General features: G+C 44.9%; 1 protein-coding gene across 1 annotated transcript; it reads left to right on the top strand.

Annotated features, from left to right (window-relative positions):
- The first annotated feature begins 16677 nt into the window (after positions 1-16677).
- On the top strand, positions 16678-54563 carry LOC104504548 (protein FAM13A-like). The gene is given in 17 exon segments (XM_010152271.1): positions 16678-16758; positions 18630-18697; positions 19736-19915; positions 22730-22916; positions 25752-25828; positions 26516-26558; positions 31669-31819; positions 39708-39921; positions 40304-40442; positions 41486-41567; positions 41706-41926; positions 43288-43371; positions 47364-47459; positions 48990-49073; positions 52424-52620; positions 53305-53406; positions 54437-54563. Coding segments are annotated over 17 exon segments (2133 nt in total).
- The last annotated feature ends 6263 nt before the right edge of the window (positions 54564-60826 follow it).

Raw genomic sequence — 60826 nt, forward strand, 5'->3', positions numbered from 1 at the left:
ACCATTCTATGATTCTATGATTCTCCAAACTCACATTGAATCTTGAGCATGGTGCAGAATTGTTTGAGCCTTGCATTAAAAAATGATTCACAAAATTCTGGCTTTTCCATCTTCTTGATCTATTTTTAGGATGTGTATACTATACCTTTAGCACCTAATTTCTTTGCACCTAGGGGCAGACAAGCACAGACTCTCAGATCCCCTTACAGCGGCATTCTCCAGGTTGCGCCTTTATTTTCCTATTCTTCCCCTTGGAATGTTGTCTCCTCCCTTCTTAGTGTAGAGTTTTGCTGTGAAAGAGGGTCTTGCTGGCTTCGGGCATTATTTTTCAGCTTCAGGAAAGGTGATGCCTGACAGTGGTTAGTACTAGTGCGGGTAGCGATCTGCTTGTGGCTCCGGTGGGGTGGACGGGCTGATGCTGCTGTTCCAGCGGAGGGCATGGGCAACTCGCAGTGCACAATTCCTGTTGCTGGGTCTGAAGCAGACTAGCAGGTGCTGCAGCTTGCGACACTTCCCAAACTGAAAGTCTCTGTCTTCCCGTCTCAAGAAGGGGAATGAGTTGCCAGCAGTAATCATGCTTGTTTCCCTTTCTGGGCAGGTGTACCTCCTTCCCATCTCCTATGGGCACCCTGCTCTGTGCTCTCTTTGGGGTGCAAGCTGCCTGTGCACTGTGTGGGAACCCTCCCATGCTGAAGAGATACGAGTGCATCTCCGTGTGTAGAACTTGTGAGGGGGAGAAAGGCTCTGTTTTAACAAGTTGGGACATTTAAATAGCATTTGTCACTAGAACAGGAAAGTATTATGTCTAGCAAGGTATTTGTAAACTGTGAGTCTGTCTTCCTAAAAATCATACAATGTGCTTGCACAGAGCCATATGTACTATACAGTGTCATTTTATTCTATATATAGTTGTCAGTGGAATGGCACTTGATGGGATATGGTGCCCTGCTTCAAGAGAGGGACAGTGGGGACGTCAGGGTTATGTTTCATTGCATGGGAAGAGGTGGAAGGCCGAAGGTGTTGAACGCTCCACTGCAATAGGTACTGTATTGCCCAAGCACTGTAAAAGACACCTGTGAATGTCACACGGGTTGCATTACTGATTTTCCCACGACCTATCCATCAGTAATTGTCTATTGTATTGCTAATAGGCTAACATGTTTTCTGAATAGCACTTTCATACCTAGATTTCTAGTTAGAGTGTTACTAATGCAGCTAATGTATGTTTTAATTCATTTCTTCTAGCTCAGTCCATTGCAAATTTAGCAAAGTGCTGTGCAAAGCTGAAACCTGGGGCAGCCGCCTTTGCCAATCACATCTGCTAGTTTCTGTGGGAGATAAGAAAGGCAGGTACACACTCGGGCCTTGTTTGTGATCAGTGGCCTCTTGCTCTGCAGTTTGCTGAAACAAATGAAGGCAGGGGAAGAGTGAAGCCACCACAAATATTTTTAGAGAGTGCATCTGATGGAAGTAGGGAGTGTGACTGAGCTGTTTCTTACCTGTACGACAGAAGTTGTCTGCATGGGCTGGCTCACTTGCCGTTATCGTTGGGGTTGTTTCACTTACCTTACCGGTTTGTTTTTTTGGGGTCTTTCTACACACCCAGTATTTTAGTGCAAGAACACCATCTGTGTTCCACCACTCTCTCTGCTTTTATTGGAATGGCCCCTGTGTTCTCTTTAACAGATTAGAGAGCGTTTGTGTGTGTAAAGTTGTATGACGAATATGTCTGATCCTCTGGACTTTGTTACAACTTTCTATATGAGGCACTGGGAGTGCTTGACAAGCTCTAGAGAAATATGTTCTGGAATATGTATGTTAAGTGAAGTACGTTCTCTGAGAGTAGAGAGAATTGTATCTGGTTTTTTTGTTTGTTCATTGGCTTGGTTTTGGTGGGGGTTTTTTTCTGGTGTAAGATTGAGGAGAAATTCAGACCTGTGGTTCTCATCTTCCTCAAGTCATAGTCGTAGCTTATTACAAAACACTGTGTGGATTTTTCACCTTCCAGGTTCATATCTGTCCCACAGCTGGATACCCTGTCTTTGTCACAGCTGTGACATGAGGGGTGCAGGAACCTGTGGAAGCTCATGTTGGGTACCACTTGGTGGGCTGAGGGAGGGCTCTGACTAAAAGAGGAAATCAGTGATGAAATTTTCCATGGTGTTTGCCTCTGGGGTGTCCACCTGGTTAAGCAAGAAAATATGAGTATTTACCTAAGAACTGGGCTCTTAGATACCTTTATTTGAAGCATGCAAGCTTTTAGCAAACAATTCTGAAATCGAAATCGCTGGTTACCTAGTAACAGTTCTTCATCATTATAATGCAACAGGTATGCATGTGTTACACAACTTCACACTGGTAAATTCTGAGAAGAGGTGAGACTTTGGCTGGTACATTCATTCCGCCTCTTTCTGACCCATTTCTAGTTTTATCCTTGTGAGGACTATTGCCAAACCACAGGCAGAAGAAAAGACGCTGCCCTGTCTTCATAATAAGCCCCAACTAGTTTAAGAAGTAAAACAACAAAAGCAAGCTGTTTAACCTTGACGTCATTTTATAAAAGATAAACATATTTGCAATCCAGGAGGATAGTGAGTAGAAAATAATTATAAAAAATTATGCTGTCAAGGGTTCCAGTAGATTCAGATATGTTAATATAAATGGAAAATCAGCCTCTTGCTCACAGTGGCATTTAGTCAGCAAGAAGTTCTCATTTCAGCTTGCCATGGGATAGCCTCTATTTCCCTGATGTTGCTTTGAAGTGGGAGGAGGTGTGCAAAAAGGCTTTAGTGTGGGGGTTTTTTTCCCATTCAGGCAGTGTGCCTCAATGTCAGTGCCCCCTTACGTACAATCTGTGCAGTGGACAATGCAGAGTATTCACAATGTGTATGGCTGTGTCGTATGTCAGTGTTTGCTAGGGTGAAAATGTGTGTGCTCTAGGCTTGAGTGCTTGTACCTTAATCTTGGCCGTGGGAAATAGAACGAGAAATAGTACATGCTTCTCAGGTGTGTGAGAGAGCGATCTGTCCTATACCCCTCATCTTGTCTCTGTGAAATAGTAATATTGGCATTTTGAATGCCAGATAAAACAGGACCCACAAGTTCATGCTTTTGGAAGGCTAATAGAGGACTCTTCCCCCAAAGAGGTCCCTTTCTACAACCCTGCAGTTCCATTGCTGCACACTGTGATCTCACAGGCTTAAGACATAACTTAATTGAGAGACCTTTAGGAAAAACGATGCTGAAGAAATAGTTTTGGGGAAGATGGCAGGATCCTTTGGAGTTTAATATTTAAACCAATAACAGTCCACCCCCACCCAAGTTCTTGGAGATATTTTGCAGAGTAGGTGAGTTCAGAATAAAAAAGCCAGATTGTCTGCCTTGTATTTTGACGTGTGGCTCATTTGGTGAGTAGCCTAAGCTCATGTTTAAGTACCCGTGTAACTTGGTTTCAGTGGTAAGCATGGTTAGGTGTAAATGTAACTACTGTGAAGACTGGAGATAAATATCTGAAATGGCACATTATCGTTTTGACTATAAAAGTTACTCTTCAGGGAAAATACAAATGTTTGCATGGAAATAACTCATAGAGAAATAGGTGTTAAGCATTTGTTTCTTATTCAGTTACTATATAGTGCATTTCTCCCTCGTCCTCTGATTAGGGATGTAGAGCAAGGGTGGCATTGCTCAAGAATTGCTGTTAAGTGCCGACTTTCAACGATGATGACCATTGTATCACCACGGTGTTATCATGTTAGATTAAATTTATGTTTGCTCTTGCATCAAGGATAGCATTATTCTTTCTTCTTTTGCATAACATACCTCAATATTCTTGCTTTATTCGAAGGAAGAAGCTTATATTGCCTGCTATTTCTCATTTGCACAAACATTACCCTTTACCCACTGTTGTGAAGCACGAACTATGAGTATATCACTCTACTGAGAAAATAAGTATGCAATAAATTTTCATGAGAAGTTTCAATCTTGCATTTGTCGCAAGGTTGAAATAACTTTTACGGGGAAATGGCTTGGGAGGAAAAAAGTAAGTGCAGAAAAACTTGTCGCCAAGACATTCAGCAAAAAACACTACTATGGCTTCAAAATTTGAGGCTTCCTTGAAGCTGTTTTTGGTGTTGTTAATGTTGAATGTCAGTAAATAACATGGTTAAAATCTTCTGCAGTTGCAAAAATGGCGTGCCTGTTAATCCAAGGTGGTATGGCAGTTTTAAATGGTGTGAAGAAAACCAGAGGGAGATAACTTTGAAGTCTTAACCAGTCACCCAAGTTTAGCCTTCCTTCTCCTCCCCCCAAAAACTGCATTAACTTTTGATATCATTAGTAATTGATGCCAGTGAATTTTCAATGCCTTTTAGTTTGAGTGCATTAAAATCAGAAGCAGCAATCTCATTGCCTGAAAAAAAATACTCTCACTAAAAAATAGTTAATTTCTTTTGAAGTCCAGAATATCTGTGGTGGAATAGAAAGTGAGCCGTTTCTTTATCTGACTTTGGAGGTCAGAACAAATAGAGCCTATGGCAAGGCATTAGGAAAACATGACCTTGGCTGAGCAGCATGACCCTGCCAGTGTCTAGGCCCTTCATCTCTGGTGCAAAATGTTGACACTTGAGTCAAACTACATTTTCATGACTGTGGAGAAAACAAAAAAACAAACAAACAAACACAAACCCCACAAAAAACACCCAACCCAAAAAAAAAACCCTAAAAAAATTTTTTTTTTTTTTTTTTATTTAATCAACTGATCTTCCTTTTAACTTTTGAAAAGTGGAGTAGGAAAGCAGTGGTAGCTTTACAACAGAGGTTCCAGTGCCAGCAAGCCAGGGTGGAAGAACTGCTGATAATTAAGTGCAAATAAAATAAGGGAAAGGGCCCCAAGGTATCCTCTGACCTGGGATGTCCGTATACCGTATGGGGTATAAAGGAAAAAAGGAAAACCATCATTGTGTGTTTGAGAGTGCGATGGACAAACAGGTGCCTGTAACATTCCTGTTACAAAAGGGGAGGCAAAAAAAGGTAACTGTGGTTCTGTAATGGAAACGTATCGTTGAACAATCAGACTTTGCCCAAGCCTTCAGATTTCCTTCTTTAGAGACAGAAAGGATGCATTGCATTGGTGCCAGAAAATCCTAAGGTGCGCTAAACTAACTGGTGGGTGATACTGGCGGCGTTCCTTCCAGACTGACAAACCTTTTTGTTAGCTCAGTGGCGGTCACAAATGTTACAATATTACTTCTATAGCCATAAAATAAAGAGACTTTTTTTTTTTGTTTGTTTGCTTGTTTGGCTGTTACTTGTTTTGGTTTTAGCAAGAAGGAAGTGATCAGTTACTTAGGTGTTCTTTAGGATTGTGTGAAGTTGCTCTCCCAAAGAGCAATTAATTTCTGTTTAATCCCTTCTCTTAGGGGAGCTATGTATATGTCTGAGATGAAAGACTGCTGTATTTTGCACTCACCTCCTTGGCCAGGTAATCAGTGGTGGTTTAAATAACTGATCATTTTTTTTATTTCATCCTTTCAGTGCTTTCTGGCCATAAAATGTGTAAAGCTGGACAAAACTTTGAGGGCATATTAAAAACAAACACAAAGCCAAACAAACAAACAAACCCAACAAAAAAACCCAAACCCCACAAAAACTAATTTACTGAAAAACGTGCCTAATGAGTAAATATTGCTGGGCAAAGTAGAAATTTAACCTGTGTATGAGATACACATTAGAATGACTTGTTCCCTCCATCCTGTGGACAGCTGACTCACTTTGCCAGGTCACTGTGCCAGGTATTAAGCTTTCCTTTCTTTCTGGAAGGGTCATATATCCCTTTAATCAAGGAGGAATTATCCAGCCCAAGTACAGGACAGTAAAATGTTAAGCATATCTTAATGACTTGCAGCATTTTGTTTTGAAAGGGCTTCCCAGCAATACTAATAAACCCTTTAGTACAGGGTGTTTTAAAACCAAGTAAGCAGTTGGTTGTTAATCAGCATAGTGTGAGTGATAGCGATAAAGAATCCTGTGTGGAAGGTTTTAAAGCAATTTCTAGTCTGTTTATTGTGCAATATCAACTGATGATCATTTATGACTCATATCTTGTACGTTTCTCTTGCTTGCCTCTTTTATCCAAAACCACGTGATTTAGATATACACAGGTTTAAACCTCTCATACACAGTTTTAGTTTCCTTTGTTACACTAATCTGTGCTTGTGTGTATAATATAAGCACATCAGTGTATTCCCTTACCATACAAATAATTCACTATTTCATAAGGCATTTTAAACAAAACAGGATCCTTGTGCACTAAGTGATGGCAATAGGGCCTGGTGGTCTCGTCTAATTTGAGGGACTGTGAATTATGTGGAATAGCTGGTTTAAATCTGTTCCTAATTTACACAGCTCATGTCTTCTAGCTTGCACAGATGAGTTGACTAAGATGCATGAAGTTAGGGAAAGATTTGAACTGATTAGGGGAGAAGTGGATAATGTGCTTTACTCAGGTGCAGGAGGTTTGGTGTTCTGGGTTTTTTGGGGTTTTTTTTGAAGGTAAAAGATTTTTATGGTTTTCTTAAAAGTCTGGATTTTATACTAGTTAGCTTGGAGCTTTTTATCCCTGATGAAGCTACACATCAGTGCTACATGTGTCAAACTGTAAAGCACTGTTGGATTACAGAGATTATGCACAGTTACAATTATTATTGACCATGTGAAATTTTGAAATATATCAGTGAAACTGATACTTGGTTTCTGACTTCTAGAGCTGCTTTCTCCCCCATTCCCAGCTAGCATTATTAAAATATTTGGATTTTTTTTTTGTTGTTTAACAGATACAGAACTTGCTTGAGCTTGTGGAGGAGCGATTGTGCTTGCTGGGGAAGAAAAGGAAGGAAGTGCAAGAGGTTTTAGAGCCCCTGCTGAATACCACTTTTCCATCTGATCTGTCAGAGCAGCTAGTAGGAGTATGAATATAAGAAAGCTATTGGTGCTCTTTCAGTATCATTGTGCTTCTGTGACTTGGAAGTTAATTACAAATCCTGAGATGAGGAAGGGGTTTTATGATGGAAAAGAAATCATATTTGGTGTGGCTTTGACAAATGCCACTTGTACACAAAGCAGGTTTGGTGTTGGCATTCGAATTTGCATTGATGCACAGAAATCTGTACCTGGCAGAGGTTCTTACCTGTGCCTTTGTTGCAGATTGTCTTCTGGGAAGGGCAGTGATGACTGATGTTTCCCTCCACTTTTTCTAGGCTGTCTCAGCGCTGTAGCAGTTCCTTGCAAAGCCTCTTAAGATGGTGTGCCTCAGCTTAAGGAGAGGCAGCTGTGTTACCTACCTGGCTGCAGGCAGGCCCTGTCAGCCCTATGTCTGACAGGGCTCGGAGGAGACCAACAGTGGTGTTCGGTGCTCCCACAACAGTGGACGGCTGCAGCTGGCTCCAGCAGCTGGCCCAGCAGCTGAAGGTGGGCTTGTGGAAGTGGCAGCAAAAGTTCCAGCAGCAGCTGTCTTCCCGGTCTTAGAGGGCTGCCGAGAACTGTCCAGTCACTGTTGTGATACAGAGTTGGTGCAGGTTTTGGCAGACTGTGCTGATTTTGGAAGCAGCTTCTTTCTGGGCTTTGGTATTCTTTCTCACCCTTGAATCGGTATTTCCAGAGCGATGTGCTGGAAGGCCTTTTCTGTAGGTGTCTGTAGTTGTCTCTTTATGAATCTCTGCGTACCACAGTGAGGGGATTGAAATGATGCAGAATTAAACCTCTTGATTTTTTTGTGGCACACTGGCTTGTTTATCTGTTGGTCTGTCTGCCCTCCTGAATCCATTGCATCCTGCCTCCTCCCTCATGCTCCTGCCCCCTGGATGAATTTGGGGTTCATATTTGTGAGTCTTTTATAATGTTGGCTGGGTTCAAAATGAGCCAAATCTGCCTCTGGCTGTACTCAGTGTGAGAGCAGGGTGCTCACCCGGCTGTGGGCCAGCTTCAGCTTGTCTTGCTGACGGAACTGAGGGAGCATCTTCTAGCTGCAAAACCCACGGAGATACTCCTCCCCCCTTTATTCTGTGCTTAGAGAAGCTTTTGTAAACCCATAAATAAAATCTTTCAAGATACAAGAGATTAATGGGCTCAGACTGGGTTTTGGAAGGTTGTTGAGGCTTGATGTCCCTGTTGGAGTTGGTTGGAGTGTCGGGGCAATCAAAGTCCCGAAGTGACTTGAGTTCGGAGCTGAGTTTACCTCTCCCAGAGCATTCTGCCATAATGTCTCATCCTCTGAACAAGCTCAAAAGCAACGGGTGCCTTCACAGCATGGCAGTGCCCCGGGACCTGTGGCTGAGTACCTGTGGGAAATTGCTGTCTCAGTCCCAGGCTGCTGGAGCAGCAAGAAAGCAGCAGGGAAGTGCTTGGTTTCCAGTGTCTGTGGGACATTATCATTTCTGCTTTTGTTTAATTTACACAGCTTCCCATCTTTTCGTCTTTCTGGAAAACTTGCTTGCTCTTCAGTGGACCCAATTTCGTCCTTTGGGGACGAACTCGACCTTGGTGGCATTTCCTGCGCGCTTGGAGGAAGGCGAGTGTACGGCTTTGGAGAGTTACAATGCTTAAATACTCTGCAGGGCAGACTGTTTATGTGGTTGGAATGACTAGGTGAAATTCGTTTGAAGCCCTTCTTGTAGCGGCACCGTATTAGATGGACTGAAACCATCAGTCCACCACACCTTTAAGCTTCAGTGCCCAAGCAGCTCTTTCTTACCCCTGTGCCAGCCCAGGCATGATAAGCTGGATCAGGGAACTGGTCGGCCACACACCAGGTACTTACATTAGGGCCAGGTCAGTTGACCACAGAAACACTGTTTTGTCAAGGGAGCTCCGTGCCAGCCCGTGATCTCAAGCCTGGGGAGATTTTGGCATAGTCAAATTGGCTTTCCACAGGAGTGATAAAACCAGGGAATTCGTAGCCTCATGCGTATACCTGTGGCTGTTTCTTTGGTCTCTCAAGATGTCGCTTGTTTTTTTTCCTCAACTTTTGCTTTAATAGGCAGGTGGTTTAATTCTGGAACGGCAGACGGCAAAAGGCTCTAGTGGTTTGGCTGGCAAAATACTTTATTGTTGCTATGGGAATACTCCTTGCACTGCTGCAGAGACGGAGTGACTCCTGGCTGTCTAGCAGGAGATCTGTTACACCGCGTTGGTGGACACTGAGAAATGAGTTGGGTTCTTAGAATTTAAGGAATGTAACTTAGAGCCCTTTTCTGGGAGTACAACCAGAGGATGAAACAGACCTAAGTGTTACCTCTGTAACAGGTGTACTGTTTCACTTCTGTTATCTCTGGGTTTTAATACTGAGTATCTTGCTGTAAATGAACTGCATATATAAGACAGAGCTGCATACTAACTTTAAAAAATGTTTTATTCCTAGCTCCCAAGATGATGACCGGCCTATGTCACCCTTCTATGTGAGGTATTTACTCAACTGTTTTTCTTTATTTTTCCATGTGGGATTGGCTTGTTATTGAAATGAAATGTGGGGAGCGATGCCAGAAATGTTGAACAGACTAATCAAACTGAAGATTAATCTTCATAATTATTGCTCAGTTAGTGGGATGAATGAGTTTTCAGGGCTACAAACTTGATTGAAATTTTTTTTTGTATTTAGATAGGAAGCTCAGGATTTAATGTAGTCTTGTAAATCCTTAATTAGAAGGCGGACATTCATTTCCTCTTTTCTTCAGTTCATTATGTAACTTAGATGCCTGTCATGAGTAACTTCTAATCTGTGGGCACAGGAGAGATTTTTGCCATAAACTTTGAGAAAGGGGCAGCGTGTGCTGCTCAGAAAGAAACCAGGAACCAGATGTAGAGTCAGCAGCCTGTACAGCAACTGCTCCTCTGCTGCAGCCCGGAGAAGCCCACGCGTGCTTGGGGCCACAGCGTGCCTGCCTGGAGGGAATGGCGCTGGCGCCACGTTTGGACAAATTGCGTTTCTTGTTTTGCCAACTGGAGGGCAAAGTCACTGCTTGTAAAAGTGGCCTCATTCTGTTGACATCAGAGAGAGTTTTGCTCTGCTTGCTTCAGTAGGAGGCTCGGTTCCAGTGCGTTCATTTATACTTAGTGGAAGAACAGGAGCCAGGGCAATTAACAGTGAAGGGATGAACAGGAGGAAGGGCCAGATATTATAACTGGGTTCTTTGATCTCTGTGGAGCTTAAACAAATAAAAAGAAATCCCTGTGGTGTTTTTGAGAGAGCAGTGATATTTGGAATTCTCACAGCGATCTCTTGAATTTATTAATTCTCTTGCGTATATGCCTATTTAGCTTTGTAGCTTGGCTTTTTTCTTAGAGAATTTCTTAAACACAAGCTACGGAAAGTGTGCATTTCATGCATACTCTTAGTATGGAGACTTGCATTAAAACTGTGCAGAAACGTGTGTCAGTGAACTGTTTGTGGACTGGTCTGGTTGAGTGGTCACGTCTGCCTTTCTGTTGATTCACCATCATTCCCTGCAGTGTTATTTGTGCAGATGTTGCCTTGTCTGTGCTTCAAAAGCTCCAAACTGTCCAAGGAGATTCTGCCTTTTCCCTTGGGAGATTATTTTGTAGCTGCATACGTTCCCATCACAAGTTTTCCGCAGTTTAAATCCTCATCCTGTCTTTCCCTTGAAAATAGTCCCCTTCTTTTCCTTTCTGGCTAGATGTGACCTTCAAATGATTGTAGGCTTTCATTACATTTCCATTCATCTTACTGCTTAAAACTGAAATTCCGAGCCCTTTCCTGGATTATGGAAAAATGATCTAGGAAGGAAATTCTGTTCAGCTTACCATGTCAGGATCCCAAGGAGATGGAAAGCAAGGATTGGACCTGAGGAAACTCATATCAAAGCAGGACATTTCTGAGAGGGAGGAAGCAAGTTTGGAAATTTTAAATAGCAATGTGGGCATATTAAAATGGGGAACAAAGAATGAGTGTGTCCATTGGAATGAAGGGATGGCTTTCTGTGGGAAAGTATCTTGCAAATAGGAAGGGAACAACAGTCAGGAATAAACACATAGTTGGAAAGTGAAGAAATGACTAATAGGAGGAGAGAGAGCAGCACACCTTGCACCACAAGGCTTCATGCCAAGCTTGCGTCTTTTGTAACTGCTGAGACACAATTACTTGTAAATAAAGCTAACAGCTTGTAAGTCGCGCTGCTATTTATCACACATCCAAAATGTGTACTCCTGAGGTCAGTTGCCAAGTGCAGTTAATTTGGCAGGAGAGTGGTGCTGGCTGGGCAATTCGTGGTGCTTCAACAACTGAGAACTTGAGTGGGTGGCCAGTTTTTTCTGTGCAACTTTGAATGTTCTAATTGTTGCCCCAGAGCTGTACATGATCACACTATGAAAGAGGAAGGGGAGGCTGTCTGCTTTAGCCATCTGATGGTCAAATGTGTCTGTGTTGCTACCAGCCACACTTACATAGTTTGAAATACTGTTCAAGTAAACCTTCAAGTGAATCATGAGTGTGTATGTACAGAGTAGTCGCTCCTGCATTTATACAGTAGTTCCATATAGATAATTATACAATGAGTTAATTAGATGGGAACTCTAATTGAGAGCTTGTTAGCTTCCAAACACTGCCTAATACTTGGCTTTTGCCAATCTGAAGGAGCATTGTGTCCCTCCATAAACCAGTTTTGGTAGGAACAAACCAGAAACTTGATTCTTCAGTGCTTTACCATGTCAGCTAGCAATGGAGCTGTTTCCCTGGATGTTATTTTTAACAGTAAGGCAAATGCTTGAGGTCTTAACTTAGAACTATCAATATGTCACCAAAACGCTGTTTCTTAAAAAGGCACTGATTTAGGGTTGTGGATTTGGTTTTTGGGTTTTTTTTCTTTAGACGTTGGGAAAATCATGACCAAGTATAAAATTAATCACCACTGCTGCTCTTTAAGGGAATAAGCGGTCATTAACAGTACGAGAGTAAGTGGTAAATGAGGCAAAATGTGACAGGTTTGTCAAGAGATGTGGTACTGATACAACCAAAATTTTTTTTATAACACTTTCCAGAGCGAGGAAGAAAAGGAGCATAGTTAACCTACCTTATCTCAGCAAAATGCTTTATATCATGCCATCTGTATGGAGAAAATGGGCATTAGTACTAGAGCTTAAGATGGGTAGGGAAGGGGTGAAACCTATAGGTATTGGTGGTAGGAGAGGAAGGAGATTGCTAGTGCAGTGAAGCTCCTTAAGTGTCATGGACTTTTTTCATTTAATATCCACTGGCATAATAAAATAGAATCATGCTCATGAATTGAGGTTATAGCAGAAACTTAGGATGCTTAGGGGTGAATGGGATGGGGATGTCCTCTGGGAGAAAATATATGACAGTTAGATATGATTGAGATAGATATATATCCATATATAATGATAAGCCTGAAATGTATAATATAGGATGAAATATAATAAGATAGGTAATGAAGTCATATGTCATGACTAATAATGAAAATCCATGACATGAAATGGGGGTTACTCACATTTGGAAATGCCTGGGAAGAAAAGGACATGGGCATGCTTGTTTGTGAAGGGATGGAAGGAAGGCATGGGATGAAAATATTCAAGTTGAAGTGATCACATAGAATCATAGAATCATAGAATGGTTTGGGTTGGAAGGGACCTTAAAGATCATCTAGTTCCACCCCCCCTGCCGTGGGCAGGGACACCTTGCACTAGACCAGGTCGCTCAAAGCCTCATCCAGCCTGGCCTAGAAGACATCCAGGGATGGGGCATCCACGACATCTCTGGGCAACCTGTTCCAGTGCCTCACCACCCTCTCTGTGAAGAACTTCTTCCTGATATCTAATCTAAACCTCCCTGATTTCAATTTATACCCATTACCCCTTGTCCTATCACTACAGGCTCTTGTAAAAAGTCCTCTCCCAGTACCCTTGTAGGCCCCCTTCAGATACTGGAAAGCTGCAATGAGGTCTCCTCGGAGCCTCCTCTTCTCCAGGCTGAACAAGCCCAATTCTCGCAGCCTTTCGTCATAGGAGAGGTGCTCCAGCCCTCTGATCATATTTTCAGTATATTTAGAGGAGGTATGGATGAGGCCTCATACAGTTTCAGTAACTCATGTTCTAATGGCATTAGATTTGCAAAGATGATTTAAAAAGTGGGCAAACACAGTAAGAAGATGATAAAGGAGCAGGGAAGGCTTATTTACCATAAGTAATGAACCAAAGTACTCATATTCCCTCTGGGTTTTAAACAGAGGGGAAGAACTGTTTATGTTAAGTAACAATACTGATGCAAGAGCAAATGTCTACAAACACACTATGAATAAATTCGGGCATAGAATTAGAAATTTTGTAGCTGCAGCCCTCTTTTGTTGGGCATTGCAAGGATGAGGTGGGCTTGACCCAAGTTTGAGATCTGGGGTTTGAATCCATTTACCTGCTGCTGACCAGGGTTTTCCTCTTCCACTGTTTACTCCTTGGTAAGATAATGTGTTGGCTTAGCTGTGTGCGATACCAGGCAAGGAGATTTCGGCACTGTTAAAAGAAGAGGAAAACCTTGATTGTTCCAGGGAGTCATGCCTGAAGGGCATTTATGTTCCGAAACCTTGTGGTAAAGGGAGTTGAGATTGTGTTAAAAAATGTGTAGCGCTGCTCCTTGTACAATTCTGTAATAAGACTGAATGCCAGCTGCTCTGAGTAATCAGTACTGAGAAACAGTGTGCGGTTTCAGGTAATGAAGCAGCATCTGGCAACAGCAATTCCCTGTAAGCACACTTTTACTCAACATGTGCAATGAGCTTTTAGAAGACGGAATCTACGGATGTCACTCATGCCAGCGTATATGCTTTAGATTTGACATTCGTCACGTAGATGGTTTCAGAGGATTTTCCTGATGAGTACACCCTGAGATAAACCTGAGTGATATTACAGGGGAAAAAAACCCAAAAGCTTTGTAGTGCGGAGCTTACTTGTTATCATGCAGAGCATTAAACTGCAATTGGGATGAGAGCTGACGTCACAAGCAGTGCCAAAAACTGTCCATGAGTGCAGGGCAAGGTATTGGACAGTTTCACCTGTTTTGATACTTCTTTTCTCTTGAAGTACTACTATCCTGTTGGCAGTATTCAGTACAGCTGACTGTTCCTGCTTTTAACAGTTGTTGTTTGAGACAACTCTTCTTACGTAATGCAATTCAAGTATTCTTAGCCTGTAGTATATCGGGTAAGATGTTTTATTCTGGTCTCAGATCAATTTTCTGCAGAAACTAAAAAGAAATGGTTCTAGATTTTGTGCCTGCTCAGAAATTTGCTTGGCCGCCTTCCCACTGGCCGCTTCCTCCTCGGTGGGGCGTGCCGTAAGAGGTCCTAAGGCCCACAGGAGTTTTGGGCCCTTCTACAGATCGTGGTTGCTTTGCGTGATGCTCATTAATGTCCTGCATCACATCAGCACTGGCTGAAAATAAACCCCAGGCTGCTGGGTGCCCCTACTCACAGTGTCCAGCTACCGTGCAGGTCTGAGCCGCCTCAACGGGTATTTCCCTTCTCTCTGGAGGAACCTGCACAGACACAGCCACCCAAACTCACCCAGTGGTGGTTATGGATCCCTTTCGGAGTTGTCTCTGCTCCAAGCAGTAGGTGTCACTGTGCACCGATCAAGAAGGGTGATCCCAGTGCAAGTGGAAAACAGCAGGAATACTGAAGAAAACAAGACAGTTGCTTTCAGTGGGATTAGTTTTTTGCACAGTAGGGTGGTAGGGTCAAGCACAATGTACCACGTTTAAAGGAAGGATAGTTGGATCTGGGCTTGTCAGAGCGTGAAGGTGCAGAGAAAACATTGAAAGTGTGTCCTCTGTCTGATGGGACATCCCAGTAACTAAGGGCACATCTCTTCATTTTTAAACTTCTTATTGTCACGTTTTATATGCAGACATAATCCTTCTCTTTGAGGAATGTGTGTCAAATGAAGTAGTTGTCTTAAAATAGATCCCATGTGAGGCTGCAGTGTTGCATGTCGCAGAGCACAAGAGTTGTGGAGAGTGAGCTGTGTTTAGACTATATAAATACCCATGAAAAAGGAATTTCCTAGGTCATGGGTTGGAATAATATATTCGGGAGGATTTCAGAAATTTCTCATCTGAAATGTCAAAGCCATTTAAACATCCTCTACTTTGCTGGAACGACAAAAAGGTTTTGCATCTATTGAGACTTTTTTACTGTTATGCTTGGCTCAAAAAAAAACCCAAGGGGAGAAAATAAATTTGCTTCCTGAATAAAGCAGATAGGTTGTAAATAAATCTCAGCAATGAGTGGCCTTTGTTCCAGATTGCAAGTATAGCTTATGATTTAGGCTGTTAAGCATGGTCAGGAATTAATTCACTGACTTCGTAAATGAAAACCCAATGTGGGAAAATATGATGCTAGTAAGCCAGTTTGCTCTGGTTGATGTTTTTACTTTGCTCTTTTAATACCTGGATGCTAATACATTTTGGTCAATAGTGCCCTGAATGAAAAAAAGAGGAGAGGGGGTTTGATATCCAGCTTGGTTATTTTTCTGCTGTTAGAAAATGCCCAGTGCAGGGCCAAACAGGGTGCAGATATTCCATGAAATAATTCTCACTCTGGGGCATATATTTTAAACCTAGAGAGTACTAATGAGGGGGGGCAGGGGAGAGTTAATGTGCTTAAAGGTGATGGAAAATGCCACCTTCCCATACTTGAGGTTGAAGTGGAATAGGAGAAGAGGCCATGGAGAAAGAGTTTACCTTATGTGCGAATCAAGACATCATCCAGAGCTGATAAGGCAGCTCTGAAAATGAGTGAAAGACTTTGGTAAACAAGTTAGACAACACAGGGAAGTGCTAGAGGTCGGACTTCCCAAAAGGAAAAGTGTGAGGGTCATAAGGAGCCAGTTCAAAAGTTTACAGCTCTTAAAACAGCTGTGTGCCTCCGTGCAGGCTTTGTGGCTGGCTCTCTGAAAGTAAAAGTCCCCAGCACTGGTAAACTCTCCTGCTGCTCTGTCACCTGAGGAGAACCTTTTAATTTCTGTCTAAAGTCGCTGTTTCTCAGCGTGCTCTGCAGCAGCTGCGTAATTTAATAAAGATAACCTAGCTGTGGAGATAATTGACCATACGTATCAGTGAAATGGAGCAGACACAAGGAGAAAATAATTAAGCAGAGCAGGAGTTCCCATTGTCTGGTGATTTACTGGACAAGGCAGCTTGCTGAGGCAGCTGCCTGCACAGGGGGCATGCCAAGAGGGCTCTTCCGGGCATGGCTTGGCTTGCCTGCTCCTTGAAGCATGAATCTAACTGCAGAGCGACTTCTGCCACCCAAGAAGTTTGGAAAACCCTGCAGGATACACCCATCCTGCTTGGTTGTTCTTCTGGGCTGTGAAATCCTTCCAGGGCTGTGCCTTGCCCCGAGTTTTGCTAACACACTCGAGCACCTCCTGCTCTGTCCCTTGGCAGGCTTGAATCCTAAAGCCACGTGTAGTTCTCTCCCCTCCGCTGTTTGTTTTGGATGTGAACTTCCTCAGTGTAAAAAAGGTTGGTGGAGCATAAATTGCATGTCCATAATATTAAGTGCAGTGATACTTGTTCATATGTCTCCTGTTCATGAAATCATCTGAATGACACGGCTGCTCAGGTGGTGTGCAAGTAATGTGGGATACACTGGCAAATCCATGACTGCTTTCATGGCATGCTACTGCTCCAGGGCTCTGTTCCCGAGATGAGCACCGAGTGAAGCTGGAACTGGAAGGGATGTGTGTGGTTAGGGCACGCAGCTTTACCCACTCTGAGGTGAACATGCTGGCTTAGGCAAAGGAAGCTGACACATATTGCAAGTCTGATTTGTAGCTGGGGATTTGTGGGGTTTGTGCTTCACTACACGAGGTAGTCTGTTCTGTTGGTTTTCTTAAACGTGCTGTAGTGGCCCTTGTTTACCCTTCTTGCCCTCTGTCACCTGCCTTCAGCGCCATAAAAGTGACACCGTCCCAGGAAAGCCACAGAGTGTTTATCATCTGAGAGGGCTACAGCTTCTCAGCTAGCTTTAGACCTAGACAGTGAAGTGTGAAATATTCGAGGGAAGCAGAGAGGAAGCCTTTGGTTAGCAAAGGGAAGTCTGCTGTTGTTGGTTCTTCTGCACTGAAACGGTTTGGGAGAAACTGGCAAAGACTGACAGCCATGAATGGCTGTTTTGGCAGGAAGCACATCTTGCATCCAGCCTGGCTCGTACCCTGGCCACACAGGGCCATTTTATAGGGCTATATTAACTGGTTGTACTGCTAATTCCTCTGCTGATAGGGGATAAATCAAAAGGAAGTCCCTAGGCCTGTAATTGATTTCATTTAATGAAAAATCACAAGAGGGATGAATAGGCAAAAAGTGTCACCTTACCTGCAGAGCCAGGTCAGTGTGGGGGAAAAGAGGGAGCAGGATGGGTCTCAGCTTGGCAGAGGGAGGAAAACAGTGATGGCTGTGTGAGATGGCACGTCAGCCCTTTCAGAAAGGCTTTAAACAGCAAGCAGTGACGCCTACAGTAGTGTCGGCTCTTCCTGAGCATGAAAGCAGACTGAGGGAAAAGGGAAAGAAGAGACCATACGTTTTATTTTTTAAAATGTGAAGCCAAGAACGTGAATATCAGAGAGTGGCAGGAGGAGAACTGTGCAAAGCATGTATTTTGTGTCTGTCCTCCCTTAATATTTAAAGATTCTTAAATGTTAAGTCCCCTTTCGCAGCATATACATTTTCAAGTCAGACTCAAAAGGCAAGGCCTGATGATGAGGCTAAAACAACCTGCAGTAGCAGAAAGCTCAGAAGAAAGCAGAAAGATCTGCAACATGCTGAGGTTAAAATACTTTCCATTAGGACTTGGCCTACTGCAAGGGAATGACAGGGATATTAATTCTTGAGGATATTGGCATTGTCAAAATGCGCCACATCACCATGGGAGTAAAAATTCCTTAAGGGGAAAACTTATGGCATGCACATGCAATTGTTGTTGAGACAGCTCAGACCTTTAAATCTTAGTGCTGCAAAGAACAAGGAGGTTTAAGACCTTACTGTGACAATTAGATCTAACTTTCTCCTCTTTTTTTCTTTTACACAGTGCCCATGTATCACAAGTCAGTAGTAACATTATAAGTGACTCTTTACGATTTTGTAGCTACTTTTTTGTATATTGGAGCTTTATAAAGTATTGCTGGTTATTCTTTGATTTCTCTTTAAGGGTTGTTCTTACACAAATGGAAAAGGACAGTGTTTCCCAAACCATTTGCAATGATAATAAATCACTTCCCTCTGAAAAATTCTCAGGCCCTTGGTTCCTTCCTCGAACTGTGCCTGCAATGTTTCGGTTAGGCAGCAGTTGCACATTTAGAGAAGCCATTCGCACTGTGTTATCCTCTCGCTCTTCTTTACGCCCTGTTGCATCCCAGCAGAGAATGGGCCTTGACCCCACTACCATGACTGCGAGCAACAGAGCTAACGAGTTGGCTCCCTTGCCAGAACTGGAAATTCCCAGTGGCTGTTGGGTTTGCAGAACTGATTTTTGCCAATACACGAAACACAGACATACTTGCCAAGTTAAACCATGTGTTTTTTTGCAGTTGCTAAGATCTTTTGACTTTTTCAGGAACTGCAGTCTCAACAGACTTACAGCTATATCAACTTAGCAACAGCTTTTGTAAATTCTCTGGAGAAGTCAGCCCAGGTACAGGTTCCTCTACTCATAGCTACTCAGTTGAAAATTAACTAGCAAATCCGGCAAGTAACTTTTTTTTAATTATGGAAAAAGCCCTAGAAGCTGTATATGGACTTAGGACAGGCGTGTTTGAAAAACTCATTCTTCAGCAGACTGTTTAAAGCTTTGCAAGAAACAGGGATGGGACAGGCATGTACAAATATGTGTTTCCAAATGACCTTTTCACAAAAGAAAGAAAAAAAAAAAGGTTAATTTGCCCATAAAGTTATTCTCTGATGAAGGAAGGAAATATTACAAGAAAATGTCAGTACCAAAATGAAGGTGATTTGGTTGCGTTGAAAGTTCAAGTAGTCTCACACCTTTAACTGATGTAACTGCAGAGGCTTCCTTGCTGTGGCTTGTGTGGATGCCCTTTTACTGCCAGTGGGTGTGATGGTGATCTCACACCAGAGTAAGTAAGGGTGGTTGTGGGTGCACTCATGGCATAAGAACAGTGCGCAAACAGCATGAACACGGAACAGTGCTTGGTCGCAGAGTTAAGCACATGAGGAGTTTGTAGTGAGGTACTGTTTGTGTGTTCTCATCCCCCTGTGAGACAGCAGTGAATCACCTTCTTGCAGATGATCTTGCCTTACTGAGCTTGTATTGCACAAGAGGCTTGACCGGTGTCAGCGTGGCTGGGTATCAAATACAATTTTGTCAGGTGAAGGCCTGTTAACGTGGAGGGTGGAAGTTAGGCACTGATAACTATAGTTGCAGTAAGTGAAATTAGCTGGTTTACTGAAGCTTTAAACATCTCCAGAAATAAAAAGAGCAAGATAAATTGGGAAGGCTCAGCTCTTCTGAGGAACCTGAACATTAGGGTATCTGTAGATTTTGCCTTAGCTCTTGCAGATGTCACAGTCCTAGGACATTCTATACTGCTTCGCCATTGTAGTAAAAAATAAACCTCAAATACCCCTGCTTGCTTTACTGTTGCAGAGAGGGAGCTCCACAAAGTCTTTGAGCTCAATTGACCTTATTTTTCGGCTTGACAGGTATTTAGAGAAGACAATCCGCTCAGCCGTGGAGCAGCATCTCTTTGATGTTCATGGCTCAGGCGGCCAGAGTTCAGAGGACTCTGAATCGGGAACATCTTCAGCCTCTTCTAATGTGTCTGCCAGGCAGAGGAGGCGACACCACAAAGAGCAGGAGGAAGCCCGGAGAAACAGAGACATGTACGAGCCTGATTTCTTTGTTTTGGAAAGTATATTTGATTAAGCGTACCCTAGTCGTGTCCTCTTATCAAGGCGATGCTTAGTTTTTTTATGAAATGCACTGGCCCTTGCCTTGAGCTGAAAGTGCAGAGCAGAGTGCAGTGCCTGTGCAGAGCTCCATTGCATCAGTTAGAGCTGGGAAATGTAGAGTTTATTAGATGTCACGGAATGGGGCAAAGCATGATAAGAATCCTTGCTTTTTACACAGTGTAGCAGAGTTCTTAATTACAGTATTTGGAATTGTTTAATTACAGTATTTATTGCTTCAGTGGAAATCCCCAAGCAGTTGACCCTACTGCCTGTAACCTTCTTTAGATAAAAACGTTGGTTTAGATGCTTTTCTGAATTCAGAATGCTTAAAAAATGAGAGCAAGTTCTCCTTTTGTATGTGGAGGCACAGCTGATGTTTGGGTTTATTGAGGAGCCCTGGGATTTCTTCTGAAAATAGAAAAATCTTCCTTTTGATAAAACAGAATTGAAGGATTTTTTATTCACACTGTTACACAAAGTTTAAACATGATTTAGTGGTGAGTTTCATAAATGTCAAAGAGTAAAAATAATACCCACTTTTCCTCTGTTTGTGGCATATATTGTGTCGTACAAAGGTTTTACCACCACAGCCTTAACAAACACTTGCCCAGGGCTTAGCTATCTTGGAGGAACAGTAACTACAGACTTTGCAAGGCCATGATCTAATCAGTGCTTACACATATGTCTAGCTTTAGTACAGCACTAGTTCATGTAAAGAGTGTTTATACTTCACTGTGGTATTGGATTGCTAGGATTTCAAGTTAGTTTCTAAAATAAACATCTTCTCTCTAGTTGTTTTTTTCTGGGTACTGAATTCCCCAAATCTATTGGATCTCCACCTCCCCATATAAAACCACTTTTATACAGTTGCAAAACCTGTAGTACCTCATGTTAATATTGCAGCCATGCTATTTCCCAAAATGTGTCAGTGCTACTGTTGTAAGAAAAAATCCATAGTTAGAAAATAAAAAGCCATTTCCATAGTGAATGAAAATACGCTGTGAAGATGGACTGGGAAACCAGCACTTGCAAGTCACCAAAGTATCTGGCAGCAACTCTGAAGTCGTTTTTCTTGTTTAGTAGCCCTGCTGACAGGCTTCTCAGGTAAGTAGGTCAACGACTGGCTAGTGTACGTGTTTGAAAGCATATAGTACTGCAGGGCTTTTTTTCAACTTTGTGTTACAGAGCTGCCTCTAGACAGTGTTGACGCAGTTGTTCAGGTTCGGTCCATAATGCTGGAGCCAAGGATTTAAAGCACATGGGAAGTTTTGAAAGCTGGATGGGGTTCAGATTGCTTCCTCTGGTTCCCTTAGGTGGGATTGCAAGAACTACTGCGGGTGAATTATCAAAACTGGGAATTCCCTTCAAAACTTCTTTTTGTTGTTGTTTTGATTGGTAGTGACTTCATCTCCTTGCCTTGTGATGGATCACAAGTGGATTTGTAATGTCACAAGATGGGACTTGAGCTAGGAAGTGTGTTTTTTGTGATAAACACACATATGTGAAGACCCAGGCTTTGCAGACATCATGTTTTACAAGCTATGTATATGTTATTGGTCTGCTCAGGGGTTTGTAAAAACTTCCACAAAGGCAAATGTGTTATCTTAGAAGCTTGATCATAGATTTATAATACTTCTTTGTATCTCTCATCCACCAACAAAATCTAGAGATCTGCAATCTAGAAAATCAGCAAAACACTGTCCAGATACTGCAGAGTAACCAGTTTCTTGTCACACTAGTGCAAGTCTAGGGAAATTCTCCTGCTGTTGATAAAAGGCTTTGCAGTCACACAGCACTGTAAGACAGCCACACATACAACAGTTAGCAAACATTCTAGCTTTGTGTCAAGTGTAGGCAGGCTGCCTGTATCCTCCAGCAGGGTAGGACGGTGAAGAATAAGGTGCACTGTGTTCCTCCCATTCCCATAACGTAGTGATGTGTTACGTATGTGCGTCTTCATTATTGCACAAAGTAGGTGTGAAGGGAAAGCTGCGTGCTGAAGGGCACAGCAGGCTAATTGTGCAGGGCAAGATAAGCCACGCGCTAGGCTGCTGGAAACCATGCACAAACCCTGCTAGCCCAGAGTGCCAGCTAGCGCATCACGGGATGGCATAAAGCTAGCTGTCCTGTTCACTTCCCAGCATAGCAAACAGTCCTCTGTCCTAGCAAGTGTGTTGCTGTAGCAGAGATGCATTCCCTCTTCTGTTTTGTGTAATTCCCAAATAGGAGTCAAGCGTTTGGCTAAAGCACCACAGTTCTGCTCTTGCATTTGAGAATACGAGTAAGAAGAACTGATTATACAGTGTCAGGCACCAAAGGAGATCCTTGGACCGCAGCAGTGAATCACTTTTCTAAATTTAAAAGCACGTGTCTCAAAGGAAAATATGCTGCGTATTCTCTATAAAAATACCACAGACAGCCAGGAGCTAGACCAGCTTCCATGTGAAGTCAATGGGATTCTCTGCATTGGCTTTAGTGGGAATGAATCAAGTCCTAAATGTTGATCCTCACAGCTTTCTCACCTGAGGTGTATGCACCTGGCTTTCACTTCTCAGTGGGATCTAGCATTGCGCAGTGTGTGTTGTTCACTGCAGTAGGAAGAACCAGAGATACTGGTTTTGTAGGGTGTAGGAGATGTTGCTGGAACTGCAGCAGTCAGCATGATGCATTTCTCTATTGCTATCCTGAATGTAGCGGGAAAGTGTTTTAAACAGCCTCTTGTTCTAATGTTCCTTTTCTTTTTAGGGAAGTTGTAAACAAAGAAAACATTCCCTCTGGATTCAGCAATCTTGAAGACTGTATTCTGTCTTCTCAAGAAGTAGAAAAATTACAAGACAACAGCTCCGGATACCTTAATGAAAGGAATAAACCAAAACGGCAGAAATCCAGCACCAAGCTTTCAGAGCTTAATGACAACCAGGACAGTCCTGTGGTAAGCCAGCATTCTGGACTATTTCACACCTGGTACTAGGGTGGGAAAGAGAGCATCTGGTTCCCTTGAGTAGCCATTTTTGCCTACAGTACAAGCATAAGTGGCTACTTTGGACTATGGGGACCACTGGATCTCACAGTTGTAACCTTGGTGTTGAGGCAACTGAGAACCCGTATTTCTGCTATGATCCTTTTACTCCATCCATAGTAATTTTCTTTTTCGACAGCTTTTTGCTTTTTTCTTCTGAATTCAGCAGAGCATTTTGGAAGGAGAAAAGGGAAGTGAGTATCTTCCCAGTCTTTCAGAAGTCTTGAAAGGAGGTTGGAACCTCGGATGTAGGTTCACATGTTTAGATCAAGTATATTTTTATACTCCTGCTAAGTTCTGAAACTGTAGATCGCAAGTGACTTCTTGATAATGAGATGACAAAAGTGTTTTATGCCTTTTCCATAAAGTCTGTGTGTGACTGTGGCGGTTGCAATTTGCAAAACACTTTGGAGTGTCTTGGTCCAAAAGATGATCCCTCTAGCTACCTTTTACTGAGGAAGTAGATGACACTGACACAAAGTCCTAAAAAATCTGGAATACTGTAGAATTTGCATATTCTGGTGGGACCTTTACAGTAAAAGGCAGTTTGCCAACTTTTACAAGCTGATGCACCTTCCTTCCCTCTCAACCAAACCAGACACTGATCATAGTGTCAGCAGTTGAAGCTGTAAGCAGACCCTGCAGTGAAGTACAGTACAGTGGCAGAAGGGATATGCATCCTAGTGCCTGGCACCAGGCATGCATTACACCATTACTAGTAACAGTGAAAGCTGTGTGAAAAGACTGACCCTCCAAGCTATAGGGTATTTCCTTCAGTTGTACTTGAATAACTTAAGAGCCTGCTGTGAGTTCCTTCTTAATGTGACATGGTGTTGGGACTTGTTTAGGTCACAAAATTGCATTGATCTGATGTTCTTTCCCTGTGCAGAGATTCTAGACAGAGGCAGATTTGGACTCTCTTTGTGATAAAAAGAAGGCAAGATGCCAAAAATTGCAGGCTGTGCTTAGCTTTAGTGCTTAATATCCGTAACCTTCTCATGTGATACTTCATGAAACAGCACAGACAGACCCACGCTCATTTTGCCTGTAGCAATGAACTTTAAGATAGGCAAAGGTCAAGTGTTTACACTCTTTTCTGCACCTCTTCTCTGTACCTGTGGAGTATAAAGCAGTTTAAATGTAAATGAGAATCTGATTCAGGATTTGGGAAAGTAAAGACTGACAGAAGCATCCACTTTTGCTGTGGACCTGAAAACATTCTTGAAGTCCTAAAACATGCCCAGAAGAAATGTCCTCAAACTTAGCTGTGTCCACTGGACTTCGCCCTGCCCGTCATTTTTGGATCTCTTGAGGGGCAAAGGCTGAAAGGAACATAAAATGGACTAACCTTGCACGAGAAGCACTTTGACCGTGATGACCATCAGTGTGGCTCTTGCTTTGCTAGAGGAAGTGTCGCGGTGGGATTGTCAACTGGGAGCATCGTTACAAAACGGCTTGCAGAGAGCACGGTTCTACTCTTTTTGAAGAGCAAAGGCTGCTTTTTAAGTTTTCATGAGTGTGCTTATTTCATGCTTGCATTTCAGAGACTGCCAGCAGGATGTGTTTAGCTTTCTTTTGGCTACATCTTTACAGTTTAAATAATAATCCAAATTAGACTACCTGCCTGGAGTATCAAAGGACATAACCTGCACCCTAGCATTTACTAAGAGGGTTTCGTCATGTAAACAAGTTTGTGATGTTCTGTTTTCTACCCACCTTTTTCTTAGCCTGCCTTCTTTTCAAAGCCTGAAAGAGTATGTAGGACAGTAAGTGGAAGCTTTCCTCTTAGCTGTCTAATTGCATCTGACTCAGAAGCGTAAGTCAGTGGTGGAAAAACTGTCAGTTCCGCTTACTGTCCGGAGCAAACCAACCACAAAGCATTAAAAGCTTGTAACTGCATTTCAGAGATGCGGTAGCCAGGTACCAGTAGGACTTGAAGAAGCACATTATGCAAGGATGGAATTATTGAGCTGTGTCACCTTATGGGTCTGGAGGTGTAGCAAGGTGAGAGAGGCCAGTGACTGCTCTAAGAAGGCTGTGCACGCAGTTTGTGTGGCTGGGGCAGGAACGCTCCACTCTGCTGACTGACTTCCTCCTATTAAAGAGGGACTTGCCCTAAAACCAGGGTGGAAAACCTCCTGGACATGTGCCCAAAGTGGCAACATGGATTGTCTTCATGGTATTTTCTCAAGCTCTTGAAGGACAACAGCGTTAATATTCCTAATGGTAGCCAAGCCAAACTGAATTTCTTGCTCTGCATTCATATCAGCACAACTTAGCAAGACCTCTGTGCATATGGCAGTCTTTGCATTCTTCTGCCTGTTTAAGAAGGAACTAGGGGATGGTTTGGCTGGTATTTTCCAAGATAAGCATAAGGAGTCCTCTTGGGAAGATGCTGTGGATTTTGGTACCTGCTCTTACAGGATTCGTACACACCACAGAGCTGGTCTCAAGCTCAGCCTGTCTGTCAATCTGTAAAATGGAAACTGGAGGTGTACCATGCAGTATTACTCTGTTAGGCATTTTGAGGTCATTTGAGGAAAAAGCAGTGAGCAGGGTTTTCTTTTTTTCAGTTTATAGGCAGTAAGTGTGGGTTTTGTTTTGTTATAAATGTGCAGCAGGGAGTAGAACAGGATTGTTTCCTTGTTGCTAGAAGTCCTGTGGATATTTCTGTATTTGATTTGTTTAATGGCCCACAGCTTGAATCTTTTCTGTATCTTAACTGCTTTAACATTTACTGTATTACAGAGTATGGAAAACTTTAGCTCATCCAGGCCTATAGACAGAAATGGACCTGATGACATGGAAATTTTATCTGAAGAAAGGTGATTTTATTTTATTTTTTTAATACACATATATTTTACTTTCCCTGTGTTGTAATACAGCCTAAGAGATCTTCCACCACAGACATTTAGCTGTGCTGCAGATCCTTCATTTCAAAGTAGAACTGTATAGAGGCACGGCATATGTTGTGTGGGCTCTGCCCGGCACCATACACCACCAAGACTCTTCTCCCAACCTGTTGGGAATGGCACTGAATATGCTGATGGTGCAGACTTGAAAAGCAGTCAGCTCTGAGGCACCTGAACCAGTGTGCTCCACACAGGGGACTGCAGAGCCTGTCTCACCTTGCCTCTGGGTTGGGAATCCAGACCTTTTCTTTGTGTTCTGCTCTTGTGTGAGAGCTGCACAGCCGCCTCTGCTCACCTCAGATGACAATTTGTCTCCACAGTTATGTTTGTTGGGAGGCTTGTATTGGTTTGGATTAAGGGCATTGAAATTGAATGACACTGTTTTTCATAAATAGCTCCTGAGAGCAAGCAAAATACATAGTTAGAGTTTAGCAGCCTGAAGTGCTGCAGCCCAGAGTGTCCCTTCATTTACTGACTGGACTAACAAGTGTGCAGCAGTAGCAAGAATCTGTAAACCTCTGTGTGCAAAAGTCCTGCTGGTTTTTGTTACAAGTCTGGTTTTGTATTTGTAATATGTTGGTTTGTTCTTGTTTTTTGTAGCAAAGAAAGTGAAAACGATGAGGTTTTTTTCAGGCACTCTCAGGTTAGTATTTTTGTTTTGTTTCGTGTTTCAGTTTCGTGGGCTCTTCAATGAGCTCTTTGAGTAGAAACAAGTAGTTAGGCATAGAGTTCTGTGAAATTTTGTTTTTCCCGGAGAAATGGAGTCAGCATTTGCTTTCGCTTTCCCTCCTCTCTGCTTTTTATTTACATAATTTAGGGACCCTGTCAACCTCTGAGGAGTCTGAAAGCGTCTGCTTCAGTCCCTTCAATCCCTCCTTGCCAAAAAGGGAAGCATCACTGAAGTCAGCACTTTGGTTTAAGTGACACCAAGTTGCCTTGGTGTGTGTGTCACTGGTTATCTCCCTGGGTAGTGAGATTAGCTTGTCTCTCTTGACTTCTCTAAAATCAATTTAGTCTTTTATTTATCATTTCCCAATGCAGCCTGTTGCCTTTGGACACAGGTGCTGTGATAGTTTGTCTTAGCAAATTGGCTCATCTCCTGCTTCTCTCTAAGGATTGGTGGCTGGGATGGATGTCAGGAGGTGAGGTGTGACATCGGTGCCAACAACTTTTTCCCCAACTTCCCGTTTCTGCTCAGCACCCAGCTCCTGCATTTACTTTATGGTGTTTTTCATCTGTCTGTTCAGCAAAGTGAAGGTTGGGGTTGGGTTTGCTTGAACACTTTGAAGTCACGGCTACTTTTGGGTTTGCTTGAAACACATCTAGACAGCCAAGCATTTAGAATACTGGGGAGTTATCCAAGGCACCTCTCCCACAGTTGTGCACTCCTGTTAGAGGAGCACAGTAAAAGAGCTGTGGACAGTGTCTGGTTTCTTGGCTGGCTGGAGTTTAACTGAGTGCTGACAGTATTTTTAAACTGGCCTCCTGTTGGTTTTTGTTTTGGTGAGTTGGTTGGTGGTTTTGTGGGTGTGGTTTTCAGGGGTTTTGGTTGGGGGGGGAATGTTTTGTTTTCTAAATAGAAGCCACTATGCATGTGTTGCCTTTGAAAGACTTCCTTTCTTGTAGGTATCATTTCCATGTAGCAGGAAAGGTGGCAGAGATTCACTTGCTAACAGGTGGGCTCTGACCAGCTGTGTTGTAGCTGCAGAAGTTTATGGGGCATCAAAACATGTAACTTCTGCAAGGGGTGCTCAGTGCTGCCTTTGATCCCTGCTCTGACTGAGCTTGGATGGATCTCCCACTTCCAGAGGGTCAGTAATCCTTTATGGTTCTGCACTCGCTCCTGAGCTGTTGAGTTTTCCGGAGTGTGGATTTTGCCATACCTTGTTCCTCAGGTACCTGCTTGCATGTGGAGAAGGTGCTGTCACTGCCATGCCACACAATACTCCCATAAAGCTTTTAAATTAGTCTGTAAGAGGTATATTTGAATATGAAATCATAATCTTAAAATTAACTTCCCCTTAGGAAGAGTTTTAAAATTTAGGATTTTAACTGCAAGGGAAGAGATAGCCTTAATCCAGAGATTGTATTATATAGGAATTACAAGGTCAAGAAAATGTTAACATTCCTGCAGGGTGGTTTTACATTCCCTGTCCCTCAGAAGCCTGTTGCTTAGGGCAGCTGAAACACATACCTTTCATCACAGACAAATCATTCAGGATGAGGAAGGGACAGGGACTTTCTTAGTCTTTGCTCTTCCTCAACCTGTCTGAAGATACCAGGAAAGGTATTTGGAATTTGCTATAGCTACAGGTTGTGCAGTCAGGGTCTCCATGAGGCAGTGAAAATACCTTAAAATACACGTCAAAATGAACTTTCAGTGCTTTTGTAGCCTTCATCATCTGCCCGTGGAAGTAGCAACGCTCCAGGATGAACACTGTGCTTTGAAAAGCACGGGTTTCTGGTGCCCAGGGTTTGCTAAGGGCAGGGTGTTTAAGATTGGCACCAACATGGCAACAAGCGTAGAGGGGGATTGGCGTGACTCAGGAGTAAGGCGGCAGAGCAGCTGCCTTCTTGCATCGCCTTGTATTTCCATGAGGTGCTCAGGGCTGCTTACTGCTTGTGGCTGTAATGGATGATGAGATGTAGGGGCAGCAAGCCTTTTAAATAAAATCTGTTTGAAGCCACGCATAATTGAAAAGAATAGGACTTCCTAATCAGAATTCAAAGATCTTTCTGTTGCCATTTATTTCTAGATGTTTGAGCTGCTCTTTGTGCTGAATCTGCTTCAGAGCAAGGAGAATGAAAGCAGTAGTAACTTGGGCGTATCACCAAGTTACTTAGATATGTGGTTACTGGTACCTGCAAAGCGTGGCTGCAGAAGCAGCTTCTAAAAAGCAGAACTCAAGTGTTTAAGATATTTTTTTTGGTGGTGGTGGTGATTTGTGTAATATCCACAGTGCGCTGTAACTGCTACCGGGACCATGAACTTGCTGCCCCTTTTGTTTGTAAGAAATTATGACACATCCATACCTCAAGCACAATAGTTCTCCCTTCCTTGATTTTTGTCCTGGAGGTTGGCAAATGGTGGCATTAGAAAGTCACATAGGAAAACAAGTGATGGAAATACTGAATTAATCTACCAGTCTCTGAGTTTGCATTGTTAGTGCAAAGAAGGTTAAGCATCTGCTTTCTTGTGTCTCCTGGGTTTGTGCCATCATTGCTGTTCAGAACGCCTAATGATTTATTCATTGTATTAGAGGCTACATCAGTGAGCAAGGAAAGGGGAGTAACTGGCTGCAGGCACAGCACAGGCCTGGTTTTAAACAGCTTTTAAATATTTCCAGCAACTGAAGGGACTTCAGAAGGAAGTCATTGACATTTTTCTAATATATCAGTAATGGAAATGTTTACCCAGCTGGGAAGTGCTCTTATATATGCTACAGATAATCTTTCAAGAGCCTTGATAAGTCATGATACTGTTCAATCTTCATAGAAAAACATTTAACTGTGCAATTAGTATCAGTAGTGGTGACACTGGTATTTTCAGGTTGCTCCCTTTGAAATTGTTAAAATGTAGGTAAGTTCTCTTCATGCTTCTTGATGCTATTAAAAACAGCACCTATTTTGAAATGTACTGCTTAATGTCTTTCAGCCTTAAAATACTGTGCTGGCAATTTAAATGCAGTTTATTGACTAGTACAGTTTGTTCTCTAGTAAATGTAAAAGACTGCCTGTTTCTGGCCACTGACCAGTCTTTCTGTTTATAACATACACTGACTATTTAGATCCTGGCAAGAAATTTGTTACCGGACCTTAAAGAAATATGTAAGTCCTCCCAACCAGGAAGCAGCTTAAAAGCTATTGAACGGTGAATTAGCATTTTTCCATGTACAGCTCTCACAATAAACATGTTTGTAATCAGATTTAGTGTCAAGCTGTACAAGTTATTAGTGCTTGGCAAACTGTCATCTAGTGTTTCCTTTTGCTATAATATTTCAAAAAGGTGATTTGTTGAAATGAAAAGGAAATACAAACCTTATGTAAATACAATGGAGAGCAACTCTTTCCAAATGCCAGGGTGTTCATCACCCAGGTTTTTAGAACTGTAGAACAGCCTAGGTTGAAGGGGATCTCAAAAGATCACCTGGCCCACCCTTTCATGGGAAAGGGAGCCTAGATGAGATTATCTAGCAACTTGTCCAGTTGCAGGGATCGATATGATTGAATCCAGATAAAAACATTCATATGATTTGTCTAGTGGTCAGGTTTTTTTCTTCTCTACATGAAGCGTACTTGTTTTTCTCAGCTCAAAGGGGAAAAAAACCCAAACGCATCATTAGCTTCTGCAGATGAAAATAATTAAATGTGCCTTAGTGGCATGTACTGAGAATATTGATTTAGTACCGTTTGGCCATGCTTCCGGATTCACAAGTAAAATACATCCAAATATGCCAGTTATTTTCTTAAGGCACATTTTTTTTCACACACCAGCATATGCAGATTGCTAACTAGGTTATCAGAATACCCAGGGAGGGGTGGGAAATCTGCATGTTGACTACCTGTTGGACTATATTTGAGAGAATTACACCTAAGCTGTTCTTACCAAGATCAAATAGTTTACGTAGTAACATAATGCTGTCTATTCGGATAGCACTGTTTGTTGGGGGGTTACATGTATCACGTTCTATGGTTATGTATGTGCCTTACACTTCCTTTTCCCTGCTGCCCTCTGTGAGGCATTACAGCTAATTTGTTTTGGAGTGACAAAACTGCTCGTGTCATCAAGCGCTATTGCAGACACGCGCACTGTGTATCTGGATTGTGGGAATGGCAGTGATTTCTGCATAAATGCACACGACGTGTGGTATGTGCAGGGGTGAAGAGTGGTGAGACAAACAGCAGTTGCTTCTAGGTAGGGCTAAATGATGAATCATTTACTTGACAGCATTCTGCCTTGTTTTTTTTTCCCTAAGTCACTGGATGCCTGTATGAATTTTTGGCTTCTTCCCATAGTCCACACTGCTTCCAGCTGAGATGCCAAACCCCACTGCCATTTGGATTTGCGCAACACTGCGTTAATACCCAGAGCTCCTCCATAAATAGTTCTGCTCTCCCCACGCCCAGCTAGAAAACAACCACAGGAAATCGGGGAATGTGCAGCCAGCACAGCTTAGCTGGCACTAATTGATCTGAGCCAGCACAGCCTGCATGAGAGCATTCGTGTACGTAGCCTGCGCTGCTCGCTGCCTGCGGCTGCTACCTCAGGAGCTCCGGTGCCTGATTTTTAGAAGACACCATATTGCTACAGCCTTACAACAGCAGCAGCAGCAGCGTTGTTGTTGGTCTGAGGAGCTGCACTCCTGTAGGAAGTGTATGCAGCCCTTTCTCCCTGCCTTTCTCCCTCCCTTTTCATCCCAGTTGATTACAGGAGGCTTTTTCAGCTGCATGCAGTTTTTAGGGCAGGCAGGCTGAGGAACTTGCATTGGTTTTCTAAAGAAGGAAGAATTCAAGGAAGGCAGATGGGCAGATGTTTTTACCGTTGTGCGTGAGCAATTAGTACATAGGGGTCACCGAACAGGGGATTTGGAGCTGGAAACATCAGGGACTGATTGTTTGGATGTTTTTAGCTAAAGGTGTGAGCTTACTGCTGCTGTGACCGCAGGGGTGGGGTTTTCTTTCCTCCTCTGCCTCCTTGAACAACTTTTTTTTTTTTTTTCCCCCCTCATTCCTATGGGTGTGTGGGAATATAGCTGACTTCAAGTATGAAGATTCAAGAGCATCCAAGCATTCCTGAAAACAAGTTGCAAAGAAATCAAGATGCTGATGATCAGGAGAACAGTTTTGTGTCAGAAGTGCCTCGGCTGGATTTGACAGCGCTGTGTGATGACAACAACTGGGAAGGTAGGATTGTGCGATGGCTGGTCGTATGAGTGAAACTAGAGAGAGGAAAACCTGAGTGGGCTGGATATTTTGATGTGATCATGTTCCCTTTCCAAAAACAACAGGAAAGCAATTTTGTCCTGAATATGGAACTGAAAGTTTGGCAAAACTGGAAGCAAAATACTGGATGGGTACCACTTCCAATTGTCACTTAGAGGAAGAAAATTACTGATTTTATTGTTGAAGTTACTGTCGTGTGCTGTCTAGAACTGTTACATCCCTGGGTGTTTTCAGGATAACATTTCTTGGTGACTGGTTACTCCAGTATTAAGCTAGACTGCCCTTTAGTTCAAAGAAAGTGGGTATTTCACAGTCTAAGAGGAACTTCCTTCTCCCTTTCCTTCCACTTCAGTCATTATTTGGAAATAATTATTTGGGTCTGAAAAGCACAGGTAGAAAAAAAATGCTGTCTGTCTACGTAGTACTCTGTCTTTTGATGGCTCTTACAAACAACTTATGTCTGCTGTGAAAAAATCCTCATCACCAGCTCAAACAGCAGTGTTAAATTGCATGTAGTTTAAATGAGTTGAATACTGTTTCTTAGAATGCACTCTGGAGATGAGAGGTGGGTTGGCTGTGTGCACTAACTTGGAGTGGGAAATCTGGGGGAACTCTGTGGGTACCACGAACCTCAACTTGATTTGGAATTGAGATGAACTGTAGGTGTCCAGCACCTCTGGGATCAAACCTTCTTCCAATCACAAAGTATGTCTTTCTGTGCAAGTGAGAATTGTTCAGTTAGTTTGTGCTTTAGGAGTGAAATATGGGCTTTGGCAGGGAAGAAATATGAAAATGCGAGCATGGTATTTCAATAAACAAAGCAACAGAGGGAAAATGTTTAATTTATTGCTTTAAAAAAACAATCTCTGAGGGACACTGAGAAGCCAAGTTCTCTGCTCCTGCCTCCAGAGCGTACGTGACCTGATGTATTTTGCCTTTCCCTGTAGGAGGAGAGTAGTTACGACACTTTAGGCATGAGTAAAGAAAACCTGCAGCCCTGGCTGCCTTTGATTCAGCCAGGCAGCTGGTCACCATGGACGGGAGAGAATTTCTCCACTCGCTTGCTAGGCGGGGATTCCCTGGGTGGTATCACCACGCATGCAGCGTGGCTGATCAAAGCGCCGTGGAAGGGTTCCCAGGAGGCCTTGGCCTCCTGACGAGTTTGCTGAGATGCTAATTAGTGCTGCCCCGCAGGGTCTCGAGCCAGGGTGAGCACGGCTGTGTTCTCAGAGGTGATGTGTGGCTTCAGCTGTCATGTGAACCTTTGGAAGTAATTACTTTCTTTTTCTTCCTGGGTTACTAATGGGAGTCATATGAATGCATGAAGAGGAGAATACAGCTTCTTTCTGTCTGCCAGAGGCTTTTCTATCGTGTGAAATAAGTTGCACCTTTGGTACAACTCCCTCTTTGTAGGCATGCCTTATATTTGGATTCTAGCTTTCTTGCCCTTGCAAATATGAAACAGGATTATGAGCACGTGTGACTGTGCTCGAAGAGTACTTTTCTCTGATTCTTCCTTCCTCCGTTCTGTTCACATGCATTTCACAAGAGGAAGAGGTGGGCAGCTGCAGAAGAATCAGCTGTCTGGGATGAGAGATGTCATCTAAAATACTTGCCTTTCAGAATCACCATTTTGTTGGCGCAGATGAAAGAGCAGCAAAATGGTGGTTTCTGTGTCTCAGCAAGGAAAGACTGAGTCTTTCCCCTTTCACAGTGGATGTGAAGACAGGCTCACAGCAGCCAGGAAGGGGAAGGTGTTAACGTCAACTCTCAGACTGCTTCTGCAGCTAATGACAGAGGCTGTCGTTGAGACTGGCTTTGCAAGGCAGGGTTGTACCACTCATCCACAGCTCTAGCAGCCAGGGCATCCCCCCTTTACCCGCCAGCCTGTGTCACTTAAACCTTCACACACCTCTTCAAGATCTGTGCTGCAGCTCTGATTGCACCCCAGTGAAAAGGGGGGGGACGGCACCTCCAAATTCCATTAACACTTGAATTCTGTATTACTTTGCTTTAGCAAACTTGGTAGGTCCATCTCTCAGGAAATTACCCTTTCCTCCAGGACATAGTTGAACTGACTTTTGAGGGCAGGGTCCACTGTATCACACTGCAGGAGCTATGGAGCATCGAGTGACCAGGGCAACGCTGAGCCTTTTACAACTGGCTTTTGAGAACAATTACAGGCTGAGGGGTTGCCTTCAGCTGTAGCTGTCGCTGCCTCCAGTCAGAAGTTAGGAAAGGGCCTTGAAGAATGGGCACAAAGTCACGCAAGACAACCTTGTCCCTTGACTAGCTTTTATTTGTCACTCAGGCAGGCTGTCAGTTGTGTTAAGACCAAAGCTGCCTTGCAAACCCTCAGTAGGGACATGGAACCGTGAGAACTGCTGCCGGGTGAGCTGGCAGGGCCACATGCCTTTTACGTTATGCTAGAAGTAGTTTTTACCAAATATTTCCTTTTTTAAGGTTCACCACATAGGCAAATCTTTATGCAGAAGGAGGAGAGGTTTGCTGTACTTCTCCAGGCTATGTTCCCTTCCCTAAAGCTGAGGAGAGAGGACAGAGAAGTTTGCTTCCCGCTTCCTCCAGTGCGTAGGCTCAGTCTGCCATGTGCCCACCTTCTGCATCCACCTTGCCCGCTACGTGTAGGGGCGTGTGTGTAGTAACCATCAGGCTCTTGGTGCGGTACGCAGGGTATGAGCAGTGCCCCAGCCAAATTCAAGTGCTGAATGCTTAGCCCAGGTGCGTTTCCTATGGTCCGAGAGAAGTACTTTACTAGTGTGCGCTCGCGGGTGCAAACCAAATAGTTTTATTCTCGGGCTGGGTGTGAAGTGAGCTGCCTCGGCGCACGGGGCTGTCCGGCTGCTAGGCTGGCCTAAGCTGCTCGGTCGGTGCCAGCTGAGACCGCCTGCGAGCAAGCGTTTTCAGAGCCGCTTCCATAGCGAAGGTTTTTAATTGTTGTCGATTACATTTGAATCGAGTGCGGTGAGCGAGGAGGACAGAGTGTTCTTTCACAGTCCAACGCTATTGTGCAGATTTCTTACCAAATGTTTCTAATTCAGGCCCAGAACTTGCTATCCTGCCCTCAAGGAAAATCTGGAAGTATGTCGCTCTGTGTAACAGCGGCTGGCCCTGTCAGCAGCTTGGAGCTGAACAGGCAGTTCAGTAAATCGATACGATGTGTGTGATTGCTGCCTACGTCCCCCGATCACTGACATTTTAAAATAAGTTCTGTAGATGAGATTTCAAGCAGAGTTTGCACTAACAAGCGCTTATGAAACAATCAGTGGATGTTTTTCTGCAAACTGTCAAGCATTAAAAAGAAAAATAAAAATAAAAGCAGAACTTGAAAAGATAATTTGATCTCAGTGTTGAGAAGTCAAGTATTGCAGGACTGAATCCCTGAGGGTGAAGCTGATCTACAAATAGTTTAGACACTGACTTAATTGATACTTTCCCATGGGGAAAAAAAAAAACAGACTAATGCAAAAAAAATCCAGAGTATAGCAACAGGGAAGCTGGATTTAGATTTCTTTTTTTCAACACTGTGGACTTAGATACATCAGTGTAACATCCTTTTTAGCATAAGAAATCAAAACGTGATGAAACACACTGCATTTTTATTACTGTGTGGAGAAAAGAATAATTGTGTGGTTTATTGATCCTATTTTATAGCATCAATGTTGTAAAAAAATTTTTTTTCATTGTTTATTGTGACATTATGTTATAAACAAAATAGAAAGTTGGCTTGATAGCCGAGAGATGTGGCACCTCACTAACTGAGAAGATGCAGTAGCGCTTTATTTGGGCCATTCTTTTTGATCTGCATAGGAAGAATGCCTCCTGATGGATCCAAACAAGGATGTTTTCCAACAGTTATTTATGAGATGAGTAAAATAGGTTGTTACTGAGCTAGTTAATGTTTTGGGGTTTTAAATTGCTTTATTCGCTTCATTATGAGAGGTCTTTCTGGAGCCTTTCAAGTGGGATTTAATAATACTAGGACCTCAGGTGTTGTAATTAGTTTAGGCTTTTTAATCCCTCCGGACCTACTTTACAGCAGCCAAGATTTGGCCTCCTTACTTTCAGATGGTTGTGTGTAAAAGCAGCATTAGCAGCATATATCAGCCTTGCGGCTGCAGAGAGGGAGACAGGAGATGCCCGCGGCACTTTCCCTGCCCCATATCAAGTGGGATGTGTGTGGGCACCCCTTGTTGGTCCTGCAGCCCCCAGAATAACCCAGTGGTAAATATACAATGTAATGATAAAAAAAAGTCAGGTTCTGTCAGCAAGATGGTCTGGAGCTCGCCAATACTACACCAGTTCGATACAATTAATCTTTCTCCCGTTGTGTGGTACCAGCTTTATTAATATCTCCAGCCCTTGATGTGGCAGGTTGGCAGAGAGTTCATATTGCTGTAGGCATGTGTGTGCCCACGGAGTTCTGCAGAGCAACACCTGGCAGATGGCTGAAAGATTAGCTGGTGGTGGGATTCTGAGGGGGTGTGCAGCACCACTGAAGGGCTGCAGGCTCAATACCAGCCTGCTTTGCTTCTGCGCCAACTTAGAAAAGGCATAACTCTGGTGAGAGTCTGACCAAGAAATAGAAAACTTTTTGTCACCCTTTTTCTGCACTGGTACAGCCATGGTGGTTAAATTTTCCTAAATATTTTTTTCTTGAAAAAGCAGTCATTAGGGAAAATGGAGGAAAAACAATACAACGAATGTGGAGATGAGTAGAAAACTGAGTGCTTTCTCTGAGCAAGGGAGATCTCTGTTCAACACAGAAGATGAATAAAGGTAGCTGCTCTGTCAAGTCAGTGGCAAACCAAAGGTAAAACACTTAGTGCTTTACTGAGATTTTATTCTTCAGTTAGCAGAGAGCAGAAAGGGTGACACCATTAATCCTGATCGTAGATACTTCAGACCTGAACCATTAAGTTCAGGAATTCAGCAGCCTTCAGAAAAGGCTCAGCACTTTGATAGCTATCCTTGATAAATAATATTAAAAGATACTGTGTATTCTGTTAAACAAGAATTGATTGATTGTGCACTGTCAGAAAAAGGAGCAGCTTACCGTTAGTCGGTTCGTGTGTATTAACTTCCTGGGGAGTTAGCCATTATGTTGTCCATGTGAAATTTTTTCCTTCTAAAGAAGTAAGGAAAACAAGTTGCCCATAGAGTCAGGCCTTCCAGGAGCTGGGGTTACAAAAGGGCTGATTTTCTGTAGTGGCCATTTTTTCTGTCAAGTCTTAAGTTTGTTTTTTCTTCTGAGGGTTTTTTTCCTTCTCCTTTTTAACACTTTCTCCTCTGGAATGTGAGTTTCTATTTTTGGGCATTAATTTGAAATCAACAAAATAGTACACATACCTTGTTTTTCGCTAGCTTGCATGAAGTGCTTTGCTGTCTTTTGGGTTTAATTAGAGGTTCTTTGAGCCATTGCAGTTCCCTGAATGTCGCATGCTATCTGGTATATAAATCCACCTTGGGACAAAGTCACATGCATCATGCATGATTAATAATGGCTTTGTTAGCTGGTGTGGTAGGAGCTTAATTTGGTTACTGCTAAATATGCTGCTGATTTCTTCTAAGTTTATTCCATCCTTGTAAATCCCAAGGAGGTGTGATTTAACAATTTCTAAGAGTAAATTCTCTTTGGGGGTGAGAGTGTATTCCAAAAATTGGAAGTGAGAAATATCTGGAAGGATCACGTGCATCATTTAACGTAATTACTGCTAGTGAAATATATCAGATTTGTTCCTTTTGTGTTATTAGCTTTTATGTTGCTACAAGAGATCTTGTGAGAACCTTCCTGAAATCGTGAGATTCAGGGAAGTGTGCAACACCCAAGTGTGGTAGTTTGGCTGAAGGGTTTGCCTTTCATTTCACCCTCCTTCTTATCAGACTCTTTGAGCAAAATATTTCAGGTATTAGGAACTGCCAAGGTGGAACGTAGCTTAGAAAAAACTCTCACTCCAGAAATTAACTGAGAGAAGGGATGGCTGCAGAAGCTTTCCAATCCATGGCAAAACAGCCTCCATACACCTGGGACTTGGGACCACATCAGAATAGCTTCTATGTGCTTTGTTTATCACACCAAGAGGCTCTTATGCAAAAACCTCCAGCCATCCCTTTCAGAGCAGTGCATCAGTTTGTATGCAGCACCAACCTCTAAGCAGAGGCATGCTGTTTGTATTCATAGAATCACAGAATGGTTTGGGTTGGAAGGGACTTTAAAGACCATCTAGTTCCAACTCCCCAGCCATGGGCAGGGACACCTTCCACTAGACCAGGTTGCTCAAAGCCTCATCCAGCCTGGCCTTGAATACTTCCAGGGATGGGGCTTCCACAGCTTCTCTGGACAACCTGTTCCAGTGCCTCACCACTCTCTCTGTGAAGAATTTCTTCCTGATATCTAATCTAAACCTCCCCACTTTCAATTTAAACCTATTACCCCTTGTCCTGTCACTACAGGCCCTTGTAAAAAGTCCCCCCCAGATTCCTTGTAGCCCCTTCAGGTACTGGAAGGCTGCAATAAGGTCTCCCCAGAGCCTCCTCTTCCCCAGGCTGAACAAGCCCAATTCTTTCAGCCTTCCAATTGCTGAGGAGGAGAGCATCGTTTGACACCACATATGGGCAAAATACTGCTGAGCCTGTCTTTGCTGACTTGTGGATTATCTTGCGCTGTCCAAATTGTACATGGTGGGGTGAAATATTTAACAGCATAGGGGTTCTGTAAGGGAATCCTCATGCAATCCATTTGAGCTATGAAAATGTCAGCCTTGTTCAGCGAAAGGGAATACGGCTTTTTATTCAAAAATTGATGAGCTCAAAAGTCCCGTCTCTTTGTGGAAGAAAAGTAGACACACTAAGCACGGGAAATAATGAGTCCATAGCTCTGCACCTGATCTGGGAGCTTTCTACAGGGTTTTTGTTTTGTTACTTGACTCTAGAACTATTTGTTAGATTTAGAAGTTCACAGCCTGGCTCTTAAACTGTCTAATCCTGCGGTGCTAAGTAGGAGCATGCAAATCAGCTTAGTAAACTATCTGAACACAAAACGTTAGACTCCTTATGGTATCTGGAGGGGCGCGATCACAAGATTGAGGCGATTGCTTTCTGTGGGCTCAGCTGTGCTAATCAGCAATGCGAAGGTGGGTTTCCCGTTTTCTCCCACTGCACCATTGCCCTGTAGAACATTGCTTTCACCTCCAGCTGGTTAGATTGCCCAGGGGACTAAAGATTTCCTCACTTCTCTACAGTGCTGTTATGCAGCAGGGTCAGACTGTTACCATCATTGTTAATTTATGGGCTAGGCACCCTGTGGAGTAATGTGAGACACCTTTTCCTTGCAGACTAGAAGAACCTATGCTTTTCCTTTGAATTTCCAATAGCAGGCAGCAGGGTTGTATTGGAGTGATGGAGGCTATGGGAGGACAACGTATATGCTGTTCATTTACAGCATTTGTACATCCTGAAACTGAAAAAAAAATCCACCTGTAATCCAGTTGCCACCTTTATACTGCCATGTGCCAATAATCCTCTCTTGTCCAGCACCTCTTCCTTAAAGGTGCTGCCTTGTTTGGTGTCATTCTGTGGTAATTACTGGCCAACTGTTGGGTACAGTTTTCTGTTACACCTAGGAGATGATTTATGTTTGTGTGGAGTACCCTCTGTGGCCAGGCAATTCTTTGCATTGCTTTGCACACTGGGCAGATGCCTGGAGAAGGCCTGGTGACAAGGAATCGCGATCCAGGACAGACAGGTCAGGGTTCATTGGAGAAGTTGCCTGGAGTCTGTCATACATGTAAAACAAAAATGATAAAACTAGCCTTTGTCTTACTGTTCACAGAGCCCGTCCCTGCTCTCTCCTCATGGCAACGAGACGGCTTAGACTCAGATGAGGCTCGCCTTTCCCCGCAGGCCGGACGCTTAATTCGCCAGCTTCTGGATGAGGACAGCGATCCTATGCTGTCCCCTCGCTTCTATGCCTATGGACAGAGCCAGCAGTACCTGGACGATACAGAAGTGCCTCCTTCCCCTCCCAATTCTCATTCCTTCATGAGGTGGGTTGTGATTTGCTGGTGCTGACTGGTGCACCCAGCTGTAAAGGGCTTGTACAGTTGCATCAAGCAACATCTGTTTGGATCACACACGCCAGATAGCTATACTGTGTTGGGTTTCAGTTTCTACTGACAGAAAACTATGTTTTTAGAGAAGTTCTTGCTAACGAATTGTTTGGGTTTGTGAATTAATATCTAGGGAGCTGCTGTTGCTGAAAAGAGGCAGTTACAGCCTCTCTTACTATCTGTCATTACAGACTAACAACATAGCTTTCTCACTTCTGTGGGATTTGCCTTTATTTACACAGTTTAAGTGGCCTTCTGTGCATGAAGATGTACTATGGCCGTTTGGATAAGCTCTTCCTGCAATCTCTGCTCTTGGCAGGAGGCGGAGTTCGTCTTTGGGATCTTATGAAGATGACAGAGAGGACCTTACCCCTGCACAACTCACCCGGAGGATTCAGGGACTGAAGAAAAAGATCAGGAGATTTGAGGACAAATTTGAAGAGGAGAGGAAATACAGAGTGAGTCTCTAGGAATTAAGCATTTGTATGGAGAGGTATGCATTAGCACCAAAGGGAAGGGACATCAGGGAAATCTGTCAAACATAAAGAAACAAACAAACATAAAGCTTTCGTAAGGGGATTTTAAAAAATAAAAAGCATCTGCCCCAAAAAAGAAAATGTGCATCCATACCAAAATTACCTTTCCAGACAGCACAAGAGAGCGCCTGATAAACTCATAGGATTTTGATTACTGCTTAAGACACACAATCAGTATGTAGGAATAGCTATGTTAAATTTACTCTTGTTTATTTATACATGTTCAGCTTGTGGGAAGCACAGCTGCACATCTCATTTGCATGATGGTAATCCCAGGACACCAGCACATTGCAGAGTAGGGAGAGCAGCCGCCTTTACTCCCTGAGCAAGGAACCACAGTCAAGTGCTGCTGAGCAGTAGCAGTGTACTGTACTCTAATTATTCCTGACATGCCCTTCTGATGCACAGAAAGCTTTTTAAGGAACTAAAGCTTTGCATGTGTGCATCTTTGTTGGTGATCTAAACCACAAAGAATTGTACTGAAAGGATCTTGCCTGCAGTAGAAAATGCTGGAAGAAATGCTCAGGGCTTGTTGTAGCCTTGTATTTGGGTTATTTCAGTGTCTTTGGATATAAGGCAGCCTTTGGTGTGGATACGTGCATTCTAATACTTCTCAAACTGTTCATGCTAGGCTTTCTCTATTCTGGAGGTGCCCCCCTGTTAGGAAACAATAGGCACAAGGATTCCAATGTGTCTGCCTCTCTGAGCCACTGCTACAACTTAATGTTTGCCATCAAACGTTTTGTGTTTTCTAAAAAGAAACTCAATCTCATGATGCCCCTAAGAAACAGTGTGTTGTGACAGGCAGGAGCAATTAAAGCAAGGTCTGAAATGAACTGGTGCAGGAACCCATGCTCTATGCTGAGTCCAAATTCAGTTGTACCTCTTTTATGGCACACAGTTGTTTCAGTGGGTCTCTCCTGTTGGTTTAACACAGATTCAGCATGACTCTTCTTTCCTCCCAGCCTTCCCACAGCGACAAAGCAGCCAACCCTGAAGTGCTCAAATGGACAAATGATTTGGCCAAATTCCGAAAGCAACTTAAAGGTGAGCAGCCACCACTGGTGCACCTCTGGGGGCAGCGTGACTCTGCCTCGTTGAAGTTTGATGTTAGGCAGTGGTCCTGCCACTGTCGCGTTTTAAAAAAGAGAAATTACTCATCTTCCCCTGAATATCCCCATTTAGAGTCAAAGCTGAAGATATCGGAGGAAGACCTTGGCCCTGTTGTGCGTCAGCGGAGCAACACGCTCCCCAAGAGCTTTGGCTCTCAGCTCGAAAAGGACGAGGACAAGAAGCAAGACCTGTCAGATAAATCTGCCAAGCCTGCTGTGGAAGCGACCCTTGAGTCTATCCAGAAGAAGCTTCAGGAAAAACGAACAGAGACAAACCGACCTGAAGATATTAAGGTATGATGTAGACAGGTCAGATTTAGGCTTTTAAGTATACGCAGGTAGTTTGTGGCTGTGCAGTCACTTGTGAAAGCCCTGTGGTGTTCTGTGTTTTGTTACAAAAGTCTACAACCTTTACTGCTGGCTCACTTGCTTTAGTTTCTTTCCCTCTGCCTTTAGTATCTGATTGTTTTTTCCAGAGCTCAGTTTCTGTTGAATGTCATTGTGTGTTCTTTTTCTGTTCGTTCCATATTCCAAGTAATATTTCTGAATTACTGCAATATTTCCTGCCCTGTATTTGGCTATTTCTGTTGTTATGTCCAAAAGCTTTTGGCAAATTCTGAGTCTTACCAGTGATTCTGGAGATCTGGTCATCTGTTTCCTTCTACCTCACTCCAAAGCTGAATGCTTTTCTCTTGGGGCATTTTATCACTGCTCTTCAGAGTTTCACATTGAGCTTTGATAGCTGCTGCAATCTCTGCGGGTTATCAGCAGGGAGGTCTTTGTGTCTGATGTTGCTAGTTCCTGATGTTTGGGCAGCCTTGTAAGTGAAGTCCTTGAGTCTGCTGACATGTAAAATGTGCAGTGCTTTGTAAGCGGGCAGACAGTATTATCTTTGTTTACTAGATCAGAAGAAGAAGATGATAAACACACTCTGTGTTTTGGCTGTTTTCTGACAGTAGCACGAGTCCATAGCCTGGCTGTTTTAAGATGGTCTGTGATACTATTTTGTGGTGTGATAGGGAGAGAAGGCTCCGTGTCAGGCAAGTTCAGTGGGGGAACTCTGGCAAACTTAGTTAGGGAGGTGTTCTCCAACTGTCTGCCCTTTTTTTGGCTTGGTCTCCTCAGACTGTCTGCCAGAGCTTTTCTCTCCATAGCAGAACTGGCAGAAGGAGATGGTTTGACTGCATTTCAGATCTTGGTAAAGTGTATGTGTGGCAGTCAAAGCAAAGATGGCAAGCTTTGCAAGAGGTACTGGAGCTTGTCTCAGATTTGGAGAAAAAGAAAGAACATTCATTTTGTTGTAGAATTTACAGTTTGGATTATAACTGAGAAAGAGCGACCTTCATTAAAAGTTGCATACTGTTATTTTTTTCAAAGCACACCGATAATTGATAAATCCCCCTTAGGTACATAAAATACCTTCATATGCAAAGTTTTGTATGGTTTAATCTGCCTGTATTGTGCATGGGGTGTCACTCACATTGACAGTCTCCTTGGCAATATCGCTGGGAAGCGGGGACTGGAAGGCAGAGATGAGTCTTCAAAACATTAATGATAAAATGACATGACTTTGTTTAGGCCACAAATCAGTATTGTTTGAGCCCAGAAATCTGACACTTGTTCTTCCTCCTCTCTCTCTGTGCCACTGTTCACAGGACATGACAAGAGATCAGATAGCAGCTGAAAAAGTGGCTCTTCAAAAAGCTTTGCTGTACTACGAAAGCATTCATGGCAGACCGGTATGTACAGCAGCATTTTTTTTTCCAAATACACCTTTATATGTCTCTGTCTGTGGTAAATGGTCCCCCTGATGCTCCTTTGAAGTCAGTCACTAGAACGGCTTGCCCTTCAAACCGCACATGCGTGCTCTCATGCAGCTCCCCAATCCGTCGCTGGTGCTGAGGAGCCCGTTCTCAGAAGGCGACGTTGGCACGCAGCGCTGGGCTTGGCGGATACCTCTAGGACCAGGCCTACAGGCTGAATGAGGCTGCATATGGATTGTTTTGGCATCACACTCACCAGGATCCACAGGCACCCAGTTTGTAGCCCAGCAGTCTCACCAGCTTTGCCAGGAATGTGGTCTGCACGGGAATAGCTGTGTGTGGTTCCCCATCCCACCAGGAGTTTTGTCATGTGCTAGTGTTAATTGCTGTCTGGGAAAGCAGGTGTGTGTACGCTGCTCCTTCTTAGAGGAGCTGCAGAGTGCTTCTCCCGGCACCTTGCCATTTGCAGGGAGTCACCTGCACTTTGCTATTATTCCCCTGAGAAATGAGTGGGTTTTTCCACGTGCCAGTGGAAGTGACTGGCATGAGGTTTCTTGCACGTTTGATCTTAACAATTCTCTGTCTTCAAAAATGATTTTTCTTTAAGTATTGTGTCCTCTTGATCCCTCCCGTGGCAGGAAAACGGTGGCTTCCATGTCACCAAGTTGGCTTTGTATGAATCTCTGTTCCTCTTTCACTCATGACATTATAATCTTTGCTACTAGCTGTATAGGTGAAGTAACTTAATTTCTGTGGCGCTAATCCCTTGAGCGGTGGCTTGGAAGCGGCAAATGACTGCTTATAAGGAGTACTTGATTAGTGCAGCTGACAAATCTGTCATTCCGCTGCTGCGTGGGATTCCTGATCTCTTCCTTCCTCTTGCTCCTGGGTTATTTCCTCCTTTGTCCATTGTTTTTAAAAAAGGCTCGCTAACTTATTTAAATGCCTTCATGAAGTGCTGATATTGCACAGTTGCATATACCAGCAACTGAACACAGCATAGTTGTGTAAGAGGACCCGCAGTTTTGTGTAAAACAGTAAAAGGCCAGCACAAGGGAATCCACTTAACCTTCCCTGTCCTCTCCGTGAGCCTGAGGCTGCCGTGGCTGCTTTTGCAGTGATAGAAATCAACAGGTAGCATCTCGCTGAAGTGAACTCCTGTAAACCTGTTTAAAAAGAGAACAAGCCCAGAGCATAGCTTGTCAGCATACCTTTGGGGTTTTTGCTTCCCCTTCTGATGCTTTATTTATACAACCACTTTTTAATTTGTTTGGTTTTAAGTAAGCACTCTATACCTAGCAACACTGAACTGCACGGCAAGGAAGACTGCAGCTGGTCAGCTTCTGCTGTTCCCAGCTCCTGGCACTGCAGCAGTGGAAAAATACTGAGAGCTTGAGGAGAATGGGGATAGTTCCGCCAAGTTTTTTTTTTTTTCTTTCCTCCTTAAAGATATTTAACTAAACAAGAAAAACAATGGAGCCCAGATTTATTGTGCAACTGGGTCTCTCTGCACCAGTGATAGATGAACCTGTAAAGGTGGAACTGAACTGTTTTAGTCAAGCCAAAAAGGCCATCTCTACAGAAATTCTCAAGCTGCTCTAACAATGCAGGCAATGGTCTCTTCCTCAGCTGCTGCTCCTTGGCCATGTGGAGTGTGCCCCAGAGTTGTGTCAAAGGCTCCATTATTCCAACAGTCTCTTTTTGCATTTTGATGTTCTCCCAAAATATACATGGGTTTTGCTGGTAGTACTTATGTTTACCAAGTGAGACAGTTTGCCCATGTGCTAAACATTTTCTTTCAGAATCTGCTTTCTGTTAAGTTTGCTGGTGTATGAGTAGAGGGCTGACTCAGGCCCCATATGCTTAACTTTCAATGCCTAAATTAATTCTATGTGTTATTCCTCCATACTGATACTCAGACACCGAAGCATGTCATTTATTTTTTCCATTCTTCAACATACCTAAAGATTTTTTGCCCATTCCAAGGCTTACGTTTATTTTTATGCACAGAACAGTGCTATTTATTGACTTTGAAATGTCCTTAATTGAAGGTTTGGTTCTCAGCCTCAGCATAGTTTCTTTTTTTTTTTTTAAGTAACAGACTGTCTGAGCCAACAGTAGTGCTGTGCCTCCTATTCTACTAACTGCTAACCTAGTAAAACTAGGAATAATATAATATAGGCCTCCCAGTTTCTCCAGTTGTATGCTTGATGGATTGCAGAGAAACATCCAAAGTTGTAGGCAGCTCTCTAGCCAGTATAATTGAATGCAGACACATCAGTAGCAAACCCAATACAGAGAGGGCTGAGCGAATTGTTTGGTGCTGCTCACACCCCTCTCATCTGTGCGAGCTGCTTACTCAGCGAACAGCAGCTTGAGGCTGTTGTTGGGTATTGGAGCCCAGCTGTGCTCTGGAGGTGTGGGATATACTGGGCCCTAGAGCTCAAACTGCCCATCTCTGCCCCTTGTCAGGCTTGGGGGTGTTTGCACTGAACCCAGAAAAGAATAAAAAAGGTCTTCTCTCTTCTTCCTCCCTGTTCATTTGCCCCCAGCATAGGAAATAGGCTTGGTTATCAGGAGGAAGATGTTACCTCCACATTCTTAGAGTTCACCCCTGCCAGTCCCACTGGCAATACTTACAGCTCTTCTGCACCTTGCAAACCAACACCCTCTCCTGCTCTGGAGGGAGGATGTGAAAGCTTTAGAAAGCTTACTCCAGTGAAAGTCAACTGCAGACAAAGCAAGACTTAAAAATTCCTCCCTGTCTCAAGCTGCATTCCCTTTGCATTCCCTTTCCTCCTGTTTCTGTTGTAGAAGGGGAATCTTTACAAAGCTCGCTAGGGTTTACACTGTTGATTTTGATTTTTACATGGTAGCTGTTCAGATGGTCTGGTAATTAGCAGCAGTAACAAGCCTTTAAGATAGGCATGACAGCAGAGTCACTTAAAGCTTCCCCTCATAAGAGCTTTATAATCTAAAGTCAGACAAAATGTCTAATGACAGGACAGTCATAGGATGTGGGTCAGACAGTGCTGAATACAAAGAGAGATGATGATCAGGTTGGTTCTGCCGAGTAGTTTGTTTGTTTTCTAACCCTGCTGTAACAAAACACTAAAGACATAAAACCTGACTTCCTCAGAACTAGTACTTACTTGGACAGACCTTTGCTTTCCCACACTAGCTACTGCCTGTTAGGTCTTCCCTTCTCCTGCGTTGCCAGTACTGCTGAGATTTACAGCTTAGCTTGGATCTGAAAGAAAACCAGAAATGAACACTTGCAGTTTGTAACACACTGAGGAGGGAGCACAATTACACTGAGGAGGGAGCACAACACGCAGCTCGGAGGAGTGGAATGAGGGACAGAGCGATGTAAGGAAGGCTTGGGGTGGGCATCACAGCACTGTTTTGTCTTCTCTATGCCACACTGCCCTGGCACCTTCATCCCTTCTCAGCTCTGTGGTGAGGTTGCTAGGAGGAGGGTTGGAGTGTGGAGGTTAAGGGCTTAAAAAGATGAAGAACTGCAGGCTTGGACAAGAAATTCAGAGGAATAGCAAAGCCACAAAGTCAGCTTTTGTGAAATCTTACTTTAACCTACCCTGAGAAAGTCTCCTTACATTGGAGTATCCAGTCATTGCAGCTCCTTTCTCTTTTGGTGGGCCATAAACACTGTTACTGAGGTCTCAGCCACCAGAATAAGGGTGGGGAACCTCATGTTCTGTCTTATGGTAGGTGTGATTACAGGCACAGACTGCTGCCTCCATGGGTCACTTCATGCTCTGGCCATAAGATCCCGGAGTTGGTCATTTAAACCACTTGCGTTACTCATTTCAGGGTTAATGCTGCTAGCCTGTCATCCTCAGGAAATTCCCTTCAGGCCCCCTCTGACTAACAGCAGTCACAGGCACGTGCATCGTAGAGTGGAGTATGCCTGACAGGCTTCATGGCTCTCGCTGCTTTTTCCTTTTCAGGTTACCAAAAATGAACGACAGGTGATGAAGCCGTTGTACGACAGGTATCGCTTGGTCAAGCAGATCCTCTCCAGAGCCAACACCATCCCTATCATTGTGAGTAGTGCATTCTTTTGGGGGCCGTTTTGAGCTGAGGAAGTGGGAATCGCCACACTTTTGATACAACACGCTCACTAAGGCCAAGTCCCAACCTCCCTTACAGCTCAGAGACCAAGCAAATGAGTCAGTCAGTGACACGCACCATATGCTGAAGTCGGGCCAAGCTGGCCAGGGGGGTCTAGTGTCCACCCATGAGCCACGTCTCGCCTTGTGTTCTTTCTCCTCTTTCCATTGGGCTGCTGCTGTTACTCCATCATCTTGTGTTTGGCTACAGCCTCACTTCCCTTTCCTTACCAACCCACTCTGAGCTGTAGGTCTTCCATGCTGCTTGGTTACACAGGATTGTGTGTCAGGAACAGAGACTTGCGTGGATCCCACAGGAGATACCAATCTCCTTGGCTGAGAGAAGGGGCCAGCAGTCTCCTGGCACTTCATTCATGTTAGAGATCCTGGATATTTCCTCATTCAAGGTGGTGCTTTGGCAAGGAGGCACTGCTACCAGCAAGGAATCCAGTGCACCACTCTGGGGAGCAAATGCACCGTCTCTAATTTTAGACAACTTGTGTAGGCTGCTTTTTAAAAATTATTTGATCTAAAAAATACACCCAGAATACTTTTAGCCTGTCTGTGGGAGAGAATTGTTCTCTCGTGGTTCCTGTTTACTGTGTCTGCCATGTCTGATCCTTCACTATTTTGCTGTTCCCAAGCAGCACTCGTGTCCCGGCCGCTTTTTGTGGAGTCAGTGATGTGAACGGGCTGGCACAGCATGGCTCAGTGCAGGCACGCTGAGAAGGGGGGGTTTCCACAAGTAGTGGGAGGTGGTCCTGCATTTAAAACAAGACATAAAGCGCTTCCTCCTTCAACGGGCAAAGTACTCCCCAAAACGCGTGCTGTGAAGGCGGCACTGGCCATCAGGGAAGAAAGCACGTAGCTGCACGTGGGCAGTTCAGCGCAAAAGCTCTCAAAAGAGCTTGGCCCCTGTTTGGTCACAAAACTGAAATTGCGCAGTGGCTAGCAGAGGAGAGACCGGACTGGCTTTCCCCAGCCCCTTGAGCAAGAACAGCGAGAGGCTCGTGCAGAGGCAGGCTACATCTGACAATCCATCTCTGCGTCGTTAGGCACTTCCGTGGGATATGAGGCTCCTGGAAAGCAAGCCTGGAGAGCTAGCTGGGCTTACACTGTAGCTCTGAGAGCCAACCAAATGCTGTGTGTGTGCATGGGCCTCGGGCTGGGATTGTTTTCTTGTGGCCCTTGCTTTGTAATTTCTCCCTAGCTAGTATTCCAGCACCCAAGCTTTTTTTTCCTAGAAGTGTTTGGCAGCGGTGTCCCTTGCTAAGCAGCATCCTGAGAGAAAACAGCCCAAGGTTCAGGGGGGTGGCAGGCATGTTTTTCTTCCTTAAGAAACAGACTTCTCCCGATGGTCCAGCGATGAGCTGAGAGTGAATGTGTGGGCGAGAATGAGCTGAGCGTAGGTGGTGGAGGAGAAAGGGGTTCATAATGTAATATACTTGTTAACACCTGTCACAGGGTTCCCCCTCCAGCAAGCGGAGAAGCCCTTTGCTGCAGCCAATTATCGAGGGCGAAACAGCTTCCTTCTTCAAGGAGATAAAGGTGAAGACCTCCAGCTGCTAACTAATTGCTCAGTTTGCATCAATTTTCCCCTTATACCAATGAAAGAGAATGATTGGTTGATTTTTTTTTCATCAGTGTTAATTTTTTTGCAGTGTCCTCCTGAAAAATCAGTAGCTGCGTTAAGCCTCGCCAGTTCTGATCAAATTATTCCCTTGTTGTAGATAAGACTACAGTATTTCCTTGGCTTTGCTTTTTTTCCCATCCTTCTCCTTCCCTGTCCACCTGCACATATTTTATTTTGCTTAAAAAAAGAAATAAATCACAATTACCTTCGTACCTTGCTTTTTTCTTGCTTTCCTCCTTTCTTTTTAATGACACTAACCTGTTCTGCGGTAGCTTCTCTCACTCCAAAGCTCTGTGGCTTGCACACAGCACCGTGGCAGGAATGAGCTCTCACAAAACTAACGCTCGCACGTGGAGCCAACCGGAGCACTTACGGGATCCTTGCCTACTCCCACTCACGTGCTTGTTTTATCCAGGGCTCTTTGTCACCACCTTGTGAAGGGTATTTCTGATCGAGCCACGTGAGGTCCGATTAGGATGGCAGGACCGTTGTTTCTTTCTTGTGCTGCTGTGGGGTCGTAATTCTCGGTGGCCAAGACTGCGACGATATTGGGCCCTCTTGCCCTAGGAAGGAGGAAAGTCCCGTGGTTGACCAGGACGCGCAGCGTGGAGCCGGGCCCTGGCTTGCTTTCGTTACCCTTGGGCTGTAAGAGGGGGAAGACGTGCTTCAGCAAGCTTGGGTCATTGGTCCGTTATCCGAGTCTGGTTAATGGTGTAAATACTGCACACCTAGACATCCAGAGCACTGCCTGTCTTGATGGGCCCCTGACTTTGTTGGGTTTCTTTATTGTGGTTGGGAGCTTTTTTTGAAGCATTTGAGAGTTGGATAAAAGCTTGAAAGGTGATTTGAGGTGAAGCCTTACCAAGTGTTTGGGTACAATATCTTGAATATTGTCTGGATCAAAAAAAATCATTGGGAAGGTTGTTTGCTAGGTGTGATGATGATGGAATACTCTGGAGATTTTCTCTTTGTAACTCTGGAAAATTTAAATGATTGCCTGAAGATCCAAGCCGGTGCAACCCAAGTAGATCTGGTCAATAAGATCATTCTGGTTCGAGGTGTAAATGCCAGTGCAGGTTTAAAAGAAGATTCCCGTGTGAGACTCGTTTAAAGCAAAGGCCTTAGATGGCCATTGAGTTAGAGTTCTCGCTAAGAATCCTTTTAATCCGCTCCCTCATTTTAAACAGCCAAGTGCTTTACGAGGTCTTGTGACAGCCAGGTGTACTGTTTTGGCACTGAGCTCTAAACAAGTGAAATTTCTACGCTTTCTTTTCCTCCCATGGGCTTCTGTTGGCAGGAGGCTCGCTCCTGAGCTCTGGGCCAGGGCAATCCTTGCTGGCTTGGGCAGCGCGCTGGTGCCCTGGTGTGGGGCATGTGAGGCAGGCACGTGGCGTCGATGGGGGAGCCGCATTGCATCTGTCCTCGAGAGCAGTTTGTCATGCTGCTTATGGAAATTGTCCCTTTCCTTTCTCTCCAGCAGTGGGGACTGGTAAATGGCAGTGAGCAATGGTGTGTCCCCCCCCCACAGCCCAGCCTGAACTTGTTTGCAGGGTTTAAGGACGATACGTGCCTGCTGATGTATGCCTTTCATTTAAGCCACTTACATCTGGAGACATGGCCGTAGCTAATCATGTGCCAAATACTGCTTTAACTTTCACAAGCTCCCTGCAGATTTTCCTGAGATGTTTCCAAACTTCTCTGTATCTTTTATTATTATTATTACTCCAAACTTCTCCCCGGCTAATCTTTTTTTCCCATCCTCAGACCTCCGTCTTGGTTGTAATTCTCAGCCTGTGGCTTTGCACTGCATTTCCACGGCTTAGAGCTTGAGCATAAGAAGAGAACTCTGGGCAAACTCTGATTTTGTGTAAATGTATGTGTTTATAAATCATTGACTTTGAGGATTTAATGGGACTATGCCAGGTCCTAATGTTACTCTCTCCCTTTTTGCTTGAAATACGGGAGTAATCTCTTGGGAATACTTGAACTGTTCACAAGGAATCGCCTGGAAAAAAGTAAAGAAAATGGCTTCTTTTGATCCCAGTGCAACAATACATTTTTGCATACACTTGAAGACTTGAGTGACAGTAGCCCTCAAAAGCTTTTAAAGATATGCACGTGCTTAGATCCTTCCTGGCTAGAGTTACGTGGTTGTAAAATAAACATATATCATAGAATCATAGAATAGTTTGGGTTGGAAGGGACCTTAAAGATCATCCAGTTCCAACCGACTTACTGTCCATGATGGCCCATGATGGCATTTATTGCCTTCCTCTAATGCTCATGCCTCATGCCTTATATTAAGGTTGAAAACTGCCTTCTAGAAAAATCTCTGTAAGAGAAAACTGGGCCTTGTTCCATGATAATCCAAATGATTTCTGGGCTGTGTTGCAGGACAAGCCCTATGTTTGAGAATGCTGTGAATGAGCAAGTACCAGGTGCAGCAGAGACTTTCGAATCTTGGGCCTGTAAAGTTTGCAGAAAAAAATTTGAAAACAACCCATTTTTGCTTTGGGGAAATTGCACCAGGCAGAGCGTTCCCATTCCAATTTCTAGTGTATTTCAGCTAAATGGTGCAGAGCTGATGGGGGGAGCACGTTAGCAACAGCAGGCCTTGTACAGTTGGTCATCCCACCTTTGGGCCATTGAAGGGGTGATCTGAGCTCAGTGTTGGATGTGACTGTCCCTGTGTTTGAGCTCTTGAATTCAGCTGTTAGAGAGAGCTGTTGAGCTGTGTCTGTTGGACAATACTGCCTGTTCTAACCTGGCCATCTGTGTGCTGGCAGGTCTGTTTGCAGGGCAAGGTAGAGGATGGCTGGGATGCCTTAGACAATATGCTTAATGCCTGTAAGTCATCTTATTTACATCAGAATACCTAAATTAAACGAAGCAACAGGTTGCTAGGAACCCCGGGTATTTTTCACAGATTCACAGAGTGGCAGGGGTTGGAAGGGACCCCTAGAGATCATCTAGTCCAACCCCCCTGCCCGAGCAGGAAACCCCCCTGCCAGATCAGGACTCCACTCCGGTTTGTTCCCTTGGGTCTCCTTAACCAATCTGAGTTGGTGGTTGCAGTTTCTCTGACGTGCTTGGGGTATGGGGTGTCTTACTGGTGGTCTTCTGGTGTCTGTGTTGCTTAGCAATGAAAGTGCTTGCTCTGCCTATCCACTTCTGTTCCCCGGTGCATGCGGTGACAGGCGGTACCCGTTCCTGAGAAGGGAGGCAGTAACCTACACTGTTATGGGGGTGCTCTGTCCCTCTGTAGGAGGAAGAGGAGGGGTCTGAGGAGGACAGCAACGTGAAGCCAGATTTCACCATTACCATGAAAACAGATTTCAACGTGCGTAGCTTCCTGGATCAACTAGAAGATGATGCCGACGGCTTTGTATCCCCGGTGGACGATAAGATGCCATCTAGGAGCAATCAGGATATGGGGCTTTCAAATCTCCATGAAGCATCCATGTATGTTGACTTCGCAGGCAACTTCAAAAAGTTATTTCTTGCTAAGATAACATTTTATTTTTCAGTAAAGTGTCTGGGTTTTGGGTTTTTTTTTTCCATTTATGATTTGAGCCAGAAGATTTTGTGCGCTATTTTTAAATGCAGTAGACCCTCATATGACGGGGTTTGGGAAGAATCTACTTTGTCCTGATACTGATATTTGACTTGTGCATCTTTGGATTCTAGCACTAAATAGTAGCTCCACTTCACCAGCAGCAAGCCCTTGTCATGAAAACAGCCCTGTACTCTACGAGGTTTTTCAGGTTGTGGAGAGGTCAAGCTGACATACCTTTGCTGCTTTCAAGCAGCCAAGTCTGGTGCCAGCACACGTAGGTGGTAGCCTTAAGCTGTGAGCATTGGATCTTGAGCCTATAAAAGCTGCCAAAACCAGACCCATCTTCAGCAAGTAAGTTTCGTGGCTGTTAGTGGTGAATCGTGACATGCACACTTGGCCTCCTTGGAGGCTTCAGCCTCTTCAGTTCAGCTGCTGAGCTGAATTCAGAGTAGCATCAGGTTGGCAGAGCTGCTTGCAGGAGCAGCTCCATTGCCCGGCATAGGTACAAACACACATTTGTAGATTTACCGTATGTTTCCTGTTATAATTGTGTGAGTGTGTATAATCTTGTTTATGTTTAAACTCAACAGCCCTGAGCTCTTAGAGCAGCTGCAAGAAGTCAGGGAAGCGAAAAAGCAAATCAGAAAAAAATTGAGAGACTTTGAAGATAACTTTTTCCGACAAAACGGAAGGTAATAATTTCTCAGCCATCTGTCCTTCAGCTGCTTTTCATGTTTGGTGTCTACAAACACCACCCAGTATGGAGAGTTACCTGAATTCCCTAGTACATATTTCTTCGTCATCATCCTGAGTGCTTTACCCGCATTCATTACAGTTGCCCATTGGGAAGAATTACTGCCCCCACCACCCCAAAGGACTTCAGGGACCACAGACTCTTTGAAAACTGTCTTAGGACAAGCAGTGGGAAGCAGAAGTCCAGATTGTGAACATCCAGCTGCCTCTAGCACAACTGACAGGAGGGATGGGAGAGTTTCTCACCGATAGAACAGCTGGGGAGTTTCCTAGTGGCGTATGTTCAGATTTCTGCCCTCTTCTTGCTTGTCTGTGAGGTGTTAAGATTCCAGTTTAACAAGGGTTTCTGCTTTCGTGTAGCTGGGTTTATTGTTTTCAGAAAATGTCCCTCCTTAATGAGCTGATAGAACGTTTCAGTTTAACTAGTAAATTATCTTACTGGTTTCTTGCCACCAGCCATCATCCTCAGAGGTGCTTGTAAAATCACTAAAACTGTACAAGTTTCATGTAAGCTGAGAAGTCTGAGCAGATACCATCTTCCTTTTCACAAGGGTGCCTGTTTGTGTAAGCGATGTGGTGCCAGGCCAGGAGCAGCTGTACCTCATTCTGCCACGCTAGCAGGCTGACATTCAGGGGGCTCCTGTCTCAGCTGCCGTGTAGAGGCTGGCAGTTTGAGAAGCAGGGTTTGCTTCAGATATGGCTTTGCGTTTGGAACCGCGGGATCGTCTTCAGCCTCGATACGCAAGCGTCCCATGCTTCGTTGGAGTAGTTTGTTTGCCCCTCTTTGTGGTTTGGGTTGGGTTTTTTTTTTTTTTATTCCCCTCTCAAAGGATCAAATGTTGGTTTTGTTCCCTGATGGGGAATGGAGGAGGGGAGCTGCTTTGTAGGTCTTGCTGGGGACGGAGGGAGGCTGCTGGGGGAAGTCGTCCTGTGACAGAAAGCCTCATGATCTGCTTTCGCTCCCACTAGGAACGTGCAGAAAGAAGACCGTACTCCCATGGCTGAAGAGTACAATGAATACAAGCAGATTAAGGCCAAGCTGAGGCTCCTGGAGGTCCTCATCAGTAAAAGAGATATTAGCTCCAAGATCATGTAAAGGAGGAGGTTGATTTTGCCAGTAAACAAAGAGGAAAGAGCACCAAATGGACAAATGCATGAAGTGGATGCAGCGGAAGCCTGGCTGGGGAGAGTGGAGGAGCTCCCTGGGGACTGAAGGGCCATTCCCAGAGGCGGGGCGGGGAGGAAAGGTGGCTTTCCATCACTCTTTGCACTTGCTGTCGCCCACTCTTTCTCCAGGCTTGACGCCCAAACTGGAGTTTGCCAGCGCAGGAGACGTGATACTGCGCTCAGTGACTTCACTCAAGGGATCCTTCTGTTTTGATTTGCTTACAGATCCTGTAATAATTAGAATATCAAAGCCAGCCATGCTGTTCTTTTCTCCCAGGATATCATAGCAGCAGGCAAAGTGGGATGAATAGTGATTAAGTCATCAACTAGCTTTTGCTTCAGTCTAACAGACAAGTGCCCTGACTGATCTCAGGTGAAGGACGGGTCAGATAGCGCCAAGACTCTTCTCTTGTAGCTGCAGTAAGGATTTGCTCAGACTTTTGACCTGACTGGAGTCTGGCATCTTCCGTTGCTCTGGATAAATGCTGTAAGAATCTCCCAGTCGTCACCCAGAGCTGGTGTGAGTGAGTTTTGCCTAGGCTGGAGTTGGGTTTTCTTCCCACTTTTTTGGTGGCCAGTGTGACTGAAGTGGAAAAAAAGTACTTGCATCGGTCTGGGATAGCAAAGAAAATGAGCCACGCAGGAAGCTTCCTGCTGGCTGATTCCGCTTGGGAGGGGACACCGTGACGTTATGACAGTGTCATGGAGGAAAAGAGGTTTTGGAAGCATTAAGTCTGTATCCCTTGGGATTTTGGTAGCTGGTCGGTTAAACGTCTGGTGTCAAGTGTCTGGAAGACCCTCCCTGTTGTACCTATGCTTCAACATCTGATACAGACCTAAGAGTCCAAACCAAGCAGGCCACAGGGGTGTCATACGTACCTGACAGCCTAAATTCTCCTTTCGTTATGTACGCTGTCAGTCAGACTGCGTGGGCTGCAGCAGTGACACTGACGGTCTTTCCTCACCGGTGTGTGCGGGCGGTACACCAGCGCAGAGGGACCTGAAGGCCTGGAGCCATGCTCTGCCTGTAGAAAGGGCACGTGTCTCCGCTGCAAGCTTTGACAACTCAACATTTCCAGATTTGCTGATGACTTTCAGAAAAGGTAGCCCTGGGACACGTGGTTCAGGTGTCAGCCAGATGTTGCCTGAAGGAGTTCAGGAACGCGCCGAGTAGCTGAAGGCTCGCAGCGGCGCAGTCGCAGACCAGCCGGCCTCGCTCTCCCGCTCCAGAGGCTTTGTGTGCACCAGCTCGCTCTGCCCCAGCCAGGGCTCGACCCTGATGCCCCAGGGAGAGCGCTTCTGTGATGCTTTCTGCCGCGGTGATCCCCGGGGAGCTGGTGTGCAGAAGCCGAGGGGCTGAGATGAAATGCAGTGCCCAGCCTCGCACGAGTCACGCCCGGAGGAGGCAAGAAGAGACCTCCCCGAACACCTCCTCCCCCTTCCCTCTTTGTATGGGCGAGTGGGCTCACAAATAGATACATTTAGGCTTGTGGTACTTGGACTTACCCCTTCCACTGTTAATTCTTGCCAGAACTGATGCTGAGGGTGTTCGGTCTCTTCCGGATCCCATAACCACGTCAAAAGGCAGCCTTTCCCTGCGGGTTTGCACGTGCCCGAATGGCCTGGATGGGAGAGGCAGTGATGTGCGTGAGGTAGTGAAGGGGCTTGGGGGGAGGCTCCCAGGTTTTTCTGGGTTTTACTGATTGCAGGATTGCCCCTTCTGTATAAAACCAGGGAAGGCTGAAGGCTGCGTTTCCAAAGAGTCCGGAGGGCTTGCGTGCTGACCTGGGGCTTGGCGACCTTGCTGAATGGGGGTGGACTGGAGCTTGGGTGCTTCGCTGACTCTGGGTCTGACATCGTTATATGGACAGGAGAAGCCGTTTCTGCCGTTCCTTCACAGTCACACATCTTTTCCAGTGGGCCAAGGCTTCCCCGGGGTCTGTTTTCTCTGCTTATTTTTAAAAGCCTGTTTGCACTGTGTACTGATAAATTATCTGTTTTGCTGGGTTTTGCCCCGACAAATCTTGATAAGTGATACGTAGGGAACAGTCCATTTTATTTTTCAAGTGATGAGATTGTAGCATTTTCTGATGCTTAGTTACCGCTGTTTACATGGTATATTGCTAGAATTTCAGATAGTTTATATGAAATGTAAGTACAATTATGCACTTTAGAGAGTTTATATTTTTGAACTTTGAAAGCTAAAAGTAACGAAACCTGTTAACTGAGATTGTACATTAAAAGAAAAAAAAAATCTACACCTAGCCATCTCTCTTTTTAAACGGCTCTTTTCAAGTCTTTCCCCGCAGCAAAAAAGAAAAGAACTGTCATCTGCCTCGTGGCAAAGGGAACTGCTGGGAAAAACCATCGTGGAGAAGTGAATTTTAAAATTCCGGTCTTAGAAATACACGTACAAACGCTCCACTTCCTGTCCTGGGTTTGCAGATGCTGCGACTCCCCTCTTCCAAGCCCGCACAGGCTTGGAAAAATGTCAGGCAGTAGAATGTTGTCTTTGTATCTCCCACAGATGCTCTGACTTCCCCCTAACCACAAATAGCCCGAAATTCTGTCTGTACCCTGCCACACTCCTGAGTCAACGCGAGCCAGTGCCAGCGTCGATGACTTGACTGGAGAACACTAAATGCAAGACCCCGCTTTTCGAAGGTGGGCCGCGCTGTACCAAAACCTGCTTTCTGTGATGTAAATAAGCTGCTAGACAACCTCTTGCCAGGTCACTGGGGCAGAGTGGCTGCTGGCGGACGGCAGTACAGCCTGTCAGGCCTCCTGCCCACCGGGGCTGCTTCAGACACGCGCATGGGTGCGTTACCTCGTTGTGGTACAGTGAATCACGGGGGTCCGTTTGAACGGCGACGACACATGGGTTGCGGGCAAAATAAGGTTGCGAGAGTTAAAGAGAGAGGAAAAACTTATTCTTACAAGTTGCACTTGGTTTTATTCTGTTTACTCCTAAGTAAACAGTCACGGGGTGTTTATGTCAAAGGCAGTGACATTAAGGCATCTTGGCTTTTAATCGTTCTGCTAAGACGTCGTCGTTATTCCCCGTACATGCAAGTTGCAGACGGTGAGTGCTGCCAGGTGTCCTCCAGCCTGAGGGGCTTCCTGGTCCTCTTCCGAGGTGTAAATTGGTGGTTCAACAGCACTTGGAGGCAGGAGCCGGGCTGTAGCTGGCAGCTGTCCCCAGGGTGCCCTGTTCGTGGGGCCGTCCCGGGGCTGGGCCGTTGCCCTGGCTGGTGGCAGCCGCACAGTGGCCAGGGGCTTTGGGTTTTGTCGCGGCGAGACCCGCTGGGGCTCGGTGTGCGTACAGGGTGCGGAGTTGGGCAGCAGCACGTTCTTCGGCCTATTCACGGCTTCTGTTTCCCATCTCTTGGGGAAGGGATCCAAGGACTTCTGGTTGTTGGGGAGGGAGTTTGGGTCCAGGCTCATTTCTCAGAGTCACGGCAGAGGCTGGGACTTTGCTTGTTCCTGTGCAGATGGAAAAGGAACTTTGCAGTCGGAAACTGCAGGGAGTGGTGCACTCGTTGACCCCGAGTGTGGGCAACTCGGTGGAAGTGGTGGCTCCCTTTCCTATCTCTGGGTGCTGCCGTATTCCTGAAGGGCAGAAGGACCCTTATCCCAGTGGCCGCACTCCCTGTTTACCATTTTGCAGCCGGTGAGCAGTTGCTTTGTGTGTTGTTTCGGTGTTGGCGAGGGAGATCCTTGCGCTCCGTAGGTGCAGCGGGGGAAATCCTGGCCCTGCTGAGGACAAGTGTCACCATTGGTAGCGCTCAGCTGCACCTCAGCGTGTCCGTCCTTAGCCCAGCCTCAGCAGGCTGTGACACACTCCGCCTCTTCCTCACCGCTTGGGAAGAGCAGGACCGCCGTGGTCAGCGATGCACGTTTTGCACTGGTGTCAGTGGCCGAGAAAGCCCAGGGTGACCCACAGGTGGCAGAAGGGGGGTGAGCAGGGCAGAGCCTGCCCGCTGTAGGGTCCAGCTTCATCGGTTTTGGTGCTGCTGGCAGCCTGCGTCGGCCGCCTCAGAGGGGAGCAGCAGGGGCTGCAGGACGCCAGCGAGGGGGGCTGAGGGGCAGGCGGGGTTTATCGACAGACCTCGCGTGTACGTTTGGTAGCTTTGCTGTAGAACAAGAAAAGGAAGCTGTTACGAGGCGTTGTCTGTTCCATGAGGCAGTGAAGTGTTTTACCTTCTTCTTAAACTTTCTGACAGACAGTTCTTCAGCCACCACCGTGTACCTGCTCTCCTATGCCCCGGCGGTTGTTGCCCTGGCTGAGGTGGGACGCTGCAGCTCACCCATCCCGCTGACAGGGCACAAGTGCCTCGATAGGTTGGTACGGTTTATTTGTAGGTATAATTAAACAGGTGCGGTACCATGAGTAATACTAATTACAAATTATATTGCAACCATCTCCGTATATGTTTATTTTTGTTCATATATAGAGAGACACACCTCTGTGTGTACATGGTACCTCCTCAATCCTACCTGGGCGCTGCATGCTTACCTGCCCAGGGAGAGGATGGAGGGCAGCTCCCTTCCTCCATCAGCTCGGGGAAGTTGAAGCCGTAAGCCCACGGGACGGACATTCCTGCGAGTCACCCATGTGTGTGCGCACTGCTGCTGGCCCCTGGAGCTGGGCGGGCACCGCGAGGCCACGTCCGTGCTGGCTGCAGCTGACAAGGGGGTGCTGAGCATCCCCCCTCCAGCTCCACTTTGGGTTAAGGGCTGGGCAACAGACCCTGGCACCCCAGGGAGCATCTCTGCCTCATTTATTACTTACTTGCCATTATTTAATGAAGAAACAGCTCTGAGGCTAGTCTGATGTAGCAGAGGGTGCTGGGACCCACCAGGGACCTTGTCCTGGGGAGGGTGTTACCTGCACCTTGTTGGCCTTCAATGCCGTGAGGAAGGGAACCACTGCGTGCCCCGCTGGCTGCCTGCAAGCAGGCAGGAAAGGAGGGGAAACACGGGATAGGGATGGACAAGCCCAGGGCTGGTCTCGATTCCCAGCGCTGCCGCAGAGGACGTGCCTGACTTCGGCTGGGCAGATGTCTCTCCGTGGGCAGAGCCGGAGGAGTTTGAAGTGCGCTGGGGCTGCCTCTGCCCCGCTTTCCATCAGCAGCCAGTGCAGCAGACCAGCCCGGGGCAGGAAGGGGGAGGCAGCGTTCAACCCACAGGAGTGAGACGGGAGTGAGGCGGGGACGGGCTGGGGTGCTCGCCAGCCGCGGGGCCAAGGCCGAGGCAAGCAGCACCCTCAGAGGTGCAGCGAGAGCTGGTGCCCGCAGCAGCCCCTCCTTGGCTCCCGACACAAAGGCAGCTGCTCGGACAGAATTTAAACATCAAATTTATTGCATAATACTGTACTATGTACACACACATCGAAAATAAACATTTGATATAACTGTATATTTGTCTTCAATGCTGCGTTAGAAAGAGGCTGGAGGGCTCTCGGCGTGGCCCGCAGCCCATCTTAAAAAAAACCCAGAAGCCTAAAACCATTCCTTGCGAGGTGCAAAGTTCAGTATTGAACGCTCTGTGGAAATACTACGTCCTCAGGGCAAGTTGATGTCGCCACCACCCTGGGCTTAAAATGCGATTTACATCACAACTGGTAAAATTGGGGGTGGGGCGGTGCTGTCACTCACACGTGTAGGTAACGATTTTGCCTGCTCAAGCCCTGGTGTACATGTTTCTAGTCTAATTCATACGGATCGTCCTTTAGGGCCCCCCAGCAGAACAGCTGTCGGGTGAAAGGGCTCCAGGCAAACAGCAAAATAAAGGAAACCTAACTGCAAAAATAAACCCAAATCTCCAGAAGGAGAGTTGTCACCCAAACGTGGGTCTCCTGCTTATTTCCCTTCCCTGACCCGGTGAGACCGGAGAGCGCGTACACCACGTGTGCGTGCACATTCCCACGAGCCCCCTGGAGCAAGGCTGCAGCCACCTCGCCTTGTGCTGGAATAACAGGACTGCTGGGGTGGAAACACCAGGCTTGGCACAGCCTCCCCCTCCTTAACCCGTAGACTTGCCACAACAGAAACACGATGCGTGCGATGCTGTTGGGGAAACCCGTCATTATAGGCAGGGTTTGTCCTTCCACAAAAACCCGCTCCAGAGGAGTCTGAGGCTTCTTCGGGATGACATTACTTGGAAATAAAATGAGACAGGTGAGGAAAAACA

Source organism: Eurypyga helias, unplaced genomic scaffold (assembly GCF_000690775.1).
Source record: "Eurypyga helias isolate BGI_N326 unplaced genomic scaffold, ASM69077v1 scaffold13645, whole genome shotgun sequence".
Classification (NCBI taxonomy): Eukaryota; Metazoa; Chordata; class Aves; order Eurypygiformes; family Eurypygidae; genus Eurypyga; species Eurypyga helias.